This window comes from Caloenas nicobarica, assembly GCF_036013445.1.
Source record: "Caloenas nicobarica isolate bCalNic1 chromosome Z unlocalized genomic scaffold, bCalNic1.hap1 SUPER_Z_unloc_1, whole genome shotgun sequence".
In the NCBI taxonomy this organism is placed as follows: Eukaryota; Metazoa; Chordata; class Aves; order Columbiformes; family Columbidae; genus Caloenas; species Caloenas nicobarica.
The window spans coordinates 138421-210509 of NW_027016963.1; the positions used below are offsets into that span (position 1 = coordinate 138421).

Sequence of the window (72089 nt, forward strand, 5' to 3'; positions counted from 1 at the left end):
CAAAAGGCCCAACCTCTCCCCCAGGTTTGTTTTAAGCTGCTTGGCCCAGATGACCTCTGATGTGCCAGCACATCCATCTGCTGGCCAAAGCACCAGTCATTGCTGCAGTAGTTTTGTAGACATGTGCCTCTACAGTGAGGTTTAATTAGGAAAATTTCAGCCTAAAAAGAAGTGCATTCTTCTTGGTTTTGAGATGCGGACATTGACATTTTGAAATCCAAATGCCATAACTGGGCAGACGAAGTGCAGTGTAAAAGAAGGAAGCACAGTTGGATCAACAGTGCTGTCAAGGATGAAATAACACAATCCCAGGCTATTATTTTACTCATGATGGAGCATCTCTCAAATTGTGTTCATTTCTCAAATTGTTAAAAAAACATGCAAACAAAAAAAACCCCACACAAACCACAACAAACCAACAAAAGAAAATCCCCAACCACCAAGATACTCTCCGCAAGTCACATAATAAAGCTATACGTTTTTTGGTAGCAAGTACTAACTTGTTGCTGCTTTGCATGATTTAACTTCAAGTCACAATTCCTATACCTTTAGTCACCTTCATGCAGTGCATTTAAAGCAACAATCCAAAGGGAAACATTTTAAACATCAGTGAGGCCTGCCCAGCAGTGCAGGCAAGAGTGTCCCAGATTTACTAGTACTGGATGGCCCTGGGCTATTACACAATGAATACAACCGTGTACAACCCCAGCTGATAGCCGTCCACTTCAAAAAGTGCACATTTTTCATTCACACTGGGAAAATGCTCTCTTAGGCACAGGTGGGAAGTCCACCTATTGTGGTTCATTTAATCACACGCATCTTTTGCGGAAGAGGCCACGCAAGCCCCAAGCGTATTTCTGCAGTAATGAAGCCCTTCCACAAGCGCCCCAGCTGACACTCACGTCCCAGTTACAGCTCACCCTCTGCCAGGGTCATGCTGCCAGCTTGTCTTATCTAACACTAGTCCCACACATATTTACAGATGTTGCTGGGAACTTACTATCTAGGCATTAATAATACAAAAGTAACCAGCAATTTCATGTTTTCTTCCTTAGCTTTTTCATAAAACTTTAATATAGTAAGAAAAGTAGTCCTTCTGTATAAACTTGCATAAGGTTCCCTTACTCATGAGCTCCAACCACTCACAGGTGCTCAGCTACATGTAATGAAATTCATATTTTTAGGCACTGACCCTTCCTCTGTGCAACTGCACTTATAATTGACACATTTCAGTGTTGCTCATTGGCTGCCTGCTTATCTGCAGCTAACCCTCAAAATATAAGCAGTTTTGATTTTAAACTGAAAGCAAATACATATTTTGGTCCTCACTTCCATACGATAAAATAATTCAACCGTGGCTAGTTACACTGTACTAAAACTAGTTTAAGTTGAGAACTAAAACTACCGTTCTGTGGAAGAGAGTTAGCTGAACACACACATGCCCATGCTGGAATATGAACTCCAAATATAGGTCCTCATTACTGCCAAGCACATCTTGCATCCTTTCATTACTCCAGCCACCAAAGAAGATAACTGCACAAAAAGTGACCAGTAACACTATTTCTATAAGTAAATATAAAAAGTCAGTTTGTTCACACTGGTCACGACTGACATCTTGAGGTACTATTATCTGTGTGTGTTTTTCACAGACCTCTGACTCCGTCATCCAAGTAAACTCAACTCCACCACACTGTAGTGACAGGAGATGCTCCACATCACAACACATGCTACAAGTTTTTGTATAAAAAAAAAGTAGAAGAGAAGGTGAAAGAAAACAGTTAAAAATAAAAGATATACTGCATAAGCCACTTTCAAAATTGTATTCTCACCGGTGGAAATTCAGTCTCATTCAATTGAGCAAAGCAGATGAACTTAGGAGCGAAATTATTTTAGAAGTGCAAGAGATGGTTGACTAAATTTTAAAGAATTTTTTCAAGAGATGGGAAGAGAAAGGAACAGCAAACTAAGGTTAACTTAATATACACTCAATTAATGGAGCCCAGAAATTTATGCAGTAATTAAACAGCAAATGGACATTGCAATAAACAGTAAGTCCTTCCATCTCCTCTTTATTTATCCTAACACACAAGGGCATTAACTTAGCTACACTGAATAGCAGTCTGCTAGACAGGCAGATTAATTTTTACTGAATGTGCTTAATGACCCCTCATTATATCAGCCTAAGTACTGAGTAGTTCATATAAAACCGAAGTGAAAAGACTTAACGCTAATTCTGACATAACAGAACTGGTACACAGCTCCGCTGTCTTACCTCCTGGTTGGCAAGTAGGACCCTCCGCTAAGTTAAAAGGAACTCAAGAGCTTTGCAGAACCTTTCGTTCAGATTGCTTACCCATGAAAGCAGAGGTAAAAGACCTGCCCGTGACACTGTTTTCCCTTCAACTTTGTTTATTGATGTACCGAACATGAAAAAGTACAAAGGATCCAAACACAAAAGAAAACATGTACAACCTCTTAAATACTCAACAGAATATATTTTCTATTCCAACAGGTGTGAATTAACTCTCACTATACAACTTCAAATAAATACCAGCCTTATATTTTACTAAGTGCTCGGATAAACACTGTAAAGTGAAGCCGAATTTACATGCCTTCTCATCAATGCCGTTAGTTGCTACAGTAGTATAGGAAAGAAGCATGTAGCTACTGTTTTCCTCACATTGGATAGTCTGTGATTTCTATAGTATATACAATTTTTAATGCAGAGGATTAGCTTTTTACAATCTAAATGCTCCTAAGAATGAGGAAGTGCTCAGGAAGCCAATTGAGTTTCGAATAGCATTGAGTGGGTCAGCATGAAAACTTGCTTTTTCACTTTAGCACGCGCTTCACAGTATATGTACTGTACTATACTGAAAACTTTATAACTACAATTTAAAAGAATAAGAACCAAAAGCAACTGCAAAGATAGTGTACAACTATGTTATGCATAGAACATTGCTTTTTCTAAGGGGAAGCATATGAGCATCTCAGTTTATACAAAAAGCAGGACGTAACTACATAGTTGTCAGTGCATCCTGGTGAAGGCATTAAACCCTCAGCTTTTTTAAAAAAATTTAATTATAAGCTAGATGCTAATCAGAAAATATTCTGTACTTTTTTTTTCTTAAATTTCTTCAATACATGGTAAAGACTTTTTCTATTTCCCCAAATAGTGATTTAAGCATCATACAAAGTTAAATTTCAATAGCATACAGGTACTTATGGTTTTTGTATGAAAAATGTAAGGAAATTTGTTCAAAACCTATGATTAACTCGTTTTTACCACAAACATATTTATAAACAAAAATGTAGCATCACCATAAACAGCTGAAGCTAGACTATCTACAGACAAAAATAGCAACAGATCTGATGCACTGTAAATTCAAGTCCTCAGGACAACAAAAATGAATAAGCAGACCTCAAGTAACAATGTTAATGCCATTTACAAAGAAAAAACTTATACAAAAACATTCAAAATTGAACATCACTTGGCATGTAACTTAAAAAATAAACTAAAATCAAATTAGCTGAAAGGTTCATAAGTCAAGGTCTTATTTACATTACACAAAGCTCAGGTGTTAGCCTTGAATATAACTTTCAAAATACCTCCAAATATACCCAACTCAGGCCACTTCTGCTGATTTGCTACTGCACAAACCATGCTCAATGTCTTTTCTTAAGACAAAACAATTCTTCAAACAATAGCAAGTACATCACTAAACACCATGAGCTCTATCTGAAGGGAAATCTTTAGGAAGAACAGATTTTTTTCCCCCATCTCAGTATTTTAAGTTTCCTGCTTGCTCTTATATTCTTTTTTTTATTTTGTTTTCATTTGTTCCAAAATCACAAATTAATGTGAGCCACCAATCACTTAATAACCAGGATGATCAAAGACTCCACTGATGATCACAAAAATGAAACCAACAGTGCATTCCATTGACCCCTATTTCTTAATACAAAGGTCTCAAAAGTATTTCTACATCATAAATCTTTCTAAATTTTCCCCAACTGCAAATTTCCTGGTAAGTTTTAAAAGCTCACTAGGTGTCATATGAAGAGATTTCTCAAAGTATTCAAGTCAAAATATTTGTTCCAGGACCAGTAAAAAGTTTCTCCAAATTTTTTTTTTATTTTTTTTATAAAAAAATAGATGCTTTTTCAAACCCACATCAAAGAGGCTCTTATCTCTTTGGCAAGGTACTGCTTTACGAAAAGTTCTCCAGTATTCTTACAATAAGCTTTTATGTGTTCCCTCCCATTCCCCAACCCAAATGATAATTATAAAATAAATACTGCTTATAACTTTATAAATAAAATGTAAGCTTCAAATACTTTTCTTGAACAACAAAACAGCAATACATTAAGATGTAAATAAAACACAAGGCAAATCAGGAAAAAAAACCATTAAAAATCAACTGAAGAAATATAACACAAAGCCTCAATATTTACTCATACATTAAAGGCAGTCATGTAAAAAGAAAAAACTTCTTCCCTTAGCTGAAACATTTTAAAAGGTCCACCTTCTTCAAAGAAGGCAATAGAATATGCATTGTGACAGGTAAAAACCCTGTACCTCTTGTCAATATTCAAACAAAAGATATTTAAGAAGTTTTAATTCAAACATTAGCAATAAAAAAATCTCACATATTCTTAGGATGCTAAGTAGTCGTTTTATCCCCATATCCACACTGACATACAACAAAGGCATTTACTAATGCATAAAGCTTCTGTAAATTGCCTTTGTTGTATAGTTTTCATGTGTTAATGCACTGAGAATAACTTGTTAGGCTTTGTGCGTTTTGTTTGTTTTGAAGGAGACCTGCAATACTCTGTCCCCCAGGCGGTATCCATTCAGGCTGGCTATTGCCATAGCTGCCTCATCATAGTTTGTCATAGTCACAAATCCAAAACCTTTGCACTTGTTGGTATTAAAGTCACGGATGACCTTCACATTGGTTACTGCTCCAAAGGGTCCAAACATTTGCCAGAGGATACTCTCATCAGCATCAGGGGCCAAGTTGTACACAAAAATGCACCATCCAGTTCCTGCATGTCCAGGGATATTAATTCCAGCCAAACTGGTCATTCCATCAATGGTCATTGGTGGAAACCTACTGAAGAATGATGGAAACAAAACAGAATCATAAAGTCGCTGTTCACAGAAAATCCCATCTAAGAAATTTCAAAATAAAAAAGAAAATGATACGAGACTTTTCACACCATGAATATGTTGGCCAGACTAATAAGGTAACATCGCACATGTTTTTTTTCCCCAACTGCACAAATACCACGTACAATACTACACACAAGTAGGGGGAATGGAATAGTGTAGGTCTGTCTGAAATGATGTAATGTAGAAAAACAAAAGAAAAGCATGCTATAAAACCAGTAAGGATTACTCAAGTCACGTGAAACAGGAATTCCATGGAATTGCTACAAAACAATTGCTCTTTCATGTACAATGCACCAAAAAGAACAATTTCAGCTGACGTCTCAACATGCAAAAATCCAATGCAAGTCTTACTGAAAAAGACTATGCAAAATACTTTAAATAATTCAGTGATTATGAACCTAATAGTCCTTTATTACCTCTTTACTCCATAAGCCATGTTGAGCAGATTGTCCAACCTGCAAAACATTTAGCAAAGTGTTCAGTCTTCAGACTTTTCCACCCGTTAATCTTAAGGAAATTTGGTACATTACTGCCATATAACTTGCACTGTACGGAACCTCATGCAAAGTTAAAGTATCACCACTGAAAGAGCTGTGGCACCTTATTACACCTGATATAGTTAGCGAATACAAGATAGATGTTCTTGTGTAGTATCCACAACCACAAATTTCAGTTCACAAAGTGCACCACTATCACAAATATAGCATTACTGTTAGCATAAAGTTAGTCAGTGACCACTCTAGTGAAATTTTCCAGATTACCAACTCGTTTTGGGTGAAGACATTGCTGAGGCTTCTGACAGTGCACTGACATGAATACCCAGACAGATGCAGGGTTTTAGAGCAGTCACAAAAGTTACAACAGCAACTGCAAAAGGGTTTTTTAATTTTCCTACTCTTTTCCAGAATAAGGTGTTTTTAGAATGTATACACACGCATATATTAGACTGTAAGCTTTCTTCATGTATTTCTTCCCTCACCTTCCCCCAAGATACTAAACCGTAGTATGCAACCACAATTCTAAACACTTTGGAATTACCCAGCCAGTACCTGGAACATGCAGTGCCTACCAATCCTATTAATCTTACTCCTGAAGCCTCTTAAAGTGCTTCTCTAAGAAAATCTCTGCCCTAAAGCAGCTCTGGTTCCTTCCTGTCAAAGCCCAGGCATGTGAAGAGAGAGTCTTGTTAAAGGTTCTCTTCAAGACACCACAAAATATGAGCTCAGGTAAAAAAGGTGCACTTGATTTAGTTTTTTTAGCTTACAGCTCCTTTACAGATCTGTACCTCATTGTGATTTCTCTCCAGTAATGAGCTACAGAATTTAAGAATCATTACTGGTACACAGAATCCAAACTGAAGTAGCATACCTATACTAGTGCACACAAAAAAAACAAACACCTTGAAGAAGAAATATTTGTTCTTGTTTGCAGCTAAGTAAAGGTCTCGAACTACAGAGCATTATGATTCTGCAGTGAGCAGGGTCTATAGGATGCACTGACAAGAAAGGGAGCCACTGAAGCCCTCGAATAGCTGAGAAAATTAAAAAATCCCTGACTACTATCCATAGATTTAGTGTGGATGTCAGAGGTCTACTGTAATTTACATTTGGGGGTGGAGAAGAAGGTAGAGGGTTCCAGAAACGTGGCAGGCCCTTGATGTAGAACAGTGAGCTGAGAACTTATAGTAATAGTATAATAATTATCAGTTTTCATCAGTTACATATTCTGGAATTTTTTTCGGGGCACTCACTGGAAAACGTTAAAGATGCTTTAAGTTATACATCCTATAGAAACTGAGGAGCAATTATATACAGCTGCTTTTGAAAGTCCAGCTCAAGATTCTTAATAGGAAAAGAAGCATTGTAGTGATCCTGTTGTTTTTCACTAAAGTATATGCTGACTCTGTTTTCAGGCCTCTGTCCATCATTAACAGAGACAGGGCAACTGCACCAGATAATCATGTCTGAAATGTCAACAGCTAATATTTCTTGCACGTGAAAGACATGAACGATACTGAAGCACTGATCCAATCTGAACTACCTAGTCAGCAATGAAGCTGGACTGCTGTGGCAACAGCAATGCAAAGACCTAAAAATTAAAAAAAAACAACCGAACAAAAAAACCCCACAAAACAAAACCAAAAAACCCTCCACCACCAAAACACTGAACCAAAACAAAACCTCAACAACAAACAAAAAACCAAACAAAAAAAACCAGATTTCCCTTTACAGTTATGAAAATTTAAAACTTGGCAAGGCTGTCTCTTTTAGAGAAAAAACATAAGCCTGAAGGCCTTCCCCAAAACATTATACGTGTAAAAAAAAGTATCTAATTTTGTCTGCAAGTGCAGTTTACCTTTTGACCAGTCAGTTCAACCTTGTTGTTCTTTCCACATTGACAAAAATAAGATTTTACTTTCCTTCCTATTCAGAGACTTGGCACTCAGTGCTTTTTTTACCATTATACTTTTAAGTGGAACAAATCACAATATGGTTGTTTCAGGCATCACTTTACACTTAACATCTCAGTGTTGTAACTTCCCAGTGAAAGAGGAATCTTACAGTAAGTAGGCATCTTCTACTGGCCTCCAAGTCAAGACAAGGCTGAGGACACAATATTTGAGTCACTTAAGCAAGCTTTGGGGCAACAGGACTTTGTTCTGATGGGTGAATTCAGCTACACAGGTATTTGCTGGAAGAAAGATACAGCAGCTCAGATGTCATCCATCAAATTCCTGGAATGCATAGAGGACTGTTAATAGATGTCCCAACCAGAAATGAGGCACTGCTGCACTTGCTCACAAACCAAGAAAACCTGCTTCGTAATGTCTCAGTTTGTGATGGCCTTGGCTGCAGTGATCACAATATTCTGTAGTTTGGGATCCTGCTGAGCATGCTGAAGGTTAGTACGAAAAACAGAAGTTTTAGATTTTAGAAGACCAAACTTCAGCTTGCTCACAGCTCAGTTAGGAGTGATCCTGCAGGAAACTTCTACAGAGGGTAATGGAGCTACAGAATCCTGTGAGCTGAAAGCACAAAACCAGTTCATCCCATTTAAAGTTAAGGGAAGTAGACAGAGCAAGAGACCCCCTTGGCTTAACTGCAAAGCTTCTGAGTCTGCTCACAGGCAAGGGAGAAGTGTACCAGTGGCAGAAAATCACATTAATAACTGTTGAGAACTTCAAGGGCATTGACAGGGCATACAGAGATGCAGTTAGAAAAGCAAAAGCTCAGCTCAAATTGAAACTGGCCAGATATGTCAAAACCCACAAGAAAAAATAAACAAAACAGAAGGAAAATATTGGCCCACTGTTAAACAGGAGAGGTGAAGTAGCCACCAACAACACCGAAAAGGCAGAAGTTCTCACTTTCTTGATCTCTGTCTTTACCAGCACTGTTGGGCCCCAGGCCTTGGGAACATAAATCCAGGCTGATGTTAAATGCAGATCCACCATCAGTGAAAGAAGAGCTGGTAAGGAAATTATTACAGGAGCTTGACCCCTGCAAATTAATGGGCCCAGGCAATAACCACCACCCAAGAGCGTTAAGAGAGCTGGCTGATGTCATTGTGAGGCCATTCTCCATAATATTTCAGAAGTGATGGAGACTGGGCGATGTCCCAGAAGACTGGAAGAAAGCTGATGTCACCTCCATCTATAAAAAGGGCTTAAAAGGAGGATCCAGGAAATTATAAGCCCAGTCTTACTTCAATCCCAGGAAAGTTATGGAACGAATCCTCCTGGGGCCCATCACAATTCAGTTGAAGCACATGACTGGGAACAGCCAGCACAGATTCACCAGCTGCAAACTGTGTTTGACAAACCTGATCACAGATGACAAGTAACATGCTCGGTTGACATGGGGTGAGCGGTAGACATTGTCTACCAGGATTTCAATACAGCCTCCCGCCTCAGGACATGGACACCTTATGGTCTAGACAAATGGCCTCTTGTGGTTCATGGGGAACTGGCTGACAGGCCATACCCAGAGGGTGGCAGTAAGTGGCTCCTTTTCAAACTTTCAACCTGTCACAAGTGGGGACCCCCAGGGATCGATACTGAGCCCAACACTGTTTAACATCTTCCACAGGTCATCTGGATGATGGGATCGAGCACACCCTGATAAAGTTTGCCAATGACACCAAACTGGGTGAGGAAGTGGACACTTCAGACAGGAGAATCACTGTGCAGGATAACCTGGACAGGCTGGAAGAGTGGACTAACAAGAACCTCATAAATTTCAACAAGGACAACTGTAAGGTCTTGCACCTGGGAAAACATAATCCAGGAGTGCAGCACAGGCTGGGATTTACCTGTCTGGGGAACAGCTCTGTGGAAAGGGACCTGGGGGTCCTGGTGGACAAGCTCAATATGAGGGCATCACCAGCAGGGACAAAATTAATTATTCCACTCTACTCAGCAGTTGTTTGGCCACATCTGCAATACTGTGTTCAGCTTTGGTTCCCATTATTAGAAAAAAAAGCTATGGACAGGCTGGAGAGGGTCCAGAGAAGGGCCACAAAGATACAGGAGGACTGGGAAGCTGCCTCATGAGGAAAGGCTGAGAGAACTGGGTTTGTTCAGCTTTGACTAAAGAAGGCTTAGGGGAGACCTCATCACCATGTTCCAGTGTTTAAAGGGTAGCTGCAAAGAAGACAGAGACTCCCTTTTTTACAAGGAGTTAACACAGAAAAGATGAGGGTCAATGGGTACAAGTTCCTCCTGGGGAGATTCTGATTGGACACAGGTTATTTTTTCATAATGCGAACAATCAGCCATCAGAATAATCACCCCAAAAGAAGTCGTAGATTCCCCAACACTGGACACTTTAAAGATTCCTCTGGACAGGGTGTTGGGCCATCTTGTCCAGACGATGCTTTTGTGAAGAAAGGTTGGACCAGATGATCCTTGTGGTCCCTTCCAATTTGGTGTTCTATGAAATTTAAGTGAGCGTTCATAAAATTACACTTCCTTAAAAAAACAAAACCAAAACACACAAAAATTAACCACCCACACCCCAAACCATATCAACCAAAAAACCCAAATAAACAGTCAAATAAGATTTAAGGTTCAGAGCATGGTGTTCAAGGACAGGTGTAGTGTACTGACATCACTTAAATACAAAGAACTTTAGGTCCTATCTAAAAGAAAAACTCCAAGTTGGAGAACTTTTACAAATCCTGGTAGATCTGCCTGGACTACCTGTTAAACACAGCCAGTATCACAGTAATACCAAACATAGCCAAGTATCTGGGAAAAAGTGCACTCAGAAGAACCCAAGGAGTCAGCAGGCCAGTCTGGCCAGAAATTGAATGCTATAACAAAGGCTGTACAACAGCTCCCTCATGATCTTACTTCATATAACACACTTGGGTTCACCCTGCAAGTACAACTTCTGCGCCTACGCTCTGCCTATGGAACAATGGCAAGTCTACTTTCATCAATATTCAGCACACTGTTCAAATTAACCCTTTTAATTCCTTAAAAAAGGGTAAGAAAATCCACCAAGTAACGAATTAAATTTGGTATCTGTTCCCTTAGGGCAGAAAGCCTACTCTAGTGCTGGCCTTCACACCTTTGAGACTCTTCTAGCACATAAGGCTGAAAAGCTGAAGAAAAGAAGAAGAATTCAGAAGTTCTGCCAGAAGCAGTCCACAAGACCTGAATGTTTGGCCTAAAAGCAAGGACAGACAATGCAGAGCTTTTGCCATATGGTATATTCTCTTAGAAGCAAACTGCCAGGTTATTTTATTTCTTGAAAAATAAAAGAGTATATTACTATTTAACACATTCTAGTCAGATAGCCCAGGCCAGAGGGTGGAAAGAACGATCAAAATCACTGGAAGAAATCTGAGGTACTCATGAATGTAGATAATACAATATTTGTTTTACTTTGTTCTTAACATATCTCCTTTTCAGTACACTAAGTATCTCAGGGAACTATATGGATGTAGTTTCAACACAACGGGAACATATATCCACAAAAAATATATGCAGAAAATATTTGAATCATCTTCATCACAAGAGTGTGACTTGCAGGATTTATTTAACTAACTACAAAAAAAAAAGGAAATCCAGAAGAGGGAGGAAAGATGGGACTGGGGAAGAGGAATCTGGCTGTGACACAGCAAAGGAGAAAACTAAATTGCCTATGTCAATGTTAACTGAATCAACTTGCACATTAATCAACAACCTAGGAAACTGAAAATAACATTTAAAAAGGGATTTTTTTTTTAGTGACTGCGCAGAAGAAGTAGATGTCATCTCTGTTTAACTCTAAATAAATAGTTTTATTAGATATTGAAATGCTATCAATAGGATGGAATGTATTTTTACTTTTAGCTGTATTGTAGGTACATAGTTGAAGTTCAGCATATTCATGTGTTTCCTTCACCCACAGAAATCAGATAAACAGGGAAGGGAAAGAATGGCCCAAGAGGCCCATAGGAACATGTGGCTTCTAGCACAGTTGCACACGAGTATTTGACTTACCTAAAACGTTGAGCCTGCTGAGCTAGAGGTGCCGGATACCTTCTGCTTGGAGAATGGTACAGCTGGGAAAGGATGGCCTGATTGGTTTTTTGGCTTGGATTGTTAGCAAACTTTACAGTGATGGGCTCTGTAGCACTTGGAGGTTTCTGGCCATTCAAGCCTTTGATAGCTTCTTCTGCTTCAATTCTCTTGTCAAATCGGATAAATCCCACACCCCTTGATATCCCTGCATAAGGTGAAAGAAGCATACAGCGATTAATTCAGAGACTCTGGAAGATGAGATGTTAACACTTGATTTTCATAGTCAATTGCTTCACTAATGGCCAGTTGCTGTGAACACATGATAATTGAGCTTATTAGAACTCAGCTTTTACTCAAAGACTACTTTTCTACTCTAAATCTTTAACTGACACAAGATACATTGTGCAAAATGCTTGGAAGCTTGAGCGAAAACACAGCGGAGACAGCTTAAACACAGTGAGCCACAGGGTATTTCTGAAACAAAGCAATTTTGTGGGGACAGAGGTGAACCCCAAACCAGCTGCACTGTAACCTCTGTTCAGTTTGCACTACTAATCTAAGTCGACTGAAATTCAGTAAATAGCTTAGTCATCTGCTTATTAGCAGCAAGAAATGGCTTATGTTTTCCTGCAGTACCTCTTGAATTTCCTTCCCCTTTGCAACAAATACTCTGAGAAGACAAAGAATGAAGTGCAGGTTCTAGATTGCAGTAATGGTAATTATGGCCCTGTTTTAAGTCTGTGGTGACTTGTAAGTAAAAGATTCAGTTTTGGCATACCACCATACTGTAGTGGGTGTGTTTTGGAAGGAAACTATTTTCTTGGGCCACAGATTCTTCCTTGATATAGAAAAGTCAGAAACAATGCAAGGCAATCAACAAGTGTTTAGGGAAGGTCTTAGGTACATCACATCTCAAACATTTATACCGTGGCTTAAATATAAACACACTGAGGTGTCAATACTTGAACTAATTAATATTATAGCTACTAAAGGCAACACAGATTAGTCACATGATTTTTTGTAATATTCCTAAATCCACTTAGAGGACGCTCATATTTTGCTTCATGAATGAAAAGACAAGTTAGATGCTTGTCCTCACTTGCGAAAGACATAAATGACAGTAAAGGTATTCTGTTCATACACAATGATGATTTAAACCACCACAGTGGCAATAAGCAGGTGCAAGAGAGGTTTAAAGAGGCAAATGTCACAACTTCAACTTTGCATTTTTCATCTGTCAGTTTGTGTCACAACCTTATATCATTTTGAGTCTACCTCTTCCAAATTACTAAGAAGGAGGAAAGAAAGCCTGAACAACAGTCTATGCCAGAGAGCTACTGTGCACTTACTAGGATTTATGAGTACTCAGAATTACGGCACACACTTCAAAGTTTAATTATATTTACCTCTTTGATCTATTTGTCATATCCCATGGTTTCTATGCATTCAGGAACATACTGTAAACAGCTATTTATTGCACAAAGACTAACTCTGATCTGCAAATCTGCTGCTGCTACAAGTCGTTATGTGGCATTTAGCTCTCCTTTCCCTGCCTCTGTACACTCTCACCAACTCACGCTATTAAGACACACTCCATGAGTATTATGCATCAATAGTGAGATTTCTGTTAACATGATGGAACTGTAAAGGAGTACATAAAGTCCTCTACATGTCAGCCAAGTGCCAAACTGGCATGCACAACCATTTCAAAGTAGGACAACTTGAAAACTTCATGACCTTCTACAGCTAAAAGCTGTTTTGTCACCTATGACAACATGTGACTTTAAAAAGGTACAACTATAAAAAAAGAGGCAAGCTACCTTATTCGGGGAATAATTATGTGAGTAAATGAATTCTTCTGCCTTACATGCCTAGTTTTTTTTGAAATATGAGAATTGAGAGCCCTGCTCCTTTGTATTTTGCTTTGCACAGTCAATACTTCTGTCACGTACTTGACATTTCATTTGATTGCTTATTTTTAGAACAGGCCTGCTAGAAGCAGATGAGGCAGCAAGTTACAAAGCTCTTCAAGATCAGCCATTTGAGCCAGCAGAAAAACAAAAAAAATAAATCACATTACTGTCAAAGTCTGAAGAGTAACCGCAGAGTGACACTCACACCCACTCACTGGTTAGACACACGCTGTAACAACACAACTAACCTGCTACAGCTTAGTTCTTTAAGGCACTGATAAGCACTCATCTGTTCCCAAGGAACTGAAAGTTCATCTTCTTCAGTGCACACAAAGTTAAGGAGGCAACCCTGAAAATAGTCTTAACAGCAATTACCAGTCCAAGTCTTTTGTAATCCTAGCCTCAGAGAACCAATTGTGCATTACTGCATAAAATTTTATTTTTATAAAGAAAAGTGTTTAATAGCATTCATAAGGCGCATAGAGACTATTTTCGTGCAGCTGCTTGGAAAGGAAGATTATAGCAGCTGTAAATTTACTACAAGCCATGAAACAGGCTTCAAACTTGCACCTTCAGGGTGGAAATGACTCAAGCTGGCTCAGTACACTCCATGATCTATTTTTGTCCATGCATATTTATGAACAATTCCAGCAGAAAATTTCTGGCCTACATTCACCTTTCATACATTCTAAAGACAAGACTATTGTATTGAACGGTGAAATATTTCTTAAACTGTCAGTCTAAAAAACACAAGGAAATGCAAAACTGCCTACTTACCAGTGACTTGGTCAACCAGAATACGAGAAGTAATAATGCGTCCATACTGGGAAAAGAGCTGTTCCAGTTCCTTCTGTGTCATTGTTTTTGGAAGTCCACTAACATACAAATTTGCATCTCTGATAGAAGCTGAACTTGGTCGCGCATAGGAAACCTTAAGAAAAACAAAGTAAAAAAGCCCCCTAGAAATCAAACACTAAACAGCTCAAACAGGACAGTATCATTCATTTTGAGATATTAAAGTATTTTTAAAGGCAGCTAGAAAAGTTATCTTATAAAGCCAGTTAAACAAAATCAAACCCCGCCCCCCCCCCCCCATTTTGTTTGTTTGTGGTTTTTTGGTGCTGGCTCCTGTGAAAACGCTGAAGGAATGCAAAATAGACCATGCAGGAAAAGCTGACTGCATGAACTCATAAATGGTAAGTTAAGGACTATCAGATAAACGAGGAAAAGCTAGGTACACACTCTAGCAAGCCTCGGTGGAGAAAGTGTTCTCAGTTTACTGTAAGATTAAAGACAAATTTAAGAAGATCCAAGAATGTCTTCCTTTTAATTATCATTAAAAAAATACATGGGATAAAGATTTCATTTCGATATCTAGGTCAAAGACAGTCCAAAGCACTTAAGAGGTCTGCAAGTGTTTTTCAAGCACCACACACTTTGTGTATGTGTTGAGCTGGCCATCAAATAACACACAATCCTTCATGAGGTCAAGATAAACACAGCTACATTACTTTTATAGGCCTACAAATGAATGGCAGAAGTAGGAATGCAACTTAACTTGCATTGCCGCCGTTCAGCAGCTTGCCAAGTTCTGCAACAGAGGCCTTAAAACCAAATGCCAAGTAACAGTGAGCTTCTTGGGTCCTTCTAGAAAGAGGTTTTTACCTGCTGCCTCACAGTATCAGTCACAAATATTTTATTAAAACTGTCAATTAGACTCTTCAGTCCTTAGACACATGCTACAAAAAGAGCATATTGAAAAGTTAAGTACCTCCCACTGAAGCCTGTACAAGTGGCTTATCCTGGAACAGGGCAAAATACTTTACTTGGGGTTTTTACTGTACAAAATGTAAAGGTAAAAGAAGCTTCAAGAAGTGATCAGGTTTATCTCCTTTCCTTCCCTCCCTGCAATGCAGGACCAGGCAGCTCTGGGCAGTTGTAACTTAACTCCATAAATGTAACTTCTGCCTAATCCTTTAACATTTATTTTGAAATCCTCCCCCTGCCAAATTTCCAGGGAGATCAGCAGACCCTTAAGACTCTTCTGGAAGCAAAACAAGAACAACTGAAACAGAGCTGTCATGGCAGGAGTCTACTGTGTGACTCTGGACAAATCTTTCCACCTCAGCTTCACATGTCACACAAACCTCTTCTATAATTCAGTCACATATGCTGACAGTAAGTACTTTTCAATAAATGGGAATTTTTTTGACATCTATGATTTTTTCCAAGATACAGTGTGAACAGAAAGTAGTAGTTCATTTTATAGCCTAGCTGGGAATTGATAGATTACAGAATCACAGAATGTTAGGGATTAGAGGGGACCTCGAAAGATCATCTAGTCCAATCCCCCTGCCGGAGCAGGAACAGCCAGATGAGGCTACACAGGAAGGCGTCCAGGTGGGTTTTGAATGTCTCCAGAGAAGGAGACTCCACAACCTCCCTGGGCAGCCTGTTCCAGTGTTCTGTCACCCTCACTGAGAAGAAGTTTCCTCTCATATTTAAGTGGAACCTCCTGTGTTCCAGCTTGTACCCATTACCCCTTCTCTTACCATTGATTGTCACTGAGAAGAGCCTGGCTCCATCCTCATGACATTCACGCTTTATTATTTATAAATATGAATGAGGTGACCCCTCAGTCTCCTCTTCTCCAAGCTAAAGAGACCCAGCTCCCTCAGCCTTTCCTCACACGGGAGATGCTCCACTCCATCATCTTCGTTGCCCTGCGCTGGACTCTCTCCAGCAGTTCCCTATCCTTCTTGAACTGAAGGGCCCAGAACTGGACACAATATTCCAGATGAGGTCTCACCACGGCAGAGCAGAGGAGAAGGAGAACCTCTCTCGACCTACTAACCACCCCGCTTCTAATACACCCCAGGATGCCATTGGCCTTCTTGGCCACAAGGGCACAGTGCTGGCTCATGGTCATCCTGCTGTCCACCAGGACCCCCAGGTCCCTTTCCCCTACACTCCTCTCTAATAGGTCATTCCCCAACCTATACTGGAAACTGGGGTTGTTCCTGCCCGGATGCAAAACTCTACACTTGCCCTTGTTATATTTCATTAAATTTTTCCCCGCCCAACACTCCAGCCTGCCCAGGTCTCACTGGATGGCAGCACAGCCTTCTGGCATGTCAGCCACTCCTCCCAGCTTGGTGTCATCAGCAAACTTGCTGACAATCCACTCTATTCCCTCATCCAAGTCACTGATGAATATATTAAATAGTACTGGTCCCAGTACCAACCCTTGGAGCATTCCACTAGATACAGGCCTCCAACTAGACTCTGCCCCATTGACCATGACTCTCTGGCTTCTTTCCTTCAGCCAGTTCACAGTCCACCTCACTACCCGATCATCCAGACCACACCTCCTCAGTTTAGCAGCAAGGATGCTGTGGGAGACCGTGTCAAATGCTTTACTGAAATCAAGACAGACCACATCAACTGCTTTGCCGTCATCTATCCACCTGGTTATGTCCTCATAAAAGGCTATGAGGTTGGTCAAGCATGACTTCCCCTTGGTAAAGCCATGTTGACTGCCCCTAATGACCCTCTTATCCTTGATATGCCTTGAGATGGCACCAAGGATAAGGTGTTCCATCACTTTCCCAGGGATGGAGATGAGGCTGACTGGTCTATAGTTACCTGTGTTCTCCTTCTTGCCCTTTTTGAAGACTGCAGTGACATTTGCTTTCCTCCAGTCCTCAGGCACCCCTCCCTGTTTCCCAAGACTTAGCAAAGATGATGGGGAGTGGTCCAGCAATGACTTCAGCCAGCTCCCTCAGCACCCACAGGTGCATCCCATCTGGACCCATGGATTTATGGATGTCCAGATTGCTTAACTGGTCCCTAACCCAGTCCTCATCAACCAAGGCAAACTCCTCCATTGTCCTGCCTTCCTCTGGGGCCTCAGGGGTACGGGGCTCCTCAGGACAGCCTCCAGCAGAGTGGACAGAGACAAAGAAGGCATTCAGTAACTCTGCCTTCTCTGGATCTTCTGTCACCAGGGCACCCACCCCATTCATCACTGGGCCTACATTGCCTCTGGTGTTAAGTTTTATCTGCCATGTATTTGAAGAAGTTCTTTCTGTTGTCCTTGACCCCTCTCACAACATTTAATTCTAAGGAGGCCTTAGCTTTCCCACTTGCCTCCCTGTATCCTCTGACAACAGCCTTATATTCTTCTCAAGTGGCCAGCCCCTCCTTCCATGATCTCTAAACTCTCCTCTTCCACTTGAGCTTACGCAGCAGTTCCTTGTTTAACCAAGCAGGTCTCCTGGCTCCCTTCCTTGACTTCCTATGTGTCAAGATGCTCTGATCTTGAGCTTGGAAGCAGCAGTCCCTGAATGCTAACCAACTATCTTGGGCCCCTTTACCTTCAAGTACCCTTTCCCATGGGATGTCCCCTAGCAATTGCTTGAAACGGCCAAGGTTGGCCCTACTGAAGTTCAGGGTTGTGATTCTGCTTGGTATTCTGTTCCTGCCACATGAGATCCTGAACTCCATCTGAGGATCGCTGCAGCCAAGGCAGCCCTCAACCTTTACTGCTTCAACCAGACCCTCCTTGTTAGTGAGGACAAGATCCAGCAGTGCACCTCTCCTAGTTGGCTCATCTACCATTTGCATCAGAAAAGTTAGTCAATGCACTGGAGGAACCTCCTGAACTGTGGCTGGCCGGCTGAGTAGTCCTTCCAGCAAATATCAGGGTAGTTAAAATCCCCCATGACAACCAGGGCCTGTGACTGTGAGGCTGCTCTCAGCTGCCTGTAGAAGGCCTCAACTTCCTCATCCTGATCTGGTGGCCTGTAATAGACACCCACAACAGTATCACCCCTGCCAGCCTGCCCCTTAATTCTCACCCATAGACTCTCAGCTTGCTTCTCATCTGCCCCTGGACAGTACTCAATACACTGTAGTTGCGCTCTCACATAAATAGCAACTCCACCACCTCACCTTGCTGACCTGTCTTTCTTAAGAAGGACATAGCCATTTTGCAGCCTAAGTAATTTATCAATATAGTATGCAGTACCACTTTAAATTACAGCAATGATGGAACATTGTGAACTGCTTGAAACAGGATACCAGATGTTACGAGAACAGCAGTTGTGTTCCTGCACATGACAGAATACTTAATTCCCAGAAGACTTTCAAAAGGTAGATGAGAAATTTGATGTGTCTTCCTGGGAAGGCAAATACATAATTCTGATTTCTAAAACTTGCTAGAGTACATTCAATACTGAAGTCCAAATCTCATTGGCAACAGTAGCTCTTTCAGAGAAAGAAAGGAAAAGACCGACTCTACTGTTCTTACCGTTTTGCTGTTTTTGTTTAACCATGCCCTTTCTTTAGATGAGTATTTGCAATGTCAAGGACAAGTATCAGTAGAACTACAAAAATAAAGACAAGGGCCAAGTACAGTCTTACAAGTCAGATAAAGAAAGAGGAATCAGACTTCAGCTACCAGCTATATGGCAGATTCAGACTCAGCTGGCTCAAGTGACTGGTTTTGCTAGTTCTGTGCTGAAGGGGGTTTAACAAAGTTTTTACAAAACAGTTTTTTTCTTTAAGTAGTCAATCTGCTACCACTATAGAGCTCTGCAGACAAAGCCCAATACTTTCAAGTTGTGTTTGAAACCAAATTATTTTTTTATTCCATACAGTTACCCTTGCAGAACATACATGTCTGTTTGAAAGAAGAGATTCTAGATCTTGAGTCATTTTCCTACTCTTCTACAAGCAAAAGTATATGCCTACGATATTCCCACATGGAGAGAGAATCTGAGAGGAAAGCTGCATCAGAAGCAGGAAAACAGAGTAAATCTTGCCTGCATTCAGCCAAAAAAGCAGCAAGGACAATGATGGCTACCAAGAAGGTACAAAAACACATCTAAGAAATGAAAGAACTTGCTCACTTGGCTATAAACTTCTTTAAGAAAAAAAAGCTTCATGTCATACATGGCAGGATGACCTTAAGACAACCCAAGGCCAGAGACAGACTGCCTGGGGAAAAGGACTAGACACAAAAATCCTGAATTATCAAAACCAAGCAGTTCTGAATAGCTAAGGTGCTGTGGGTTTTTCTTCTCCTTTTTCTTCTGCTCCTCCCCGCCAAAAAGAGCCCTTCCGCCCTCCCAAATTTAACTCTACATGGTGGGGGAGCATAGCAACAAAGTCCATTGTGTGGACTGTTATTAATGTAAAGCCTGACACCAATGAAAGGGAAGACAGGCACTACTTATAGAATAAGTAGAAGTCTGATGGATAGCTGCATACATCACTGGCACATCTCAATTTTATCTGTCAGTTTTTAAGTCTCTCTGGAATTGAGATACACTGAAAACTGTTCTATCCAGTCCTATTTAAGCTGTCAGACATAAGTTTTTTTTTCTGTACACACGTGGTCAGGTCCTCCAGAGAGAAATAAGAATTCCTGGGAATGACCATCAGCTAGGGAAGGAACAAAAGCAGTGACTTATCTTTATATTTAATGATAAAGCTATGCAACTACTGGTCAAACAACATTTCACTGAGAAACTACAAAAAACCCTCATGGTTTGCTGAGGATTAAGGAGTTATTGCAGACTTCATATCAGCTGTGAACTCACATAAATACCCGTTACCAAGCTGTTTTCTATGCATGCATGCTTGCAAGCACTCAGAACAGAGATTGCAGAAAGTAAGCCTCACAAACTCCTTTCAAAGAAGATAAAAGAAGTCTGTGTAAACAGAAGATATCAAAGGCCTTCCAAAACCACAAGTCATACTTTATGGAGCTAGTGTTTCCCTAATCCTCCAAACTATCCAGACTTTGCTCCAGAAGTATTTCTATAGATGTTGATCAGTAAAATAGTTTCATTTTCTAAGCAACCTAATGCAGTAACTGGACTTTCCATCCAGCTACCCACTGCTAACTGTCAAAGTCATTCTGATTCAACATTAGATAGAATAAAAACTGAGGAAGTATGATGTAAGCCAAAATAAGAGAATTGTGTTCTTATAAAGAGTGGACACATGCAAACAGCAGAGAAAAACCTTATGTCAGTAAGTGATCTGTGAGGCAATGCTTAATGCCTGAAACCTCTTTCCCTCCTGGCCAGTGACACTAAGGTAAGCTAGAACCAAATAACTAAATGACAAGGTCTGCCTGATTCACATTCAAGTTTAGCAGAATAAAATTAAAATTCTCCCTTACTCCTACATTACCCTGATGGACTTCCCTGGTTATTACCACAGTCCAGAACACACACATGGATACCATGGTCCTTACAAGGCAAGCTAATAGAACAGCTTTATAGGTCTGAAAACCATGCTGACATGCCTGCTCAGCATCTCCAGTGACTGAAGGATCACCTTGAAGCCAAAGGTCCATCCTAGCAAGCAAGAAATCAAGCAAAGGTGTCTGAGGTCATATCTGGATGAACAAGGCATTAAACTCCAACATAAAAACGAAGTGTACAGCATGTGAAAGAAAGAATACATAAATGGTGCCCAATCCTGCACAGATGAGGTTAGGAAAGGTAAAGCTCACCTGGATTTGAACTTGGCAAAAGATCTGAAGTGCAACAAAAAAGATCTGTACAAATACATTGACAGCAAAAGTAAGACTGGGGGGAACATGGTACCACTGCTGAACAGGGACATAGAAAAGGACATGATACTCAGAATTCTCCTTGCCTCAGTCTTTACCAGTAGCATTGATCTTCAGGGATCTCAGGCCCACAAGACATTAGGAAATCTGGAACAAAGAATACTCACCCTCAGTGGAGGGGTATTCACACTGAGGAATATTTAAACAGGACAGAAAAATGTCCATGGGGCCTGAATGGTTGCACCCGTAAGTGCTGAGGAAGCTCATGGATGCCTTGCAAGGTAACTCCTCGTTGTCTTTGAAAAGTCATGGAGGAACATGGGAGGTTTCTGAGGAGTGAAAGTACATACCATCCATCTTCAAGAGCAGCAAGAAACTCCCTTGCTTCCTGGAAACTGCAGGCCAGTCAGCCTCAACTGAATGCCTGGGAAGGTGACTGAGCAACTAATCATTAAAATCTCCTCCAGTCACATGAATGACAAGAAGGAAAAAGGAAGCAGTCAGCATGGATTTATAAAGGGGAAATCACATCTGACCAAATTTTTAAGTCTTCTGCAATGACATGACTGCCTTGGTGGATAGGAAGAAAACAGTGGATGTTGTTTATCTCAGCTTTAATAAGACTTGACATTCTCTCCCATAGTACCCTCACAAAGTTCACATTACGTACACCTACATATACTTAAGTATGTACCTGATAAATACTAGATACATACTGGAGAAGTGGGATAGTGATATAGACTGAAAACTGGCTTAACTGCCAGGTTCAGTGGCTCATGATCAAGTCCAGCTGGAAGCTAGCCACTGGCCTCCATTGATACTGAATCCAACACTGGTTAACATCTTCACTAGTGACCTGGATGATAGGGAAGACTGTACCCTCAGAAACTTCACAATGATACCAAACTTTGAGGAGTGGCTGACAGGCTAGAAGGCTGTGCCACCAGCCAGAGGTATCTCAGCAGGCTGGAAAACTGGGCAAACAGGAACCTCAAAGAAGTTCAACAACAGGAAAGGCAGAGTTTCCATCCAGGGAAGAATAATCCCATGTACCAGTATATGCTGGGAGCCAACTTGCTGAAAAGCATCTTAGCAGAGAACCTTGGAGTCCCAGTAGACATCAAGCTGACCATAAGCCAGCAGAATGTACCCTTGTAAAAAATATGGCAAACAGCCACCTTGGCTAAATTAGTAGAAACATTAACAGCAGGTCAAGGATCCTTCCTCTCCACTCAGCACGGGCAAGACGCTTCTGGGATGCTGTTTCCAGCTCTGGGCTCTCAAATGCAAGACAGATGTGCACAACCAGAGTGATTCTAGTAAAGGGCCACAAAAGTGATTAAGGGACTAGAGCATCTCTTGCAAAAAATGGCTGATGGCACAGGAATTGCTCACCAGGATCTTAGCCATAAAAATCTGATTAAGGAAGTAAAGAAGATGGAGCCAGACTCTGTAGTAACAAGTGACAGGTCAAGAGGCAATAGGCACACACTGAAACATAGAAAAGTTCATTTGGAAATTCCAAATAGATTTCATTTCATAAAAAATCCACATCTTTTCATGGTACAGGGTGCTCAAGCACTGGAAGAAGTCACTCTGATTGTAGAGTCTAACCCTGGAAATATTCAAAACCCAGCTGGACACAGGATTAAACAGTGTGCTTATGGTGAACCTACTCTGAGCAGAAGGTTGGTCTAGAACCTTCCAGAGCTGCCACTAACCTCAGCCATTCTGTGATTCTGCAACACCACATAACAAATCTAAGGAAATTCTTTGAAATGGGCTTCTACTTAAGAGTAGAATCGAGTGAAGGTAACAAAGCCAAGACAAAGGATTCCCACTCAGCTTTTTATATAAAGCCAGTGATACAGTCATTTTCACCCTATTGCTTCCTAGAGGAACTAAAAATAGAGACACTATCTTCCGAAGGGGATTTCACACTGGTGGACACATGCTGTCATATATCAAGGATATAAACTCACTTTAAACTCCTTAGAAGAGAGAACATCCACAAAAAAATGTTTGCCAACTTACTGCAAGTTTACCTTATGCTACAGAAGATATAAAACAGTATCTGCAAAATTCCTTTAACTTTTCATCTGTCAAGTGAGTATGAATTCTTTCATGGTGACAGTTGACCCAGTGATGTCTATTGCTCATGCCCTAGCTGGTAAATGTTATTTGGAATAGAGTCTCACATAGCAGTCAAGGCCTATACTGAATACAATTTAATGAAAGCAAGCAAATGAAAGCAATAATCTCTAGCCAGTAAATACTACCATTGCAAGTTCAGCTTGAAGTATCTTTACAAGGTATTTTTCCCATCTAAGAACACAGGCTGATCACAGATTATCCTACATGAATAGTATCCCACTGAATACTCCAGTATTCTGATGCATACTGGAATCTGGGGAGATTAGTCACAGGAAAAACATACAAACTGAAATCAGTACTTCATTAACAATATCCAAACACTACCTCTAGCCATCTTGCTAAGTGCCAGGTAAGACATAGGAAGGAAATAGGTAAGGAAATGCAGAACTTCATAAACCCAATGTAATTGAAGTTTGACTTCCTTTGGCAAGATCTGTAATTACTGCAAGTCAGCATCACTAGAGGAAAAACAAGGACATCACAAAATGTTACTGGTGTAAGGGAACTAATTCCCACACAAAATAAGCTTGCTTAGACTACGGGATATATGGTTTCTATTAATGTCAAAGTCCACATATTTCAGTTATGATACAGATTTAAAGCAGAGACTCTTCTTTGGCTCCTTACCTGTATCTTGTCAGTTAGCTTGTTCAGTAATTACTTGCCATCAGTTCTAGATTGAGTCTCTTCAAACAATATACATATGTACTGAATTAATAGCTGTACTAAAATATTACTTCTACAGCTACTTCAACAGGTGAGTATTTAATAGATAAACATTAAGGTTATGCAATGTCAAAACCCCTGAACACAATGTAAGTCGAGAAGCAGCCAGAAAGCCTACAGTTTTAAATATTTAATGACGACACACACTGTACAATACTGAACACAGCTACTCTGGAGACACCAATTTAAAATTATTTCACTGGAATTTTACACTGCAGTAAGTAGAAAAGACATTTGTTTCTAGAAATGCAAACATTGCAACACCAAGCCCAAGTATTTTCACTGCTTTAATATTTTAGTTCTTAGCATCAAGATAAACTGATTTACAATTTTCAAGTCAAAACTGTGAAAGTTAACAGTTTAAACAAAGAAGTTGCCAAAAAGAATAGAGATCTAGTCCCTGCAAAATGTTTCAGTTTCTTACTATTTGCTGCTAGCTTTAGACACCTCAGCACCATGTTTACCTTTTTTTAATCTTATAGCTTATTGGTAGTATAAAGAGCAAACACAATGCTTGTATTACCAGCAAGAACTTTAGAATTTAATATAACTTTTTCCTAAACAGCTCTACTTAAGGTATTCTTGCAAGTCCTTAATCTGAAATCTATAAGTGTTGAAATCAGTATTTCAATAAATGTTTACATCCAGTAACTTTCAGTGTAAACTTTCAGCTTAGAACAAAAACATTGTTTGCCTTATGGATAGCATCCAGTTCTTTTGAAAATGCATGTTTTAGTGGGAAAAAAAATCAAAATAAGTTACTACCCAGTCTGTGCACACAAAAATGGTTTAAGCTGTCCCACAAACCAGACAGATTTATACTGGGAAGAAGAATACATTAGGAATGTATAAGCCCCCTTGGCAAGCACAATAAAAAGGACATTATTTCTTTGGTTTTGTTATAGCAATGTTCAAGACCATTGTGTCAGGCAAGCATTCTTAACTTGCACTTAAATTAGTATATGAGATGCCTTGACTCAAGAACTCTTCTTAATTTGATTTCCAGTAACAAGATGCTGCAGCACACAGCAGAATTCAGGTCTCAGCTGTCACTAGCCAGTGACAGCTGGTTGTCTGAAACAGGAGAGTACTCTGCTGTATATTTATCAAGTTTACTTTGTGTTCCCTCAAATGAAAGATAGTTCCATTCCAAACAAGGCTTGAAGGCTGCTTTTCCCAGCATACACAAGGCTGCCTCCTTAAACACGTACATGCTGTGCTCAGTTTATGTCTGTGCTGTAAAGCCTGCAGCAGCATTTGTTTCTGTTGGCAAAGCAAATCGGAAATACTATAGACTTCCCCCTATAAAGGCAATTTAGACTCAACTCCATGAACTACAAAAACACACTACTCAACACAGCTTTACTATGCATGTAGATTAACCTAACAAATATATAAATGTATCCCATATAGGCTTTGCTTTTACAGCCTGCCCTGCAATAAGTAACACATTCAAAAAATGGACATGGAAGTAACAGCCTTTCAGCATTGCCACCAAAAGAGGTTCTGCTATTTCAGACCACGTCTCATGAAGCATGCCAGCTCTGACAGCTGTCACCAGAGCTGCAGGCCTGAGGTCAACCATGGGATCCGCATCTGTTCTGTGACCGAGGGCATGAACAGAACAACCTGGCAAGTTCTTCCTCCACAATTAGAACCTGATCTGGCCATGAAGTAGTAACTGGTGGGAGATCATGAGCTACACTCCAGAGAAAACACAATGTTCAAAGCAGATTACTGATGGGTATAGTAGTTCACATGAGTATGACTAGCCAACATAACAGTATCTGTATTTTACAAAACTTTCTTTGAAATAGAATAATTTTATGTAGAAAATATGAATTACCAAAGAGCCATAGGCTAAATACACCACATCTAAGACTCACAAATACAATCTACACATTTTTTGAGTTGGCAGAAAAAATAACACAGGGATGAGTGTTTCAAAATTAAGGAACAACATCTCTGCAGGTAAGTTCCACTGAAATAAAGAGAAGTCTCCTTGCAGACGCAGTCTCTTGCAGAACAAAATTTCAAAACAGCAGATTCCAATTCTCCTTCTGTTTTTGGAGTTGAGGTGAATCTCTCCACAAGTTTTCCCTTCTTCTGAAGGAAACAAGTATACCCCAGCTCCTCCACGTTTGTGTCTAGGGAGCAGCTGCTGCTAACAGACTGGCAAGCACATCCCTTGGTCTCTCTTGCATTATTCATTCCACAGACACATCTTCCAGAAATTCACAAAACACATCTCCTTTGCCACTCACAGTTATTGCTTCAGTGGACTATCTTACAACCTTTCAGGAAAAACTATTACTACATGGATGAAAGACACCCAGGGTCAATATTTAATTAATATGTTGACAAACTTGAAAGCCACTAGCTTAAGAGTTGAATGTCTCAAGACTTCCATAATTTCAAAAAATAAGCAGGGCCATAGTTTACAGTAGCAAAAGCATTCTGATGGACAAAACTATTTGCATTTAAAAAAAAAAACCCACACCACCCTGCCCCCCCCCCAAAAAACCTCAGATCTCCATGCCTGGAATTTGCAGTATTTTGGATCCATGCAGAAAGCCACATCCTACTTCAAGAACTTTGCATAGCATGAGGAGAGCAGAGGACTATCTTCATTAGTAACAATCAGTTTGTTGCTTTTGTTGGCTTTTTTTCTTGCTTAGCCCTTGGCTTTTCAGAAATGCTTGCTGTCTTCCTTCAGCCCCATACAGTACCGTTGGCCCCTTCTAACATCTCAATTACTGCATCAGAAACTCCCTATGCAGGCTCAGAAACGACCTCACTACACTACTGAGGTTTTTGGCTGCAAACCTGCTCAGCAGCCTTAGGGTCTGCTGCATTGGTCTAAGGAACCTCTGCACCAGGTAACACAGAGACAGACTCCTGCAAGAAGCTCTCATCAGCTGCCACAGAGCACATTTGTGGTCCAAACGGAAAACAAGGCATGTAGTTGCTGAAAGTGAGATTAGCACATTTTGTAGTTCAAGTCTGACATACTATATTATTTTCCTCAGAGTGGTTAGGCATTAATGAACAACTGCATGGCTGTAACTTGGTTTACGGAAAGTGACAGTAATATGCATTCAGAAGTGAATCCTCCTCTAAATATTATTTGGCAATATGAAAAACAAGCAGCCAGCTTAAGCTGGTTAAGTAACATACAAAATCTGAGGGGATTTGCATTTCAGTGAAGAACAAATTTTACCTGGGGGTGAAGAGGCATGTGTGGGGTGGGGAGGGGGTTTAAAATGGAAATGCTGTCAAGCTTTAACTGTAACATAGCTAAAAGACTGTATAATTACCATTTATATAACTCCTGCAGAAATTTAAGGGAAAAAACACACCTTTACCTTTGTTCCAAGACAAATTGGTTCTTCTGTGTCAGATCTGCTAGAACACTTCAATTTTACCTTAAGAATACAGTCCTGCAGTATTTAATTACCCTGTCAAGACCAGTAAATGATCTGGCACTATGCCCCCTCTCTCAATCTTTGCTGATTGATAGCACCAGTAAAACTCAGTAGCTTTAATTAAACCTCCAAATAGGATCCCCTTTTGCTACTCCCTAGATCAATGTTCTTTAGTGCTGCAGAAGACAGAAAAAAATCTTGAGAAGGAAAAGAAGGTTTCTCTCACCTTCGCAGCTCAATTGCCTCTGGTATTTTAATAGACTTTTTACACAACTCATAAATATTTCATTCCTCCCCAGGGACATCAGTTAATGAAAAAATTACTACAAAAAGTGACACGACCAAAATTTCCCTCTGCAAGTATCAGTGAAGACAGAACAATCTCAATGTTTTACCTGCTGCACTAACTCAAATTAAATTAGCATGTGTCTTTTTTCAGCATTATTTTCCATTAAGTGTACACAGTGTTTTCAAAAGCACTATCACAGGTAGAAGTTCATAAGGGTAGAGATCTCGAGCAACTAATTAGAGGGTAATTCCTTTAAAACTAATCTTACTATAAATTTAAGTAGTAGTTCAGGTCAGCAAGTGACATTTCATTGCACAATCCCAAGTTTTAAGGACATACTGCCTCAGAGGACACTAATGAAGTTGTGGCATATCCCTCACTGCACATCTTCCCTTGCTGTACTGCACTTCTTTGGGCATTTCATAAGCTGATAGTTCAGTATTCACTCTTCTGAAATCATAACTAGCTCTTCTCATCACACGGCTTTCTACAGTAGGGTAGTTAACCAGGTGATGATGGTAAAGTAGGATGTCTGTGCTTGTAGCTAAAGGATTTGTTAAACTTCATTCTAACAGCAAGTTGGCAGAATGTTACATGTTAAGCCTGACTTTTTTTTTAAATATATGCAAAGCTATAAAAGAGTGGGAAGAAAACCTACAGATTTAATACTTTAGATAAAATACTTCTTAAATCTTTATTCCCCTGACAGGTGATAATTACCCATGTAAACATCCTAATAGCCCAAAGAACTTACAAGAGGAGGATCTCCATTACCTAAATGGAGCCTATAAGAAAGATGGTGACAGACTTTGTAGCAGGGCCTGTTGTGATAGGACAAGGAGTGATGGTTTTAAACTAATAGAAGGGAGATTCAGGCTGGACACAAGGAAGAAATTTTTTACAATGAGGGTGGTAAGATACTGGAACAAGTTGCTCAGAGGCTTGGTAGATGCCCCATCCTTGGGAACATTCAAGGCCAGGCTGGATGGGGCTCTGAGCAACCTGATCTGGGTGAAGATGTCCCTGCTCATTGCAGGGGGGTGGATTAGATGAGTTTTGAAGGTCCCTTCCAACCCAAGCTACTCCGTGAAACCTTACTAATTCTTACTAGGGTAGGTAAAATACAGTCAAATAATCAATGCCATCTTACAGAAATGGACAATTTCTAGGCCTCTAGCCTGGACAAACTATTTTCTTTCCAATGTGTATTTGCATACATGTCTATACATGTATCACCAGCACTAACAAGAAAAACATCTGCCAGCTCCCATATACTGAGACTCTGCCACTTCAGGCCCTCCCTCCCTGGAGAGCTGGGGACAGGACAGCAGGACAGTTGACCCAGCCCCAGTTGACCTGGAGAAAGACGAATGAGCATGGCATTGCTGACATCTGCAGCACCCCCTTGGCAGCTGCGGTCCACAAAAGATCACATCCATCATTCCAGCAGTCTAGCATCCACAGAAAAGCCAAAGATTTTCCTGTGTTCTTCTGATACCCTAACAATAGAGGTAAAAAGATGCCTCTGTTCAGCATTTTACACAGCTTTGTGCCCATTCAAGGAGAGGCCATTTGTCTGCCCACTCTTTAGATAATCTCACTTTCTTGTTAACGTAGAAATCTTTTACACTACACTGAAAGGTATTCTGATCTAGATAATCTCACAAATTCACCTGCACACTTTTTCTTTTTTTGTAGGAGTTTTCCCAGGAGCAAGGATGAGGGAAGACACATAGGATCTCCCCTCTCCCAAGGCAAAGCTAAACCAACAAAACGTGCACTGAATTTTCTTACCATTATGTGCAAGTCAGTGATTCTTATATGCTGCTTTCTCTGAGTTCTCCACATTTTGGAAGAACTGATCTTTCCAGGATAACTCAAATGAAAGAGTCATGGACAAGCAAGTAGACAAGCTGAAAAAAAGAAAATCACTCCAGGCACAGAAATCCGTATTGTCAATGGCTTTTAAATAGAACAGAGCCAAAGTCCTTCCCAGCAGCAGCTTCTTCCAGAATAGAGATAAAACATCTTCTGTGGCTTCTAAGATACAACTATTTTTTGCCCTAAAGTTGCATAATTAAATGAAGCCCAAACTTCACAGGCTACCTGCAATAAACCTGTTCACATATCAAATAAGCCATAAATTACACCACAGAGGGCACTATCTAATATTAGTAGGTATATTGCCCAGCAGAATGGGGTTCAGGTATAACACACCTAGATGTGCCTTCAATATCAGTGCACGTACACCCCACAGGTCAAATCAGAAGGCAACACAACTGGTACCAGGTTAGACAAGACTAAGACTACTATAATTGGCTTTGGAGGTTGAGATCCAAAATTTGCTTAAGAGACTTTGATAATAGTTAAATAAAGTATGCCATAAAGCATTCCACAGGATGTTCTTTTTAAAAGGGTATCAAGCAATAGGTTTTAATATCACTACTTATACAGAAAAATTTTAGTTATCATTTTGCAGATTCACCTTTTCCATATCTTTCATTTCAAGGAAACCATAGGTGCTATCCCCTTTTAGGGAATCAGATAAACTTAACCAATGACTAAGAGGCTAGTACAGAAGTAGTGGATCATAGGTATGCATCATGGCCCCAATCTGGAACATCACACATCAGGATCAAGACAGCTCCCTCTGAGTGGGAATGGCCTCAGTTCACCTACAATGTGAGGATCCATCACCTAACCAACAAGGTTCCTTCCAGTTTTATAGACTAATAGGAAAAAACCCACTTTCAGCCATGAACATAGTGAGCTACTAAACATTTCAACAGAAGTTCCAAAAATGTACAGTGAGATCAAACATCTAATTTTTTTCTTTTGAAGTCAAAATATCCACTAACACTATGCAATCCCATCATTTTTCATACAAAGGTATATACAAAAATCTCAACTGCATCTATTTTTTTAAAGCTGAAAGTAAATCTAGGGGTTGGATTCTGAGTTTGCAAAACAGGGGATTTTTTTAATTGAAGTACCAACTTTGGACAAATAGGCACACTGGTCTATAAACTGTAGTAGCAAAGGTCCTGACACTGAGACCTCGTAAGCAACTCTTTGCCCCAGATGTTGCCTATAGATGCAGCAAAGGCCTCTGGCATCAACTTTACCTCTGCTCAGTATTGCCTTCAGGCTGATCTGAGGAATACACAAGTTAGAGTGATTCGCAGTAGGCTGGGCACTTCTACTGGTTTGCACATAAAGGCAGATGCTCTTGGTAAGTCTCCTTTCAAGTCACTGCCACAGAGACATCTTAGTTCTTTTAAGAAGAGAAGTAACCGTCCGATGTTCAAATGTCTCAGTCTTAAAACATTAGGGATCCCTCCTAGCCTGTGTCCCTTCTGCAGTGTGGAAAGAGGTAAACCCATTTTCTTTAACAGCATCTTGGGAGAATCCAGTCATGAAAACTTGGCCTTAAACCCAGCTTGCATTCAAAACCAAAGAAGAGTAAAGGAGAAGGGAATAAAGCAGTTTTTCCCTTCAGGTCCTGTACTCTAATACTGAAAGATGCTACTTAAGTTAAACAGGGCCGAATGATGGAGTCAGAATTTTACTTGCAACGTGAACAAGCAACATTTATGGATACTTTTTTTCCTAAATAGAGATTTTCTTTATTTTGGTGAAGGTGTAATAAATTCAGCTTGTGACAATTCAAATGTCACTTTTTTAGCTGAATTTACATACAATCTTTAGTCTCTCACTGCAAGAGTCACTGTCTGGTATTGTTTAGAACCTACATTTCTACTTTCATGTTCCGGGAAAGCAAGAAAGGAAAAGCAACAGTACCTACAACGTGTACTCCATTTTCACTTTTTTCCTCCAGACCTTTCTTACTATCAATTTTAGTTGCAGAAAAACATAACTGTTTGCTTTAATCACTTAGTAAGGTGAGAAAGGCTTAAGAATTCAGGTACTGGCAGCATAAAGTAAGTTACTGGAAACCCCCTTAAGGGATCATTCTGGTTTGGTAGACCTGGCTTTATTCTCTGTAACAACATCCTTTTTGCCTGGCTGTATAGTCAACAGAACTTTCAACTTACCACCCTGGACAGATGTACTTTAATTTTCCAACCCAAGACATTAAATGCAAAGATACAGTATACCAGCAATACTACCAGAACAAACACCCATTCCCTCTCTCACCACCACAAGACAGCTTCAAAAAACTGGGAGCACAAAATCACTTTCCTCTCTTTTCCCCCAAAGCAGAAAATGGGACAGACTGTCTGTGGGCAAGAAGTCTGCCAGAAACACATAGGGAGCTTTCTGCAGCAAAGCACCTACCCATGTCTTTCATCTATTGCTACTGTTAGCAGTAATTCACTGGTTTGTTAAAAAGCAGTATTTAAGTTTCAAAGAGTAATCCACTTGATTAAATTTTATGAATCCAGAACAGGTACTAACTAACCATAATTAATTATACTAACCATAATTACTGACATCTTATTTTTGTATTAGTCATCTTTAAGTGGCTTTGCATTGCTTGTTAAGTTCAAACCTTTACAGGAGAGCTTTTTATTATGGCTCAAACATGACCTTAGTTAAAGGGCAGTCACTGTCCAAGTGATCAGCTAGCAGACCTTCCTGTTTAATGAGAAGTAATGGGATTGTTGGAACATGAGTGCCTTCAGGCAACACCACCTGTGAAACATGCTCAAAAGTCTGTATTCTCTGATAAATTTCATTTCATCTCCACTCTTTTAAAGTTCAGAGCCCAAGCAACTGCTCAAATGAGTATCCTCAACCTTCCGATAATTGAATAAGACTGTAAATAAGAAAAAAGTAACTAAGATTTCCGCTTCTAGAAATTCAAGAAACTGAATTTAGTAAACAAGAGGTGCAGGAGCTAGAACACAAACAAAAGAACAGGAATCTCAAAGAAGTTATACCATCATCTTTGAGAAAGTAAAGAGGAAGCTCATAGTGCAGCACTCCGACTACACGCAATATCACATTTCTGCAACTGAAGCAATTTCTCAGTTAAAACAATTCAAGCTCATATCTAAAACGTTATCAAATGCATTAAAAACCGAAAGTTTCTATACTTAATAATCATAATCTACCTCGATTCAAACAGACTACAAAGGACTAACCATATGCTGTATGGTGAAGTCCTAGACTATTCTATGGACATTAGCAGAATACTTAAGTTATATGAAGGGGAAAATAAACCATGCACATGATCAACAAGTCAAAACACTTCAGCATCTTTAAATCATAATTAACACTACATACTTTTATGGTTTTAGTTTGAAGTCTCAGTCCATTCAGTGTGTTGATAGCTTTTTCAGCATCCTTGGGGTCAACATAGTTCACAAAACCATATCCCAAGCTCTGTCCTGGTTAAAAAGAAGAGTGATCATTAGTAGCGAAGTGCCATGCAACAGATAACTAACAGTGTTTAAAACCTATATAGACATACTAAGCAAAAATTGCTTATATTAAAGAACAGTATCTGCCCCAGATAACGAAGTTTCAAAGGCTCACAACACCTAATTTTTCCAGTAAGGTTAGTAATTTTTATCTTGCTTCCTCTGTTCCCATGGACTGCCCTAAATTCATTTCAGAAGTGGCTACGGTGAGTTTAATGCAAGACTTAAACTGCTATGCAAAATAGATTCAGGAGTTGGTTGTGATCTGTTAGACAATAGAGAAAGTGCAGCAGCTTCAAGGTTAAGACAACATCGAAAATCCACTAGTCACTTTTGAACATTAGTTGAACATATAAAGCATAGTGGCAAAATTCTGGACTAGTGCTTGTATAGAGTGTTTCAAATATACTTCAATGTACTATTTGAGCCAAATTTGAAACTGAACATTTCTACAGATGTTTTTCACACTAAATGTGGCCTCTCAGTTACAAGGAGTTTAAAGGCTTATCTTATTCCTGTATTCAAAACACTGGCATGAGTAACTGTTAATGAGCCAAATGTCATCCAAAGATTCAACAGTTTCAGGTTCTTTTAGCCTTGGTAATTCAGATTATAGATAGACATATAAAGCATTTTTAATTAGCGCTTAATCACTGAAGCACAGCTCATTTCTAGCAGTGTATTCTAAGAACTTCTTATTAAACACTTGAGTTCAGCAGTAGTCATCCCTTGACAACTTCAAAACCTAAAGTATCCCGTCCAGAACTCACTGCCTTCAGCATACCCCTTTAAAAATATTTTTAGTGCATAAAAATGCAAACAGGTAGAAAAATTTAACATAGAAAAAGGATACCACTTAGTAAGATTACTATCCTTCATTAGCACAGGCCTTTTCAGAAATACTCCCATACTCCTTGACCATTTTATTTTATAAACTGAAACGAGGCCCAAAAAACCCCACCAAACAGTTAACAAGCCAGAGGGAATCATCCAAATCCACAAGATGCTAGTTTGAATGATTAGCTTGGAGATAAACAATACAAAAGGATAAAAAAATACATAAAGCATAAATTGCAAATTCATTTTTTGCCAGCAAAGAAAGGAACCTATGCTGTATCACGTTCTTGTATGGTACCTATACAACATGTATTAAATAGTACATGAACCAAGCAGATGGTAAGTTTGCAATTGATTAAGACAGTGGGTTTAGTAACAAGCCCACCACTGCTGGCATTCATAACTTTGTAAAAATTTGTCTACCACAGCACCAAAAGTTAGATGGCACATCCTCCCTGCACCAGCTACCCCCATTTTTCCCAACATCCTCGAAACAGCACATACAAACACAAATAAATTGGCTAGATGAAGCCATGAACAGGTTAATATATGCAAAATTGTTAACAAAAACCATCCAGAACTCAGCTGGATGAAGTCCTGAGCAACCTGCTCTAGATGACTTTGCACTGAGCAGAAAATTGGACTACACAATCTCCAAAAGTGCCTCCACCCTCAGCAAGTCTGTGTTTCTGTAACAAACAATTTGGAAATATGCAGAGGCATTTCTGTATTTACAGCTCTACCTCGATATAGCTAAGTACCTTATGCTAGAAGGGCCTTTTTCATTATTAGTTTGATTATAGTAGAGAAATTTCTATCCCAGTCACCTCCATCATTCCCACTGTCTGCAGAAACTCTGTCCAGCAGCATCTCCAAAAATGAGCAACTTAAAGGAATGTCTCTTTGTGCATGGTTTTTAGTTTAGTCTTATGTCCCAGTGCAGAAATCCTGATTTTTTGTGTTATTACTAATGTCATACAAAGGAACCCATTTAAACCACAAAGACATTATGATCTCGAAGAGAACTAAATTTCATGTAAGATATTCCCCATACAGTACTTATGAGCTCCTGAGTGAACAGAAAAAGATGTGCAGAAATTATTTCTACTACCCCTCTGTTCATGTGATCTATTTTTCACATTAGAAACACCCAGACCACTGCAGGCAAAGAGCATACCCAGCTGTTACAAACGATATAATTCATGACCAGTTCTTCTGCAGACCTTCTATTAGTTAAGCTTGATGAATATTAGTAGACTAACCTAGGAAGCAGCGCCAAAAAAAAAATCCAGTAATTTATTCAGGACAAGCCTGAACTCATTTCTGCCAGTTTATTGTGCAATTTTGCAATTAAAAAAGGGTTTTACTGTGAGGGCAGTGAAACACTGAAACAAGCCACCCAGGGGAGCTGTGAAGCCTCCATTCCTGGAGACACTCAAAGTCTGACTGGACAAGGTCCTGGGCAATGTGCTCAGGGAGAACCTGCTTGACAAGGGGGAGTTGATGAGATTATCTCCAGAAGTTCCTTCCACCCTCAATGATTCTGTGAATGATTTTATTTAATTCAGTTTTTTTTAATTTGGACTAGCATCTAAAATACAATGGTGTCCAGATCTGCCATTCCAAAGGCCTTATATATTTGAAAAGACTAAGAAAACATAAATCTTCTTAAAGAAATCAAAATTTTGCCTGAAGATTAGTGGTTCAATTACAGATTATCAATAATTCAGAATCAAAAATCACTTTCTTCATAGAAGCACATAAGAAAGATCGCTCTGCTCTGAACAAACAATACAAATAATTGGAAATTGAAACTCTTTGCCAGAATCAGATCCTTGAGGGACCACTCTGAAGTCTTCCTGCTTACGTTAAGGGAAGATGCTTATTTAAGAGGTTTGCCAGTTCATGTACAGATGGCTGAGCTTTAGAAAATCCAGAAAACCATTTTACTACATGCAGTGCAAGCAGCTATTTCAAATGACCCATCAGATACTCAAATTATTGCAAAGTATGCCTGACTGCTGGTGATTATTTTTCACTTGGTGCAACAGTGCAAACTGTGTTACAAGAACTTAGATGCTCAGTTCTTCCTAAGTCCCATACATCAGTGAAATGCTCAAGTCCAAGTTTACTATGATACCACTGCAGCTGTACAAGTCCCATTTGACTGTAGATTTCAGATGGAGAAAGAACAGCATACCCACTGCACACAAATTTTACTCAAATAAAATTAGATATACTTGGCCAGTAAAATTCAAACAAGTTCCCCTTCTGTGTAGCTTTTTCTCCCTCCTCAATGTCTAAACCTTTTGTTTTTAAGATAAACCATTGTAGAAGCAAGACAGTAAAACTAAACGAGCCACCACTTACAATATCTAAAAAGAACAACTTCATTATTTAATAATTGTACTGATTAATTTGTATTGCCTGAAGCCAAAGATTAAACTGAATGCTGACAAAACAGCTCTGGAGTCTTCTATTTATGCTTCTTCTACACCAAACTCCATTCACCAAGACACAAATCTCCTGCAGAGCACACACTTCTTTCCAAGTCTTGTAACACACTTAAAGTAGATTGTGTGTCTGAATCCACAATGGGATGTTGGAAAAGCAAAGGTAAATCTATAGTTGTACGCAAGTTAAATAATCCTCAGATTTAAATGTATATCAAAAATCTGCTCAGTCCTACTGTTTTAAGACGTGGTCAGCTCTTGGCTCAGCTTTGTTTTTTCAAGTTGTGCTTAACACTACAGCCTGAAAAACCTGACACCTCTCCAGGTTAGCTGTCCTGGTACTCTGTCTACTATGGTGTGTTTAGGTATTTTGAATACTCAGTTTAGCCTTTCCTAGATCTTAAAAACTATGGCCTACTCAACCTCAACAGAAACAAGAGACTATCTATGCACATCTGCTATTTATTCTATAACTTGGACCTATAAACAGAATGAAATTTAGCTTATCCTAAAGAAAGAGTGATGGTGCATTTTTTATTTTTGTAATTACTAGTGCCAGTAAGAAGAAAAAACATTCGCCAGCTTCAAGGGGAATACTCTGCTCATTTGCAGAAGTGAGCAATACTTCAGAATTTACATGCTCAAACTATCATTTGAGCTTCTCAATAGTTCTTGTGGCTATTTCACAGCACTGTTTAAAGCTGTTTCTTTACACTTTCTACTAGATACTATGAATATTAGACAGTGTGGTATAGAATAAAACAAGTTATCTAAATGACTGCCAAAAGGAAAATATCATCTGGAGTAGGAAAAGCCAAAATTACTAAATGATCTGGAAGGAATAAGGGAATGAATTAGGAAAAGCAGCTGGACTTCAATTTTGCTTCAACAGAATCTGAAAGGAAAAAGATTCAAAACGCACAGCAGAAGCACAAAGAACTTAAAGCAAAAGTTATGGTCTGGAAGTTCATATTAATTAATTACATTTGGTTTTATTGACTGACTCTTGCATCAAAAACAAATTCAACCATAAGTAGCAAAAAATCCTTTCAGTCAGGCTTATCTATGAACCTAGGCATGCTACATCCACCACTAAGGAGGTCACTAAAAAAAAAAAAAAAAATGATCAACCTCCAAGCACTTGGTCTACAACAAAACATGAACTGGAAAGCACTGTGTTACTTACTTTAATGGGGGAAACTCTCTCACTTATGTTTCAAGCTTATGAGACCACTGCATACAATTTATTAGATAATGCCAAGTTACTTTTTGGCATTACAGCCAATATATGGAAGAGATTTTGAAAGGACAGGAGCAGAAAGTAATTTCAAACAATTTAATCAGTCTGCAAAAGAACTACTCAAGACTGATGATCCACATGCACACTAGAAAAGAGTAGACAAAGTAATTTAACATTAAATAAGAAGCAAGTAAAGAACAGTGACTCAGTATTTAAGAAAGAAAAGTAGATAGACTTCAGAGATTAGTCAAACCAAAAAAGTTTCAAGTAGGAAAGGGGAAATAAACAAATAGTAAGGTATAGCCATTGTCACAGTGCTCCTGAATTTACTACTGTGCTTTGAAAAATGTCACACTGTTTTAAAAAGCCACAGGCTCTAATTCATAATACTTACTAGAGAAAGAATCACCAATAACTAGTTCTATCCTGCCCAAGTTGTTTCACAAGGTGTTTACTTGCATACTATAAATGAAGCAGGTTTAAATAGTGCACACAACTATAAAAGCCCAAAGAAAACCCACTGCCATAAAACATTTACAGAAAGCCTCAAATGGATCCTATCCACAGGGGAAATGGTCATACAAAGTGGATGTGACAGAGTGACACCTGTTGTCCATTCTTAATGTTCTGCTTTTAAAAGTAGCAGCAATATTGCTTAAAAGTAGAATAGAGCCCTTTAAATATAATCTGTAAAACAACACCATTTTTCTACATTCACATGAAGTGTTTGCATTCTAAAAGCTCGTAGTGTCTCTTTGCTATCATCTGTCTACTAGCAGGCAGTTTTAAGGGCCAGGCTGCTAGTGCTGATCACCTGTACAAGGCGGCAATTTATGCCTCAACTGGACTGAGGGCAGCACCTGCAAATAGTAAGAACAGTTAGACAAGTGCAGGGTAACATGACAAAGGTTTAACTCCCCCTAGATAATCTGTACAAAATTACCACCTCTCAGAGGGGTTTGCTCTTCTCAAATAGTTTTTACTGCATCTAAGCTTCCTTTTTCTCTGGGAAATCCAGAAGTTACCTCCAGACAGTAATTCAACTACACTGGAAGGTAAGAAAAAACCACCAACAACAAAAACATTCCAAACTAAGTTATATACCCCCACAAAGCCTGTTTTCTTCTTTCCAACAAACCTGCATTAATATTTTACTGTTATGTTAAGGAGTTACACAAACAGCTGAACCAGGCCATTTAGCCCAACCACACCAGACCAGCAATTATGTTTTACAGCCTCTCCTCCCAACCTCCCTGGGAAGTGGTCTGCCTGACAGCTTTTCTTGCAGGAAAAATACATCGACCAATCTTCATTTCCTTCCCTTTTCTCTTTGGAAGCAGCTGCACCAGCCACAGACAGTGGCTTCTCTTCTAAAGATTTAATATACGTGGCACACAACAGCTAAATCCTTCCACGCTGTACTTACAAAAAGGACAAGAGCCTTCAGATCAGACAACTCCCTTGAAGGTCAAGTTAAAGAGATCTTATCATTTTGACTACTACACCTGTAAACCCAGAAAACAGGCAAAAGTAAATAAAAAGTGAGACTACAGCATGTAACAACAGAAAACTTCTGTAAGTAGACAGATAGGCAAGAATGTCTGTGTAGCTGCCCTCTTCTGCACTGGCCAAAGGATGATAGTCTATTTTATATAACAGCAGACCCTGGAGTGCAGAAAGGTTGTAAAATGCTTCTGTTATGTTTTCAACCTATGAGCTACCACTGAGCTTCAGGAGGAATATTCTCTAAAGCCTGTAGGTACCTCAGAACCAAGAAGAAATACTATTTCAGACATAAGTGCCAAAGGCAACATCTTTATCAGCTCTTTACTCAATGCTACTGGACTGGATGCATAGTAAGAGAGAGTTCAGTCATCTGAACGATGCAGTTTGCTTAACAAGAGGTTGCCTGAAAGTGCTCAAGTGTCATTTACAATCTGTTACAACTAAAAGAAAGCTTGACAGGTAGACATGTATGAGCTTTAATTTAACAAATGTTAAGTAAGCCCTTTCAAAAGCTACTTCTGAAACACTGGGAGAGCTGTATCACACAGGAAAAGCCCCTGTGAGGTTACAAATGCCTAGTGAACTCGCATTTTCAGTTATCTTGCAGCATTTTGTCACTCCTGAAAAATAATGCATATTGTTTCCTGCATAACACCATGATTAGATAACAGCTGATTAGTATGGTAGTTTTATTTCATGACTGACTAAAGCATCTTGGTAAATTACTAGGTTTTCTCTGAATGTTTTTGGGCACATACATGAAAAGTCTGACCCCAGAAAATTCTGGCCAATATCAAGTCTACTTATCTTCTGCTCTCCAAGTCTCCTGCTGTCTGGTTTTCTACTGAATCTGTGTCTTCATGATTCTCCCCTCTAAGTAGCTACTGCTGAAGAAAATTCTCCTATATGCATGCCTGTGAGAAGCCCGTCTTCCCTGACAAAATCCAGAGCCAATACCATAGAACTTCATCCTTGCTTGAGCACACAGCTAGTATTTTTTTTTTCAGCACTGCTCCATTAGTATACAATGGTATTATTAACGGATGACTAATAAGTGCTGAAAAAAAAAACCAAACAGCAACTTCAATAAAAGATGGATTTCTACTGCTGCTTTTATTCCCAGGGTCAACTACTTGCCTTATTTCAACACGCTCTCCCTACTCGCATGAACCGTAACACTTAACAATGCAGCAACATGCCTTCAGAACCTTGGCAGACCCACCACACGAGGGAGTCCTTGGCTGCTGTTTCCCATCAGAGCTACCCAACACCCAGCACAAAGGCTGAGCAAGGTACCTGGCTGGGAGCAGGTGCTGATTAAATTACCAGAGTACCCAGCTAATCCTGCACCTTGTCCGAATTCTTAAAACATTCTTGTAAGGTCTGCAGACCAAACAGAATAGACAATTTCAAGTTATTGCTTTTTCCACCCAAAAAAGCCAAGATGAATACTACAATCAGCTGAACTTTCAAAACTTTTTCAATATGTTCTTGACTTCTGATAAGGTAAAACTAAATGAGTTCTGTGAAACAAAATGGTTCACTTTAAGGAGCAAGCAGAGCTGGGTTTGTAAGGTCCACCTGATTTCCTCAACAGGTAAAAGTAATGTAAGAAAAGTAGCCCCACTAATTCAGTGCCAGTAACACTGTCTTAAAAGAAACTAAGAACCCCAAACTAACTAAGAACCCCAAACTATCATTCCGTTTCAGATGATCATCCTGATATACACATTACATAAAAAGCAAGAAACTCCAGAAGAACACTTACATTTGCTTAAATACACCTGAAAACTCATACAGACCACTAAGCTGTAAAACTAGTTTCATGGTCCGACAAAAAATTGACCACAAGTACACACTAAACACATTCTGAAAAACTAAAAATCTCAATAGCAAATAGTCATGCATATACCTTCCACAGAGAGCAATCAAAAAATTTTAAGATGAGAAGGCATTTTAAAAAACCAGGATTTTTCTACAATAGTCATACACTTCAGTATAGTGGCATTTCAGACATTTCAAGCTATTTCAACATTTGTAAAACAGATCCTGTTGCAAAATAATGAATTAAAGTAACATAACCAGCAAGAACTACAATATCAGAAAAAGGAAAGCTAGAAAAGCCTATCTTCCAAAAAAATTACACTCTATTGGCATCAATATATGACAGTGAAGAACATACTTCTGAGGTTAAGTAATAAAGTCTAGGAGGTGAAAGTCAACGTCTGTAAGTCTACAGAAAAAAGAAGAGAATCCTAGCAGACTGAAGACTTTATTCAGCTGAAAAAAAGCTCTAAAAAAAAGACTTTATTCATGGTGCCTTCAGTACTTTACTGCTTGAAGACCTGTCTGCCAGCCCTTGACTGAAAGAGAACTGCCTGTTTTCTAGTGAATATTAATACATTTTCTGCCACCAGCCATGCAAGTGATCATTTGCAACAAACACTATTTTCAATAAACTAAGCATAACTTTGTTTAAAAGTGTAAATTTCTGTCTCTGTATGAAGTTAATTGGTAAAGATGCACTAAAGTACTGTAAGAATAAGTCAGCTTCATGTTATTACAAACAGGACCAAATCAAGTTCACACCAACCTGACTTTAGGCTTTATTCTGCTTTCATCACTCCCATAGTTTCACACACCTACGGAAGATTGTTGTTAAAAGAAACAATACATGATAATGTTACAAGCCTATATACACACACTGTCATCTGAATTCACCTCACAGACCCACATAATTTTTCACAAATCTCCTAAAATTTCAGAGTGGAGATGTGTTCCCTGACCAGCACAAAAAAGCAGAAGTGGCATTGCTTGAAAGACACAGCATTACGTTAAGATCAACCTAAAAACTGCAAGCAGTCACAGCCTACGATGTCCTCAAGGCACAGATGTGTGGCCATGGGAAAGATCAACAGCACTTCTGGCCTGCAGCCCAACCACAGGAGTATGAAAAGTTTGATGAACAGTTTCAGATACAGGATTAAGAAAAACTCAAACCTTTTGTTTGTTTGGATTTGCAATTCAAGGCTTCAGAATTTCCCACAATGTGCCAGGGTGATCCTCTTGAGGGACAAGCCCACAGAGCACTCTGTGCCAGAGCAGGGAGATCATTCAGGTAGCACCAGCTTTTTTTTCAAAAAAAAGTTACTGCATCTTCATAAATCACCATTGTCAACTGCATATAATTTAAGCCACTGAGATAATTTATTTTGACACTGAATAAGGCTAGAAGCACACACATAGACATGCAGTTCACTTAACTGCAGAACTGTACCTTTAAACTACCTATATGGCTATGGTCTCTCTAACAAGAAAGGCTAAGGGAATAAACACGAGGATACCATCGGTGTTGTTTTCCTCCCATTTACTTATAGCATAAATTATTTTTCAAGTTTCACAGTCCTTTGAAGTCTGCATTTAGGCTTAAACTGCATTTTAAAAGCAGCTTCAGCAAAATGAAGGAAACTGCATGAGTCACAGAGCAATCTCTAATTTAACTGCAGTTTGACCATAGTCCCAGTAAATGGATTCTATTTACTGAAGACTCATACACAACTGAGCTCACAAGCTTGCAGGAAAACACCTGTAAACCATGATTGCTACTAGATTTCAATATTTGATACTTTGTCTCCTTCTCCCAAACCCAGTTTTTCTCTGCTATTGCTCTGAATCTGGAAAAACTGAAATCAAAGTCTGAACGGAAAGAGTTAAACAATGATTAAGGTACTCCACAGTTTATCCCACCATGCAGTAAGATTATACCTGTAATTAAACAGCTATTGGTAGAGTTTTAAGTTACCCTAAAAAAATGTAATTTTTCAGGAAGAGAACTTGAAGTCTAACCTCAGCCATGTTCAGCTCTACCCCTCTATTAACTTAGTGCCATCCTCTTGCATTGTATCTTTCATGGTTCTTTGCATGTGAGGAACATCATCAGCTGCTGCTTCATCGACACACACTTGGTGATATCAGATACAAAAATGAGGGGGTAGCTCTGGTTCTTCCCCACACCAGGCAGAGAAAGTCAAGGATAGGGGGTATTGTGGATGCTAAGATTTACACAAATCTGATCGAAAATCTTCAGTGAACCAGAAGAGATATTAACTGAGGGTTATTTACAGATACACCATGTCCAAATAGGAAATCTCAACCCCAAAAAAGCAGCTGGAAGCAGGGACTGTATAGGAAAGCGTATGCTTCCACACAAGCAAAAGTAAAGAGGTATTTGCTTAAGGACACTGGGGAAGGCTGAACATAGTCTTGCCTGTTACAGCCTCCCATGTTCACAAAAGTAACTAGTGACACCATAAACTTCTTGAAGTAACAATGACTGACCTGGGGAACACACTTTCTTGCAAGCTAGCTTGTTACACTAGAAGAAGCTCCTTACTATGACAAGGTAAAAACACACCACAGAATTTGCTAAGTCAGTTATTTTTTTGAAAGGTGGCTTTACCCTTTAATTTTTACCACTATTAGTAGTAACATGTGCTACACAGTTGAGACGTTTTGTGTTTTGCAGTCGATTTGTTCTTTGTCAGGAAAACAGTCAGTAGTGTTAAATATTCTACCCTACTGTACCAACTAGTCACCTTAAGTAATATGCAGGTGGATAAAACATCTTTTTCTACTACCGGGGTGTTTAGAAATGTGGAGTAATTTCTGCATCCAAATAAGAAACTAGCGTGAAATTTGAACATAAATTCTTTTCCCAAATTTCATGTTAACACATACTATTCTTGGGGGTTTGTTTCGCTTTTCTTTCAGACTATCTGCTACTTAACCTCCGAGTTTTCAAAAACATCCTGAAATGTGCTGCGATCAAGAGTCTGAAAACTGTTTTCTGCCCCTGGGGCACATTTTGCAAAAGTTAACTTGCAGTGTTACCTTCAATCATGTGGTTTTTTCCTGGTCTTTATTGATGACTGAAAGAGAGTAATAAAATTATAAATTGTTGTCAAAGGATAAATTCTCTCTCTAGCTTAAGTGCTAATTGTCAACTCAAAAATTATGTCTAATTACATCACAGGGCAATATCCTTCTTTCATTTTTCACAGTTGTCAAACGACTACCAATCTGCAATATTGAGTAGCAGAGAAAACAAGTCATTTCTCACTGTAGTTGGTAAACACACACAGGAAAAGGATATGCTCAGAAAAGCTGGCGTTTTTATTACTTGAAACTGAAATAATGTCTCCACAAAATAATTCTTAAAGGAACACAGCAAAATTCTTCCAGAAGGAAGCTTTTGGGGGGGGGGGGGGGGCAGGGAGGGAGAGGAAGTGGCAGGGGCAACACAGGAAATAATCAGTGCATCTTGCTATAGACTTAATAACCATTGTGCAACAACATTTAGGCTTCAAATGCATTTCAAAAAAGGCTGTGGCTTAACCTGCATGAAGCCATAGGTACCAGAAAGACCAGGAGAAAAAAAACAAAGCAACTTTTATCTTCAATAGCTCCAGAAACTCGAAAGATGCGAAAGAATTCAGATTAGAAGTCTCATCCTGTTTTAATCCAAATGTCTCAAATAAAAGAAGAATAAAAACAAAGTAACTGAAACAACTGGTCTGCAGTGTGGAAAGGTTAAAGGTAACATGGTTGTGCCTTTCGCAACTCGGTGAGTAGAGAGATTTTCAAAAATTGTTAAAGGAATCAAAATGAAATGCAGCATCTGAGCTATATTTGTGTAAGTTATTTTCCCTTTACATGTGGGTTAAAGTATTGTGTCACTAAAACCAGACATCTGTACATTTCTTCTGTTGCCTTCTACAACTGTCTGTGTACTTCTACTCATACTTGGCATACTCCAGGAAGACAAAAAGTCCAAAGAGAATAGTGTAGTAGATCCTTTTCTGCAGTTGTGCATAGAGAAGCATGATGCCAGTCTGGTAAATTTGTATTTTAAGAACTGCCAGTTGAAGTGTACCATGACAAAAGACAACAAAATATAGAAATAAAGTGCTTTCACATAGCAAGATAAGTATAAATATGTGAAGCTAAATCAAGTTCCTTGCACATATTTAAGCTCTTGCTTCTATAATGCAATATACTAGCTGCTTCAATACATAATGGACCAGATGAACCAGTTAGGACCATCTGCAGCTTGAAGTCTATTACTTATCACTCTGCTTGTGGTGGCTGAGGAAGTACCCACTTTCTACAGTGGTAACCACATCCTTATAACCAAGATGACATCCTTGGAGTGAAAGGGCTTCAGGGTATGCTGGTCAGCAACACTGCTACCCAAAGTGAGGCAGACTTCAGTGAAACACACCCTGATTTTATAAATACTTTGCACTAATTTCACAGCACAGTTACCCTGAAAGGCAGTAATGCTTCTAAAAACTTCAGATTACTTGAAATCTTAACACATAGCAGTTTCCACTAGAATTAATATTTATTCAAACAGCTGGCCTAGAATCACTAGGACATAATACACACCTTCAAGCACCTATGAAAGAATAAGCAGTGATAAGACATGCCAAACAGGTAGCCTGGGGACTCCCAAGGTGGAAGCAAAGAGCACTTCCTCTACCAAAAGCACAAGAGATATCCCGTATCACTAGAGGACCAGTGCCAGCTTGCAAGACAACACTTACACAGGCTTCCTGTAAGTTACTGCAACTGCTAACAAGAGTTTTGATTTGGCTGCAGGAAAAGTGCAAGAGAACTACATTGCATTCATCTCCACCAAAAAGCACAGCGCTTGCTAAAAAGCCAAGCCATTTAATGAAGATCATGTTCTGATTCACTATGTTCAGAGGTCTGTAATCATATTTAGCCTTATAAAAAGAGTTTCAGTTTTAAAACATCAAGTCCTTGATTATGCTGCATATTGAGATCAGCTCAGTAATTCAGGTTAATATATGGATGAATAAACATTTAGCCATTTTAAAAATAGCTTGTTTCCACAATGTCAGTAATAAGAACTGAATAACTAGGCAACTTCAATGAATCCCTGCAACACACTATGAAGGTTTAGTCAAACAGTTTTTTGCTGCCTTTTTATTTGTAAAAACAAAGCCCATAAACTCCTGAAAGGTCAAAACAGTATTGTGCCTGCAAAGGAGAGAAAAGCAAGTGGAAGTGCAAAGACAAGTGCTATCTTGAGTAACACAAGATGAAACAAGTTCCTTCATCCCCACCTGCTTGGATGACTCACTTCCAGGAGTCATGCTAAAGTGCTATAAATTATGCATTTTATTAAGAAAAAGCACAGTAAATGCTGCTAAATCCTTTCCAACAACATTAAATAGCAATATGCAGAATCAGAGAAGAGTTACTATATGATACAATATTAACAGGCTTAAGACAAGTCTCCATTAATAATAGTAATATGGACCCACACATAAGGCTTGTTTGCAAACACAACTGCTTCAGGATTATTCATGCAGTCCAGACAGCAGGACAGTATTATAACTGCCAGCTAAGGAGGCCAACACTCTGCTGTTGCACTTTCATCCAACAAGCACACAAAGTTCAAAATTACTTTATTACCTTTGTGCTGCTACAATACACTGAATCCCTAGGCCACAGAGATTGCATTTTAACAGCTGCAGAGTTCAAAACATGGACTATGTTGAAAATTAAAAAGCTGATATTAAGCACAACCCTTCCCTTCACATCCACCCCCAGAAAAATCTATGCTTCAAGGTCTTCAGCAAGTTTCTTCAGAGAAGAGATCAAACAGCCACCCTATATAAATATATATTTGCCTCTAATCCCATTGGGTTTTTATTCTTGATTTCATGTTTTAGTCAAGGTCTGCACAAGGCACCCTGCTGGGAAGATACAGTTTGCTAGTCAACACCTTTGTACACATCCCGCCCCAAATCAGAAGCTGTCAGGCTGCCAGAACTCATTCCTTTTCTCAGTATACCACTAAGCAGCAGCTAGAGAGAACCCCTGCCTCTCATAGACTCTGCACACCAGAAAAGAGCATCCAGCTTCAGCCACCCCCTCCTTTAGCTGCCAAACTACTCTACTATTCCACCCCAAGCACACTCAAAAACTTGCAGAAACAACTAATGGATTAGATTAGTACAGGATCGCAAACACCAGGCACATCGCGAGTAAAAGCAGAGAAGGAAGGAGCTGGGGAGTTCTACAAAAATAGCAAACCTCTTTTGGAAAGTGCCAAAGTTGTAGTGGTCTGTTCATTCAGATGATCTTCCCTGTATCAGGCACTTCTATGACACAAGCAAATACCTAGAATTCCAGCTAGTCACTGTCCTGCTGTACTCAACATTTTCATTTTTCCCATGGGAATGTTTTTGGAACTTTCTACACTGTAGATAAGTAGTCACTTTGCAGACTAAGCCACTCCAGTTATGCCATACTATTTGTCTTCTTTTGCTTCTTCTAGGACATGAAGAAAACTTGTCTAGTTTATCTCCTACAGCACTTCAAGGCAGCAACAGAACTAGAATCTCCAATTAAGGCATAAGTATATGACCATACTTTCCATATGCCTGTAAGGTTAGCTTGGATGCTCCAGAATTAGTCTTACACTAAGGCATGCGAAAGTTTTAGACTTGAAGAGTAAGCTAACACTGTTCAAAGCAACAGTGACAAGAGATGAAAAACTGCCAGCCCAGGCTCAACTGAACAGTGACGTCACTTTGAAGCCTAAAATTCCCATGAAGTCAGGAGCTCTGCAGTAGCACTGACAGGGGATAAGGTTTCCAACAGCTCTGCTATTGCCAGACACTAAATATGCACTATGAGTTTTTGCACCAGTATGACAGAAGTAGAGAAAACTACAGAGGTTAACGAGTTTCAAGTGTTTCAGATTCAAACAGCCAGTCAGACAATGCACCTTCTACCACTTCCACTGAGAACACATGATCTCTTTCCCTTGATTACTAGAAGACAACATCATAGCAAACATAAGAGCTCCCACTTAAGATAGTGTTTCGCCCATGCTCACAGAGCACCTACTCCACAGAAAGAAAAATCCTCTCCATCTCACAGCCTCAGTCATTTGGGCAGAACACAATTCAACATTGTCATCAGGTCTTTCCTCAGACTCTGCTCTAGAGAAGAGTATTCTATAACCAAGGATCTGACAGCACAGAGTCCCTCCTGACATTGCTCTGACTTTATGCATATACACTGCACATACTACATTATAACCAACATTACCAGAACTATTACTGCTGCTAACAACATAAGCTCAACTCTGATGACATTGTGTCCAACTCCACACGTTTCCTATCTGTGACCAACCCAGAATCCTTTGCATTTATCGTCACAGCTCTTCAACAAAAGCAAAGAACATACATGAGAAATTTCAGTATTAACAACTAAAAACTATTTCTGTACAAACTTTAATTGTAAATATACTGCCTACAACTGCATAAATTCTCTGGAAGTGCTTAACTTCTGCGAAGTATCTGCAGTAGCTGCAGAGGACAAGATGAAATATCCACAACAAGATAGATATGCCTGTTCACATAAGACTGAAGTTGACAAAACAAAGAAAAAGTAATGTGACCCTTCTTCTGTGTGCCTGTCCATTATTACACTATGATTTCTAGAAGGTAAGAGTCTATGAAATATTTAAGGGTGACATAATAAAATCTACATAATTTTATTCCAAGAGCCTATAATTTTGACCATAAAGAAACCCTACCACAATGTGACAGATAGTCACTGGTCATAGGCCAAATGGGAACACAGATTTTTGGAAAAGAATGTGCAAGAGGATCAGGCTTTCAACCAATATGTAAGCTTCACAGTAAGTCAGTTAGATCATGTTTGAAAAACAGGCCCATGTAACAGTGATGAACAAGAAGGCCGTGAAAGACTTTGTCTTCACATTCAGAAAGCAGGAAGTTTGACAGCAGAAAATGATGTAAAAAGAAATCTTCAGGTGGGGAGCACCTGGCTCCTTGTACTAAATGGAACGGTCCTTTACCAGGGGTTCACAGCTACACAAGTCTACAGGTGTGACATACTGTTCCACGCTAGATCTCAACACATCCTGCCTTGTTTACTAGGCAGTGAAAACTGGCATGCCAAACTGCAAACACTGTCTACATATATGTATTATTATTAATTAAAACACACTCCAAGAATGACAAGAAAAGATGACCTATCAAACAGGTTCTCTTTTAGAGAAAATAAGTTGCAAATTTTGTGATCATATGATTATTCTAATAGGAGAACAGCACAGGAGCTTTGATGCCAAGCAAACTAATAAATTCTCCCATATTTGAGACACTTGATTTCAGCTGCTCTCTGAAATAAGTGTGAATTCCACAAAGTTTCAATTTAGCTAACAACTCCACAAGCGCTCCTGGGTAAATGACAAAGAAGCAAAAGGCCTGAAATCATGCAGACTGTTCCACAACGTGAAAACTAAGCATCTATCTTGCACAGGTTTTTGCACTAAAGATAGTGGGTGTTAAACAGAGTCTTCTTTTTTGTAAGAACACCACATTCATTGCAATTTTACATGAATATGGGAAACTCCATTTTCTAGGTAAAGTGTTCATTTATAAGTCGTAGGTACTACTGTCGCTTGCATTTTATCAAGAGCTGCTAAGCCATCCGTCTTGCATAAGCAGAAAGCTTCTGCTTTTAAGTGCCTGAAGAGGGGGAGTTTGACAATCAGACTTAATCTCATTTTACCCTCTTCCCTTACATTTAAAGTATTTTGGCTTAATTTTTATAATTACACATGCTTAACAAAGTAAAATGTTGTCTGCTGCTTTTAAATATGTAAAAGCACTTACACTCAACAGCTATCTAGAGCAACTGATAAGAATTCAGTTACGATGCTTTTTTGAAACCAAGGTCTCCCAACTATTGTGCAACTATAATTAGTTCATGTGGTAGTTCTGTACCTTGTATTTACATACATCTGCATTAGTCAAAAGCATGTAAGAGTTAACACAGACTTCAGAATATCTAGGCACAATGACTCATTCCAGACAGATTCTCTGGTTAGCAAGTGAAGATAAGTGACATTCATGCCCCAGTTCTCAGATGCTGCTCTTGTCACTGGGATTCCCACATGAAGAGACTAATTCAGCACCATTTTAAGATCTTCATTAGTATCCAGGTTTAATCTTTCCACCTCGGTAAAACAGAACAGCAATTGGCTATTTTAATTCTTGCTGAGAACACTTTCAGTGTTTTTCCATTAGCTGAGCAAGTAAACTTCCCTTCAGCTACTAATGTTGCCCCAACAGCAAGTTGTGCCCACAAAGAAGAGCATGCCTGGAGATGAGTCTGCAGTTCAGCTTTCTCAACTATCTCCTTCAGAACTAAATCCTCGGGGCGGGGCGGTGGAAAAAACAAACAGTAAGGGACACAAACTTTATAGAGACAGTAAACTGCAAGGAGCTATAATAATTGACTGAAGCAATTAAGATGTTTTAACAAACTCTATTCTATGTAAAAAGCATTACTAAAATGACTAGAACAGCCCTTTAGAAAAAGGGCTTCAAGCCGCTCACAGGAAATTAAAAAGAAGACTTCATTCCAACAGGTTTTCCAGATGCAGAAAGGCCCTCAAGCTCAACTCATCTCAATCCTGAAGTGTGTGGACAGCTTCAGGGAACTTGGGCACTGCTATAATGCAGTCTTAAATGCACTCCAGTGTTGCAGATGTGACCAAAAACGGAACATTAAATAATAGAGCAGGAAATAATTTGGTTCAAATCCACAGGATACTCTGACAAGTATCTGGGTGAAGATGGCAGTAGCCATCCTTGATCCCTCTGAATTTCAATGCATGGCATTGGTGACCTGGTAAGCAGCAGGCTTCATGTCTTAAGATCTACTGAACCAGAAGATCACATCAAAGGGGTATGGTCTGGGACTCTGACACTGCTTGCTAATACGGACAGATAGGTTAAAATTTCTTGTTTTCCTCAAATAATGTTTCACTGCAGAGAAACAGTTCACCAGCACATTTCATTTCATTCACCCATACTAACAGATTTCTTAGCATTCCTATACTGGAGCTTTCATTTGCTTGGCAAACAGCTCTCAGTTCCAGTATGTCATGAAGTTTCACCTCATGAAGTAGCCAGAGCATATATCCAATACTGATATGGAGCAACCTCAACTAGACAGTCAAGGGCAGACCAAAGTTTTGCTCCTTAACAATTCACATTTGCAGTTTAGCCTGTATGAAAGTTTATTTCCATTTCCACACTTGCCTAAACTTCTCATCAATTAGTGTTATCCACAAAATACCTAGTACTGGTGACAGCTCTTTCAAGATGAAGAAAAGTTACTGTTTTAACACAGGAATTAAACCAATATAAATTCTGAAATTCATGCCAAATCTATTTCTTAACAGAATTCAGTGACAATTCCTGTTGTAAATTGTAGAAAGAAAGTAAAATTTGCTTTTCAAGAACTCTATAGAAAACCTGAAAATTAGTAAGAACAGGACTGAAACTAGAGAATTCCTTCCTCAGCATCCACAAACAAGGATACCTTGCTCCAGGCTATTTAAATCTGAAGTATTGCTCCCAATGCAGTTATAAGGTCAGACACCACATTTCTCAATCTCTTTTATACCAAAGCCTATTAGAACAAAACAGATGCCATTTTTTGCTGGCAGCTAAATGTATACCTCAAAGCTGAGGAGCTGCTCTCAGATAAAGGAGAAACATCAACTATATTCTCCAATAGTTCCAGCTCTAGAGTTCTCACCTACTGAGAATGTAATTTAAATTCAGCATTTTTCCTAGGTATCACTTTATGCTATACAGAAGACATCATACAAGAGGTCTGCAGTTAAGTCTTGCTCCATTCTACTCCCAAGCAAGGAGTCTTTTGACACTAAGTAGCAGCAATGTGAGCTTCTAGCACATAAAACATCAAAACCATCTTGTAAGGATATAGGCAATTTGCACATGCATCATTAATACCATCAGGCTAAATTCTGCATGCCCACAGCAGCCTCTTAATTGGGAAAAGCATGTAATCCTTAAGCAACTTTAATAACGAATGCTAAACATATGAATTTTGATCTGTGAGACTGACAAACACTTTGAACAGCCATCTAACTCATGAAGTACCAGTTAAATCTTTCCATTTCTGAAACAAAAGGTCAGGAAACAGCCAAGTAAAGTACCTTTTGTTTCAAAGCACTGAAGTCATTACCTATAGAGAAGACAGGCTTGTTTTCTGCATCAACCAGTCTTTGGCTGAAGACACTACGATGTGCCATCAGCCCAGTCTAGTTTCTTTGGCATCTGCAGGGACATTTGGTATCCTTCACAGTGAAGACCAGAGATTGCTCTGAGGTTGGGTCAGCCCAGAAGGACTAAAAGCAGTGGCTTCAGTAGCCAAGGCTGCCATGCTGAAGCAGGGTACTTTACAGGTTTAACTGTTACACTACCTAATGTCTTATAAGCAAGCCACCTCCTACAGGAAGGAGAGTTGGTCATTCAGGTCCAAAAGTGGCTTTGCCTCCCCTTCATTGAAAGGCACAGAAGTTGAAAAACACAGGTCAAAGGATCAGTGTTGGCCTTTACACAGCCTCTGAGCTTGACTCATTTTGTGCCACTAAATAGTCCCTACCTCAGGGAGAGTAAGCTGCCAGTAATTGCTAATTGAAATGAGGAACGGCCATGAAGTATGGCTTAGTGAATTCAAGACAGAGGCACACATTCTGGCAGTTATCTTCCAGAAGTCATACTCTTCAGGCAGGATTCCCTTGCTTTGGGGGAATTTGCTTTCAAATTAGCAAACTGTATGTAGAATACTCAGTAGAAAAGATCAAGACAAAAAAAATCCCGTTCTTGCAGTCTCCTAAGTACAGCATTACCTCTCTAGGCCTGAGTACAGTACAAGTGTCTGTACATTTCTTCTCTTCAGTTTCTAGTTTGTAAGGTACCTGAAGTCAAGCATAAAATTGACTGCTGCTGTGTAGAGCTGAGCTGCAAAGAAGTCAGGCTCGAGAATCCACCTTGTGACTGGGGACACAGAAGTGCAGTTGGTAAGAACACTGTTTAGAGGACAGTAGCCAAGACCTATAATCAAGAGAGACCAACACCAAAACCATCTCTATATGTAACAGGTTATTCTCACATGACACACAGATAAAAATGTATCAGACAGTCACAAATGCTGTCTTCAGCATGCAGAAAATGACAACAAAAAAGCATCCTCAAAAAAGTTGGTGATTATTCAGCATCTTATCGGTATTTTCACTAATTGTATATTAGTGGAATTACTCTGGCAATTAAACTACTTTATATTACCCAAAAAAGGTACATGCTCTTGCTGAAGTCAGTATCACTGTGCAGCAGACTAGACAATCAAATTTAGGAAAAGAGATCTCTAACTTAGGTCACTCTGCTCACCCACAGTAGGTACAGATATAGATGAACTAAGTTCTGTGCAAATATTCCCTTTAGCATCTTTTTGCTGCCAGATTCATAAACGTCATCCTTGTAGTGCTGATACAGTAGTGTCTGCATCAATGTGGGAAAAGGTGGCATAACTTCTTTCTGCCATGCTAGAGGAACAAATATGTCATCAGGACAGAAGAACACATGCACTACATGCCAAAGGCAAGTTCTGGGTTTAGTGCCAGAGCTGCCTGAAGGCTTTTAGGCCTTGTCTTCCATTATTCATTTTGACAGTCAGGGAACACATCTCTCAGGTATACCCAAACCATTAACACAAACACATGTAGTAGGGCTTGAAGCCACACAATCTGCAACAACTAAAGCTTTTGTCTTCCCACTTTTGCTGCTCAGGAACACCAAGTCACAAAATAAGTTTTTATTTAGTACAAGAAGAATGTCCATCTTCTGCCACTACCTTTTGTTAATAGGAAAGTATGGGCTACCATACCTTAAACCAAAGCATACAAAACATGCAGCCTCAAAGAGGTACATTTTTATACACTCAGAAGCTAACCCGAACATCTAAGAGTTGCCACCAAGAACATAAGGATAGGTTCTTAAAAGATGGATATTTGAGAAGTCTGCAAAAAATCCAGGAAATAAAAGTACTAAAGTCAACATTTCTGAATAAAACTAACAAAATGTTAACAGTGCTACATGAATGTTTTTTAATTTGAGAGAGTTTAGAGTCAGAAAAGAGATGAGACAAACCAAACTTTGCCAACCATCCTTTCAGTCTTGTTTTAAAGTGCATGCATCCATCTGGTAGTTCTTTCAAAGTCAAACAACTGGTCTAAATACATGCAACCTGCACACCAGCTCTCTCTAAAGTTTTAACAGAATACATCACACTGCTATTCATACTTGCACTCTCAGACATCACATATTGATTCCTAAAGAAACTGCTCAAGTGCTGCAATGCAAAAGCAGCTCTACATACAAAGCTGAATAAATGAAGTCCACCTTTTTCCAAAGCAAGGTACGAGTTTAAATACCTGCACCCTTGAAAAAGGAAGTTTCGCATCAAGTAGGGCTAATGAAGTCACGACTCCAAGGGAGCTCAAAAAAAATTAAGTAAACCTTGTACAGATATCTCATTTTCCACATGTGAATCTTCTTTCCAAGGACTCTAAAGCTCAAGAGACTTAAGTGTCCTGTTAGCATTTATAGCACTCATAGAAACCTGGATAAAATGCAAATAGAGACACTTAATTTTGGGGTGTAGAATCTAGGTAACAATGAACTGAAGTTCCTTCTGACTAGCAACATTAGCATTGGTTTCTTCTGCCTTTATTCAAGGATTTAAGAGAACTGCAAAACACCATCTGACAGCTCACTGCTTGGAAACTGAAAAAAAGCAGAAAAATCCCCAAACCAACATACCTGTTATTTTGTCCCTGACAAGCTTGCAGGATTCTATCTCACCAATGCTGCCAAACAGACTCTTCAGTTCTTCTTGTGTCATGTTCTGTGGAAGGTAGTTGACTATTAAATTGGTCTTGCTGTCTTCTGTGTTCCCAGAATCAACTGGTGATGAGCAATTGTTTATAGTGTTTGAACCATGGGCTGTGTTATTGCAAGTTGGTCCATTAGACAGTTGTGTTTCCATGGCAGCAATTACCTGCTGAAAAACACAGAAAACACGAACCATCAAAATTCATATTTCACCACCTATTAGGAGAGTTCAGACAAGAATCTAAAATACTTGTCATTATGTAGAAGTGGTATTGCCAGAGCCATATACTGCCTCTATATGCAAATAAACCCACCCATACAGAATTATTTTAACTGTCAGTCAAGGCAATACTTCATAAAAATTTACAGGCAAATAAGGCTGTCACTAAAATCTTCTACGAGCTCTCCCAATGAAGTTAACACTCAAAGCTTAGTTTCCATCCTCCCCCACTCCCTTCATTTAGGGGCATCATAGCCTTATAGAAGTAACCAGGCAGAATTGGCCTGTTGCAAGGGTAATCAGTTCTATTAACTTACAATGGATAACTGAAATGATATGAAGCATAGGTTTTAAAGTGATAGTATTTGGTTATTTTATATATAACAGTACAATTCCTGGTTCTCACTTCTTCCCTTCCCTGTACCTTGTTAAATTTGATACTTGATTTAATTACACACATCAAAACAAGGGAGTTACCATCACTCCAGGAATCATTGTGTTTCGCCCCAAAGTAACTGACTGCATGATTGGCAGATACTGCAAACATTTGGAGACATGTCAGTACTTGCCCACAAGCTATGACATGTACAAAAGGTTCTCTGCCATCTCAGTCACTGAACAGTAGCCATTGGTAAATACAGTGGATTTTTAATGGCAGTCTAATATCCAAGAGTTGGTCAGCCTACCCTGCCTGAGACCAACTATACAGGACAGCATCCAACAGAAAATTCTATAAATTAATTATCCAGTAATAAACATTTCAGCACAGAATCAAGACTCATCAGGAAGTTTCACTAAAAAAAAAATCCAGCAGTCACTGAAATCCAGCCTCATACTTCAATTTCTAGGAGTTCTCACACAAAAAAATCCTATTGTAAAAATCATAGTGTAATGTCAGGACCTCTGGAGGTTGTCCTAACTGTCCTGGTCAGAGCAGTGTATGCAATCAATGCATATCCAAACAGCTGACTAGGTCAACTGCACTCAGGGAGTGCAAATTTGAATTTCCCCAAAACAGGAGAGGGGCAGTAAGTCAAGTGTCTCAAACTACAATTCAGACATTCCTAGGAATACACTTCTATGTTCTGCATACAGAAACATTTTCCAAGAGGTTACTTCAGTACAACACAAAAGGGAAGATTCATTTAATAAGAACACTTAATATAAAAATGTGATCTAGTTTTCCTGAGCTGCTACAACATTTTCCTCTCTTGAGACAACCTCCAAGGAGTAACCTGCTCCTGACACTGTGATGAAACAAGTCAGCTGAAAAGATGAGAAAGTAGATTATCCCAATTAAGACAAATTACTTTTCAAAACATAGTTTATCTGGCAGAGGTAGTAGCCACAAATGCTGTGCTGAGGCTCTCTAGAATTGCCTTCCCCTACTCCTTTAGGTTTTTTTTTTCTTCCTCAAATTTTAAGTGTTCCCTCATCAAAACCAGCAAGGACAAACAATGCACTTTTAATTGCACATTTATTTTCATGTTCAGGTGGTAAGAATGAGGTTCTAAGCCAACATTCAAATGAACAGCTGCAGTAGCCTGTGTGTGCAGAAATTACAGCACTTCTGAGCTATAGAACCATCTGTTCTGAATAAAGTGATACTAATATGTTTTACAAATAATCCATGTTGTATTGATAGGTTGAATACAACTGTTCATAAAACACAAAGCACATCTTCAGTAGTTACTAATATTTTCCACCCAGAAAGTTAGTTTAAGAGATAAATTTACAGTTTTCAAACAATTTTAGAATAAGACTTGTAGACAGATTTTTAAAATAGTAATCATAAATACACAGCATACAGGTTTTTAAAGTTACTGCAATTTAGTATTCAGACCATACCAAAACCATTTTAGTACAATACTACTCTTCAATTAACCACCAGGTGTTTTGAATTAGTACTAAAATCTAATTGACATTAAAAGAAAGGCAAGCCACTGCAGTATAATTTCTACAGAAGATCACCATATTATAGAAAAAGTCGTCATGGTACGCCAGTGTGCTCTAGGGTCTCACAGAATAGGGACACAACCTATAGCCTATAACAAAACATAAAAAAAGAGTTAACGTTCCAAATAGGAGACTAAAGAGTTTGGTATGGCCTCAGCACTATTAACATGTAAAAACGTAGCCTACAGAATTTAAGAAAAATCCCACAGACCCCAGTCCAAGGCTCTGCTGCCCACGAACCACTTCTAAGCAGAGAAGCCACATCACACAGTCTGACTGCCATGTTAGTTTGGAGTTGCCGTCTGCAATATGGACACAAAAAGTACTGTATGTTAGATTAGCAAGATAATGCAACAAATCAGTTTGTACAAATTTACAGTAATTGCATTTATATTCCCAGCACGTCTATGCAGTGTGGCTTAATTGGATTTGAGGCAATTCCAATCTAATCTTGCCAAATTCAGTTCTGAAGTTTTTTCTTACATGACATAAGATGTTTATCTTTAAGAAGATTTAAACAATAATGCAGTCTAGTTACCCCTGCATCTACCCTGGAAACTACCTCTGGAACGACATCATGCCTAAAAAGAACTATATCACAAGACAAATTTTTAAGTCTTCAAGACTGAAGGAAGAGGAAAGAAAGAAAACACAGAAAGCCGATTTTCCATTAGCATGTAAGATGACCACACACCACAGAAAACCAGCTTCCCTTACATGCCTTTCCCAGCCCACAAAAAAACAACACAAGACTACAAACCACATTGCTAGAATCCAGCCTGTTCTTGAAATCCTATGTTTTAAAAATTAAGTAACTTAAAGTCTTGCAAAGATGGTATTCAGTAAGTTTCCTTGCAACAGCTGTTCAAGAGTACTACTGGATGCACAAATGGCAGTAGATTCAAGGATTTCTCAAGTGCAATTACTGGAGCAAAACACATAATACATAGTTCTTCATAAGGGTATTTTTGTTCCCAAGCACATTGTTTGTATTTAAATAAAACATCACTGTAATCCCAGATGGATTTGAATTGAACAGTGCTAGGAGGATACCACAAAAACAAATGGGCTATTTGCAGACAATTACAAGTAGTTCAGATGTTAAATATAACCACAATACAGCACAAATAGGAGTTGCCACACCTAAAGACTGGTATAAATACAAGAGAACTTTCTTGCCCCTGGTTAGCAGATGAGAAGCCTAAACTTGATTAAAAAAACCACAAACAAAAAACCCCAACCAAACAAAAAACCAAACCAGCAAAAACCAAAACCAAACAAAAAAACAACCAACAACAACAACAAAACCCACAAAACCAAGGACTCAGATTAAAGGCTGAGGGAGCTGGGTCTCTTTAGCTTGGAAAAGAGAAGACTTGAGGGGTGGCCTCATTAATGTTTATAAATATGTAAAGGGTGAGTGTCACAAGGATGGAGCCAGGCTCTTCTTGGTGACAACCAATGATAAGACAAGGGGCAATGGGTACAAACTGGAACACAGGAGGTTCCACTTAAATACGAGAAGAAACTTCTTCTCAGTGAGGGTGACAGAACACTGGAACAGGCTGCCCAGGGAGGTTGTGGAGTCTACTTCTCTGGAGACATTCAAAACCCGCCCAAACACCTTCCTGTGTAACCTCATCTAGGTGTTCATGCTCCAGTGGGGGGATTGGACTAGATGATCTTTCAAGGTCCCTTCCAATCCCTAACATTCTGTGATTCTGTGATTTTGGAAAACTGCTGCATCCAGAGTCTATAAACATACACTACCTAACAACTTATCCTGTTTAAAACAGCATAAATTACTCTTCATTTCCATTTGCTACTGAATACCATATGGTTACCTGACTTCATGTCTAGTCTTCACTTCTAACTGATGTTGATAAAGACCTTTAATCTCCTTTTATGAAAAATATTGAGGATTTGGTATCACCCTCAAGCTTGCAAGCCATTCCCTCTGGTCTCAACAATGCCAACAACTGCACTTCTGAAGCTCTCCATTGTATATAGGGCAAGTATGTTTGATGAACTGCTTATCACACGAAGAAAAACTGAAAGTCTCAACTGACTTATTTTAAGTCCAGACAAGCTTTATTAAAGAGACTGCATTAAAGTAGCAGTCTACAAAATTCTGTCCTACAGAAACTGTGGTGATGTGCACAATATATTTCTATCTCTATGGCCCTCAGCAGTGTGACCTGATGAATTTATTATTATTTATTATTAGCTCCTTGTGAGCCCTAGGCTGCAGATGGAAAAGTCCAAGAGGACAGATTACTTGCACGCACAGGACTTTGGTGTATCCGCTACACAGACTGCACTGTGTCCTTCAGCATCATGCCACTTCTCCAAAGAGCAAAGAGCAGCTCTCACCTGAAGTACTTTCAGTTTGCTTAACACATTTATCTTCACTGAATTGTTCCATAGGGCACTCCTGTCAATGTACAAGTCAGTTCTCTAACTACCACACCATTATGCCTCAAAGCTAAGCTTTGCTCTACCAATTCTTTGATCATTGTTACTACTCTCAAAGCTGCACAGAATGCTCTCTTACACGCAGTTTGAAAAACTAAAGTTCTTACCCTTTTATTTACACTTCTGCTTGACAAAAAATAGATGATCTAGCTAATCGCACCACAAAAAAACCTTTAATTTTTTTTAAAAAAATCAGTTTCCAGCCTAAACATTGTACTTTCAGATTAAAATGGCATATTTACACCGAATTCAAGTTGTGAATAGTCTCCAAAAAGTTTTAAAATGGTGAACTACTGAAGGATCACTAGTAGCATTACGAAAGCTAATACAGTTTGACTATTAGCCTCAGATATTGTATTATACTTTGGATTACTAAAACAGCTCAGCAATTACTGCATTCAAAACCTAACAAATCAGTAAGGTCAAGAAACAGGGCTCTATGTCTATTAAAGAAATAAGTTGATCTTCAAACACATTCAAGATTAAGAGAACAATTAAGTGAAGCTGGAAATGTAAACCTGCTCTTTCTATACAGTCCTGAAAGAAAGGAGAACTGAAGACAAATTGTTCAGTTCAGCAAACTGTGTTTCCCTTTGTTAACATATAGTGCATGGGAGCCATCCGACTTTCAATAAACTTACTTTTAATTAACCAAGCACAGTTAAGACTTTAAATCCGAACACTCTTAAACACTGTTTGTGGCATTAACTGAATCCCACTTTCTAATTAGCTACAGTTGAAGTAAGTTATGAGTAAGGTTTGCCTAGCAGAGAAGCAACAAGGCTTTTTTTTTTTAAGACCAAAGACACCAAGAGTTAAAAAACCATATGGTTTATGCAGCTAGTTCTGGTTGCCATAGAACAGTTCCAATTATATCAACAGTGCATTTTTATATAAGAGCTTTAGAAAATAAAGCAGAGCTAGCAAGATGAAGACCAGCAAAACGAGTCACAGTGGTCTACTAATTGTCCCTGCAAAACATGTATTTTGGTATGTAACACACTCAACTGCTCATGTTCAGCTGAAAAGGGAAGCTGAGGCTGCATCCTGGCAGTGCTGAGACAGAACTAAGGTGAGATGACAAAACAGAAAAGCCTTCAACCATCTCAGGTGCATGCGCTAGGGAAAAAGCCTTCAGTGCATCACACTTCTGGCCAAAGCCTTTCTACAACTTGTTTTGATTTGTACCTGTGCACTGACAAAATTATTTCACACAGCTTTTATACATAGAATTTACTTTTATTTATAGACACTACACCAAAATCACTGCACAGATGCCTGCCCTAGTTAAGCTATATACTTCTAAATAGCATTGTTACATAAAGGTGATTACAGAAAAATCAGTTCCTGAAGTGGCCAGACATCAGACAGTAAACTAATCTGCCTCCTCTAACAGGTTACCACTGTTCAGAGGCAACTGAAGATGTATCATGAGATGCTTCCAGTCTCAAGGGTCACAGTTGATAAAACACTCTTGATAAAATCCTAAGAGATCCTAAATATGCCCCAATGTTACTTAAATGCTGAATTTTGCCTTCAAAAACAGTGCTCAGCAAAAAAGTTTAATATGTCTAAAAACTATATTTAAGTGCAGTTATTTGTACTGTGAATAGCTGCAATTCTTAGTGCTTCCTCTTTACTGATTTTTATCTTTACTGGATTGCTAACTTTGAAGGGCTCATTTTTTATCTTCAAGAAGTCAAATATCTTAAGAGTCTGCATGAAAGCGCCGTATTAATTCAAGTATACTCAAAAAAACCCTGTACAATAAGAGATAATGGAGGCTGTTAAATGCAGCATATGCAAAAACTATTACATAGGCTTCTAAAACATACCAAACTTCTTTAAAGGCATATACAGGCCAGAGGGCATCTTTTCAGTCAACAGCCTTGCTTGTCAGAACAAAACACTAGTTCTTTCAGTTTCTCTGTAGGAAGGGTAGATGTCAATGAGAGCTTGATGGTTATTCTGATGTCCACATTTAACAGCACATACTGTTTGGTGCATACTAACAAGCTAAACGATGCCAATTTCTTAAGGCTGTTTTCATTGTTATTTTAAAACAGCATAAACAAGCATTACTCCATTAGCAGCCCTCCCCACTTGCATGCTTATTCACTTGTGATTCCCTTCACTCATTATTGACTAAAATCTGTAGCACAAACTAGATCAAGGAACTGATCCAAGAGAGAACTCCCTCAGCCCAAGTGAACCAACCAGTAGAGTATTTTATGCAAAGTTACAATATTGATTAAAAAAACCCACACCACCACACACTCACAGAAAACTTAAAATTAGCTTCTGATAAGGTGGTCTCAATTTTCAAAGTAACTTATATAGTTACAAATGAAAAGAAACACACTCAACTGTATGACCAAAAAGCAGAGGAATCCTACACAATAATTAAACCCAACTACACAGCCTCTTTAAGGTGACAGGTTAGGAGGGAAACCTTTTCACACTGACTCTTGTACAAATTACTAAACAAGTAAGACCACTTAACACTTCTACACCTTGGCCTCAAAGGCATGGTGGGAAGCGACTGAAGAGATGGAAGACGGATATGAAAAAAAGTTATGAGATGTAAGCAAAAGGATTGATTCATCCTTGTGATTGGTGCTGCAAAAGCTGATGTGCAGAAGCTTTCAGCAAGGATGAAGAGGCAGCTAGACAGACTTGTTCATTCCAGGCAGGCAATGAGAACACAAGTAGACAACTGCAGACAGCTGAACAAGAAACAGCCATCAGTACAGGCACGAATTCTGCTATCAGGAAAAGAGCCTGATAGTCCTGGTGACTGCACTAAAAGTACAGAAGGAAGAAAGGGCAAGTTATCTACTCAGTGTAAAAATTTATAGGGAATACTAAGAATGTATACACAGATTAAGAAAGTGTCTCCACACAGTACACAATGCTTTTGGAAACTCTCAGCATTCCTGTAAAACACCTAAGAACATATAGGATGCTCTAAATAATGCCGCATTAATGATACGAATGTATTAGGAAAGAAGCCAGCATAAAGACTTGCAAGCAGTTCTGAAAAAAGCAATGCAGGAACAACAAGGTGAGGCAACTGCTTGACAAAGGAGTAATACAGAGAACATGCAGGAGCTCTTCTGCCTGACTGCAATTACTAACTACCTTGTCAGCTGGGGTAAACAGAGGGGAATATACAGGGTAATTTAAGTTATCTTAGAAACCATACTAGAAATATTAACTATAATAGTCTTCTGTAAAGACAAAACACCTGCATTCTCTTAAGTGATCAATTCAAGTGAGACTCCAATAAAGCAAAACCATTTTTATGTTCCTAATTATTCAGGTCAATTTAGACACATCACTTCTACCAATATAACTTTTTCCTTGAGCAAGACAGCATCAACATGCAGCATCAGTTAGCTTATGCACAGGATTAAAGAACTCAGCGCAACATTACACTCTTCCTTTTTGTTGCCCTCTTGCATTTAAAAATGTTTAAAGCCAGCTGAGGCGAAATAATTACTTTTGCTATATTTGAAACCCTAGCTAAATGTCAAGATGAGACTGTCGGAACCAGCCAATATTGCTGATGTTCAGCAAGAGTTCCACCAAAACCTCCACTGATCACAGCCAGCCATTCAGGCCTGAAACAAAGAGCAAACCTCAAACAAGTTGTGAGCAATTCCAGACTTGATCAATACTTTAAGTGTGACTGTTGTTTAAATGAAAGGATATGCTCAGACTTTTCATCTGCATCCTTCTATGCACAAAATCCTGCCACCTACAGTTTTTGCTCTTATTCACTTCAACACTTGTGCATGCTGTCCCAGTCTCATGTGCTAGCTCCTAGCCTTCTAGCAAAGTGCTCTCCAAGGCAACACAATTCTGTCAAAATGCAGATGTATCCTGCAAGTAACAGCGCAGACGTTGCCATTCAGCCTTACACATCTACAGTCCTCTTGAGCTTACAATAACAGAAGAAAACAGATACAATAGGGTGAAAGGATACAACTTGAGGACTCTTCAAACACAGCATCCTGATAGCTTGAAGGGTTTCAAAGTCAACATCCACTTTTAGACATCTAGTGCCTGCTCCACTTGAACTGGCCAGGATGCCTACTTCAATTTTTTCAGCATTTACCTCACTATTCCAGTTGGCCTGCATAAAATTTTCTTCTTTCACACTGTGGTTACATCCTTGTGCCTCACTGGAAATTTCAAAAGCTGAAGCTTTACCAATAGCCAGGAAAGAGAAGAAAATCAGGTTACTCAACTCAGAAGAGATGGCCAAGTTTTGAAACAAAAGTTAGAAAAACACCTCCTTCCTGATCGAGAAAGCATGTGTCAACTTCAAGGCCACTCACTACTCCATTTGGTCTCCCATTCCTTTCCCTGAATGAGAACATGGCTAAAAAGGTTTTGTCTCTCACATACCCAGCTTTCCTCAACGCATTGCAGAGACCAGCAATGGATGACAGGACTCATCTTCCAGGCTGAAGACTACAAGGTTAGAGGAACTTTTCTACTTTGTGGATTTTTCATGGCAGAGCTCCTCTTGCTCACAGCTCCCTGGTAAACAGGGAGATGGCTGGGCCTGAAACCCGGCAGTATCACAGATACTCTACACAATCATAGAATTGTTTTGGTTGGAAAAGACCTTCAAGATCATGAAGTCCAACCATTAATGTAATACTACCAAGTTCACCACTAAACTATGTCCCTAAGAACCCCATATATGCATCTTTTAAACACCTTCAGGGATGATGATTCAGCCACTTCCCTGGGCAGCCTGTTCCAGTGCTTAATAATTTTCTCCATTCTAAACCTCCCCTGCAGCAACTTCAAGCCATTTCCTCTCATCTTATTTCTTGCTACCTGGGAGAGAGACCAACCACCCACCTTGCTACAACCTCCTTTCATGCAGTTGTAGAGTGATAAAATCTCCCCCCTGCCTCAGCCTCCTTTTCTCCAGGCTAAACCACCCCAGTCTACTCGTAAGACTTGTTCCTCAGATCCTTAAGCAGCTTCATTACCCATCTCTGAACTCTCTCCAGCACCTCAGTGTTTCTCCTGTAGTGAGGAGCCCAACAGCATTCAAGGTGGGGCCTCACCAGTGCAGAGTACAGTGACACAATCACTTCTCCAGTCCTGCTGGCCACACTATTCCTGATACAAGCCAGGATGCTGTTGGCCTTTTTGGCCACCTGGGCACACTGCTGGCTCATGTTCAGCTGGCTGTCCATCAACACCCCCAGATCCTTTGCCACCAGGCAGCTTTCCAGCCACTCTTCCCCAAGCCTGTAGCACTGCCTGGGGTTGTTGTGACCCAATTGCAGGACCTGGCACTTGGCCTTGTTAAACCTCAGACAGCTGGCCTCAGACCAACAATCCAGCTGGTCCAGATCCCTCTGTATGCCCTTCCTATCCTCCAGCAGATCAACACTCCCACCCAATTTGGTGTCATCTGCAAACTTACTAAGGGTGCACTCATCAACCCCCTCATCCAGATCATTGATAAAGAGATTAAACAGAACTGGCCCCAATACTGAGCCCTGGGGAACACCATTCATGACCGGCCGCCAACTGGATTTGGCTCCATTCACTACAACTCCTCAGGTCTGGCCATCCATTCAGTGCTTTACCCAGCAAGGAGTACACCTGTCCAAGCCACAAGCAGCCAGTTTCTCCAGAAGAATGTTGTGGGAAACAGCAAAGGCTTAACTGAAGCCCAAACAGACAACATCCACAGCCTTTCCCTCATTGACTAAGCAGGTCACATTGTGATAAAAGGAGATTTAGGTGAATCAACAGGACGAGCCTTTCATACACCCAAGCTGACTGGGCATCATCACCTCGTTGTCCTGTATGTGCCATGGCACTCAGGATGACCTGTTCCACATTCTTCCCTCACACTGAGGTCAGACTGACACACCAAGGCCAGACTGACATGCCCCAGCAGACCACAGAGCCAAAGTTTCAGATCTTGTTATCTCAACCACAGCCTTACTCTTCAAACCACAGGATTAATCCCTTCCATTTGCTGCCTTCAGGGGAGATTTTGTTCTCTCACATCAAACTCTGATCTCAAATGTAGACGAGGCAAGGAATAACTTGCATGACTGAATATCCCTACCCCTTAAACCATCACATACACAGCTAGTTAAACAACTGACATCCTCAATCCCATACAGAAAGAGAAAAGAAGCAAGCAGTTCAAAGTAAAAAGTCAGCAGCCTCCATGACTCTCCCTTCCTCCATACCCTTCTTCACAAGCTGTTTCAAAGTGGTGTCAGGCTGGGACAGCAAAATAAAGCCTGAGCACTCATGCCTCCACTAGCCCAGATCACCAGTGGCCTGACAAGAAACCATGTCACAAGTTGGAAACATACTCCTTTAAGTTCTAGAATTCATGGCAAGCAAAGCTTACATGAAAAAGGACATAAACCAAACTGAAACATGCACCATTACATACACAGAATCAAGTCATTTTTGCCCAGGAAAAATTAAACCTTCCATTAAACCTTCTGGGGAAGAAGAGGCCTTCAGTAAGACAAGAGCTCAACTAGCAAAACAGCAGAAGAGGCACTGGGGTTTGCCATGAACTCAGCATTACAGCAGATACAACAGCAAACAACCTGAACAGCCCTGGACAGAACATTGTCCAAAATTGCTTCAGTGATCCAGAATCACACCTTACAAGTGTTAAACACTATTCAAATACTAAATACCTGCCTTCCCTCAGTGGTGAAAGGCCTCAAAGTAGCACATAAGGCAAAAAATAGGCATTTGTGGCACCAACTTGAGCTGCACAATTTTTCCACAACTGAGCATGAGAGGTAGAAGAGCAAAAGGCATGCTGTTCAAACCAAAACCCTTCCAGTCCGCATTTTGTGCCCTCTTTACTGAAGACCAGCACAGACTTCACTTACAACCTTATGAGGCCTCCATTACTTCACATCTTAAAAGGATTTAAGATCATCCAGAAAGAGTAAAGACAGCAACAAGCCACTGTTGTCCAACAATTCATAATGAACCCAAAAAAGGGGCCAAAGCCAGTTTACTGTGAACAACTATCACAGGTAAAGGCTGACTATTCAGTCTTCCAGTAGCATTCCTAATGGCATGAAGTTAGCAATCGCAACTTCTACAAAAAACAAGTGTAGAGACAGCTATGACTCCTCCCTGCCTGTCCCACTGGTAGTAGGAAGTCACTGCAGTTCCCTGAATGCAGCACAAAGACTTCCAGTAGCAGATAAAGAGAACTTCATTTCTTAAATCCGCTATGCCATGAGTAATGAATAATGCAGCACCAACATAACATGACATCCGTATGCTGTACTGAGGAGACTTATGTGCAGAAATCTTTATTGGATAATTCAACTAGAAATGCAGAGAGATGGATACTTACGAAGTTTTCCTATTTTAAAATAACTTTGCTCTTTATTTCGGTCAGCACAGAAATCTTACTCGTCTTAAGGTTTCTGACCTCTGTGAGTGGGAATCCCTGCACAAACACAAATTCAAGAACAGAAACACAGCAGCCAAGATGCCAGAACCCTTTGTTAAATCTCTAAGAATTGGATACATCGTAATACTGCTAATTGTATTTTCCTATCATTCTGTCCAGAAAACACAACATTTCTGGGACCAGTTGGCTTCCATACACTCTCTTTCTCTTAACCTATTGATCATGGAAAGCCATACCTAACTTGTCTTCCACCTCTAGTGTTTTCCAGTACTCCAATTTCTATTGAACTAAGTATCACTAAATTGACTTATGATACCCGTGTTCCTCAGATGGGTTAGCCTTCATGTTTTTAATTGATTCCTATGCTGTATTATTTCATGTATTATCCTATGCTAGTTGTTACATCCAAACGTATTGAAACTTAAACTTGTTATATTTATGGAGTAGTCATTTCTATTATCTGGGAGTCTGAGAAGGAAATAGACTGGTGGGATTATGCTCTGACCTTCCTGAGACAGGAAAGGCCATCAGCAAAAACAAACCCCACACAAAAAAACCCACAAAAACCACACACAAGATCAAGGGAGTCCTGTATCCTCCCCCTGCCAGACTGAAGACAGAGGGCCAAAGGAAAGGGGTGAATGGAAGCAGGTCCACAATCAAGGTGGCAGGTGAAACCCCCCCGTGCCCACCTCACCATCTCAGGTGCCTCTGTACAACAGGTATGACACTCTGGATGTGGAAGGCCAAACACTGGATAAGAAAATGAAGGTACCTCTACACCACAAGGGTTGACAGGATCAAAAAGGCCCACCCCCTGCATTACAACCACCTCCACAAAAAAGTAAAGGGTAGTAGAGCTAAAAAGAGCTAAAGAGTAGAGCTAAAAAGTAAAAGGTAGTAAAGCTGTAGGTGACTCCCTTCTGAGGGGTACAGAGGGTCCAATATGTTGAACAGACTCTCTTTTGGGGGAGGTCTGCTGCCTTCCTGGGGCTTGGGTTAAGGACATCACCAGGAAACTCACCAGCCTGGTATGGCTCTCAGACTACTACTCATTACTGGCCTTCCATGTGGGTGACAATGAAATTGTGACCTGCAGTCCAAGGGTAATCAAAAGACGCTTCAAGGCCTTGTCACGGTTGGTAAGGGAATCAGGAGCATGGGTTATTTTCTCCACTCTCCTTCCAGTTGTGGGCAGTGACATTAGAAGAAACAGAGAGACACAGTCAATTAATACATGGCTCTGTGGCTGGTGTTACCATGAGTCAGAGGTTTTTGATAATGTCATGGCCTACACAGCACCAGGTTTACTGGCATCAGATGGAATTCACACCTTTCTCAAAGTTGGAAGAGGGTCTTTGCACATAAGCCAGCAGGGCTCATTGACAGAACTTTAGCCTAGACATGATGGGGAAGGAAGGGGGATGGTATCAGGCTCGCCCATGACAAGCTGTGGGATGAGACAGCAAGGATAGTGTGGTAGGGTGCTAGCAAGGACCCTCAGCCAGTGGCCCTGAGACATGCTGGCCTCACTGAAGCCCTCTTGAAGTCTTATGGAGATGAGCCAGGGACTCCTGAGGTAGAGGACAACAGGAAAACACCAGTGAAATGCTTCAAAGGAATTAAAGGGTGTTCCTCTAAGGAGGTGATGCAGCCAATAGTTCAGCTGAAGTGCCTCTAAACCAATGCACACAGCATGGGCAACAAATAGGAGGGACTGGAAGTCACCATGGTGCTAGAAAGCTATGACCTAGTGGCCATTAATGAAACTTGGTGGGATAGATCCCATGACCAGAGTGCAGTGATTGATGACTACAGGCTGTTCAGGAGTGACAGGTAAGGAAGGAAGGAAGGGTGGAGGGGTTGCCCTCTACATCAGGAGATGGCTGGACTGTGAAGGGCTGTTTCTCAAGAATAGACATGAGCAGGTTAAAAGCATATAGGTAAGAATCAGAGACCAAAGTAACAAAAGAAACATTGCGGTTGGTGTCTACTACAGGCTGCCCAGTCAGGGGGAGACTATTGATGAAGCTTCTTACTCCAGTTACAGGAATCATCACATTGCAGGCTCTTGTCCTGCTGGGGGACTTCATCCACCTCGACATCCAGTGGAAAAGTACTACAGAGAGCTGTAAGCAATCCAAGAGACTCCTGGAGTGCACTGAGGATAATTTCCTAAGCCAGGTAATGGACAGCCCTACTGGGAGGATGCAATACTGGACCTGATGGCCACCAATGCAAGTGAGCTAATTGCTGATGTCAAGATTGGAGGCAGCCTGGGCTGCAGTGATCATGCACTGGTGGAGTTTGCAGTCCTGAGGGCTGTGGGACAGCAAAGAGTAAAGTCAGGACCCTGGATTTTAGGAAAGCCAACTTCCAGTTCTGCAAGGAGTTAGTCAATGGGACCCCTGGGAAACTGCCCTCAGGGACAAGGGAGCAAAACAGACCTGGCATATCTGTAAGGAGGCTTCCCACAGGAACAAGCAATCATGATCCCCAGGTGTAAGAAATCAGGTAAGGAGGGCAAGAGGCTGGTATGGCTGAGTCAACACCTGCTGGTCACACTGAACAGCAAGAAGGAAATGCACAGGATGACATTTGAAGGTCACTTCCAACCCAAACTATCCTATGATTCTATGTCTAACTCACTAAACATTGTATATACATATTACTGAAATCTAGACCTTGTAACAACAAGTTCTAGATTAGGTAATTTTCTTTCAAGCTAATTTTGAAAAGCTGACTTCACTGCACTAGGAGGTTTATCATTGCATTGAAAAATTGAAATAATACCTCATTTCATACTAAAACCAATTACATGCCTAATTCAATAGCAAGAGAAACAGTAGCCACAGAAGTACACTACCGCAGAGCTCCCAAAGACTGAATCATATCTTTCCTAATTTATTTTATTCTCCTGGGCACATCTTCAAACTTCAGTATCAAAATAAAAAAAAAAAAAGATAGTTGTTTACAAGAAAGGTTGGTGAGAAGTTTCAAGATAGCGTGATAGCAAGAATGAAGTCAGTTCAACAGCACATACCTCCAAATTAACTTACGCTTTCCTGCTGTGTAGCAATGCACATCAAGCACAAAGTGCCCTAGGCCCCAAAAATCTCTCTGTAACATGCAGAACAGGACAGAAGATGATCCTGGACAGATAAATCAGACATGCAGCAGCAACCAAAACTTTACTTTGAGAACATCAACAGGTGGAAAATGTGATGCTCACACTATTTATGACTCTAGATACCCTGGTTTGCTGTATGGGTTAACCTGCATATTTTTATTCCCATTTTACTACACCAGACCAACTCTGAGGCATAGGAGAAGGGCAACTGCTTTTACCCAGCACTCAAGCTTGAGATCAGGAAGTTAAGACTTTGTTTATCTCTAGCACCCTTTATAGCAGACCTGACAAATCACGTTATTTGCCATGGCACCCAAGGGCTGACTTCAAGTGCAGAAGAATACCTCAAAATAAAACAGATGGTGGATTTTATGCTTTGACACCCATCTGGCATGGAGCAAAGAGTCAGAGTTCGGAAACTTTTGTCTTTGTTTCATAATTAATTACTTCCAAAACAGCAACAAGTCCACTTTCATGGAGCCAACTCTATGCTTGGGGAAGGAAAGGGATAACTTACAAAGCAAAGGCATCAGTAAATTAATAAAGGCTGCTCAGAAACAGTATGCATCTTTCCTCCTGGCACTTTCATCTTGCAAAAAAGATGACAGTGATTTATACTGAATTTTCTAAAGTTACAGGGTACTTATAAAAGCACTTTACCAGCATCAAGTAAAGAATGTCTTTCACTACGGCAGGTAAAAAAAAAAAAAATCGGAAGCAAGCACTGGAAACATGCTGACAACAGGTCAGAAGGCAATAATGCTAGAAAGAAGTCTGAACAAACTGCTATTATCAGGATTAGAGACCTTGCTGGTATCATATATGGGTTCTCATTGTCCTATATGACCATACATTCCTACTAAATATACACAGTACTCCCAAACAGTCAAAAAGGTAGAAGCTACATTACTTACACAGTTTGTAGGAGATTAATTTCCATAGATACAATTTTCAAAAAAAGTGCCACCCAGCTTCCATCAGAACAGATTCTTTAACAAATAACAGAAGCAGCTCTGAGTTTGAAAAAAGTCTGTTTCATTAGGTGTCAGCATAGTCTAGCTTTAAAAAAGCCAACCAGGAAGAAAACTATTTACTCCACACTATTCATTTGGACAGGCTGTTCATTTAAGCTCTGCTGCCCACATTTTATAAGTAGGCATTTAAAAGAACAGCATAACTAAGAACATAAGGACATAGGCATAAGACAAACAATCATTTAGCTCTGGAAATGAACTCATAGTCAGTCAGCATGGCCAGAATTTGAAAGGCATTTGTTTATACAAAGTGCTATAGTCTCACAGTCAGAAAACAAAGATTTTTCATTTTTTGCACTGCAGGTAACTAGTTAAAGGCATTACATTTTCCTACAATTAGTGCCATCATTCCACCTCCTCTCCTGCTATCAAAAAGTCAAAATATATTGGAACTACATCTTCCACCTATTTCCTTACACACAGACCAGCACCTCTAAATCCTGAAGCCCTGATATCAATGCCCCACACATCTCCGCCTGAATTATCAAAACTATTTCATTGCCCTGTTACACAGGTACAACAGTAAAGAATAATAACATTGTTAGGTCATTTTAAAACCAACTCAAAAAAGGATGGTTAACTATTTATTTCACTTTGTAGGCATGTTATACCCTTCTACATTAAATGGACCTTTCGGCCAGTGATCAACTTTTAACCTTCAGAAGTTTATTCATTGACTTGTAAAGTTTTTGGGGAAAGTAGCAGAAAAATAGGTTCAAGTATGCTTCTTAGCAGCAGCAAGAAAACAATTTAAACCTTTCTTACTGCAAATCCTGC

General features: G+C 39.7%; 1 protein-coding gene across 7 annotated transcripts; it reads right to left on the reverse strand.

Moving 5' to 3' along the window:
* Window positions 1–4789: 4789 nt before the first annotated feature.
* Window positions 4790–57524, reverse strand: LOC136002667 (ELAV-like protein 2). Of its 7 annotated transcripts, none has more exons than XM_065657934.1 (7): window positions 57438–57524; window positions 54979–55219; window positions 33036–33139; window positions 14381–14534; window positions 11670–11895; window positions 5596–5634; window positions 4790–5120 (listed from the first exon to the last, which is right to left on the reverse strand). In XM_065657934.1, exons 1-7 carry the CDS (start codon window positions 57507–57509, stop codon window positions 4790–4792), a joined length of 1167 nt encoding a protein of 388 aa, XP_065514006.1. In that variant the 5' UTR covers window positions 57510–57524. The 7 variants fall into 7 exon arrangements, with proteins under 7 accessions (XP_065514006.1, XP_065514002.1, XP_065514001.1 ...); XM_065657930.1 differs by having other exon boundaries at window positions 4790–5117; window positions 54979–55216; window positions 57438–57509; XM_065657929.1 differs by having other exon boundaries at window positions 54979–55216; window positions 57438–57509.
* Window positions 57525–72089: the final 14565 nt, after the last annotated feature.

What these genes read in the sequence shown, in the direction of transcription:
- LOC136002667 (XM_065657934.1), bottom strand. Translation starts at nt 57,509, where the DNA reads ATGGCAGTCAGACTGTGTGATGTGGCTTCTCTGCTTAGAAGTGGTTCG. An exon ending in TTCAAACTAAAACCATAAAA is followed by an intron (nt 14,535 to 33,035) that starts GTATGTAGTGTT and finishes GTTTTTCTTAAG; the next exon opens with GTTTCCTATGCGCGACCAAG. An exon ending in ATGGCTTATGGAGTAAAGAG is followed by an intron (nt 5,121 to 5,595) that starts GTAATAAAGGAC and finishes ATCATTCTTCAG; the next exon opens with TAGGTTTCCACCAATGACCA.